We start from the raw sequence: 72,089 nt of genomic DNA, 5'->3' as shown, positions 1-72,089 counted from the left end.
CAAAGTTTGGTTCTGACAATCTTTCAACTTCAGAAACCGCGGTTGAGGCCACGGATGTCTCTCCAAGTACGTCTGCTCCTGAGGCATCACAGGAGCGCCGCGGTGCCACAGGTCATGGAAAACCGACCAAACCAAAGGCCAGTAAAGTCGTTGCCCCTGGAAATGACCCCGCAACCTAAGTGAACCTGCTCAGAAGGGCCCCAAAACACGGCCTGCTAAAAAGAGGGGAAAAACATGATCCAGAACATGATGCGTTTTTCTCTTTTGCTGATTTTCATGGCTGCTGAAAGTGTTATGTACTGGAATTGTAGGGGATTGTTAAGAAATCTAGACGATATTTATGACATCCTCACCAATCACAAACCACAAATACTGTGTCTCCAAGAAACACACCTGCGCCCATCACAGACAAACTTCCTAACACAGTGCATTGTTTACCATAAGGATAGACAAAATTGCATCCAGCCGTCTGGTGGCGTGGCAGTAGTACTCCAAAAATCTGTGGCTTGTCAGTACCTCCAGCTACAGACGTCACTCAAAGCGGTAGCTGTAAGAGCCATAGTTTTTGGCCAACTAGTGACAGTTTGCTCTCTCTACATTTCACCATACTATCGCCTTTCCAACGTCGAATTTGAAAACCTAATCAATGAACTACCTGAACCTTACATCATAACTGGTGATTTTATTGCTCACAACCCCATCTGGGGATCTGTGCGAGCCGATGCTCGAGGGCGGCTCATTGAAAGATTTGTCACGACATCCTGATGTTGCATCCCTAATAAGAAACGCCCCACATATTACAACTCCACACACCACACATACTCAGCAATAGACCTTGTAATTGGCTCTGAAATCTTACTGCCTATGCTTGAATGGAGTGTCGTTAACAACCCATATGGCAGTGATCATTTTCCTGCAAAACTAACGGCTGTAAACAGTGACTCTCAAGGCACAGAACCACTTCGAACATTTAAATTACAAGCAGCTGACTGGAAAACATACAAAGAACTTTCCAGGCTACCCCCTACAACAATATGCCATTTAGATGTTCAAGCAGCAAGTTCACTGATTACAGCCCACATTCTTGACTCTGCTCAGAAAAGCATTCTAGAGACTACTTTTAAAACTCTCCCAAAACCCAGACCATGGTGGAATGAGGACTGCGCGCGTGCACGGTCGGAACAGAACAAGGCGTGGGCACTTTTATGCCGCTATCCCACGGCCGACAACCTTCTCAAGTTTAAGCAGGCAAAAGCTAAAGGGAAGCGTACCCGAGGTATGGCAAAAAACGAAAGTTGGACCAGGTTTATATCATCTATAAATTCTTATACAGATTCTAGGAAAGTCTGAACTAGAATAAAGAAGCTAAAAGGATACAAGAGCCATCCTATTCCCCTAGTAAGTAGTGTGGGTAACTCTGTAAAAGATCAAGCAGATGCTCTTCGGAAACACTTTGAACATGTATTCAGTTCCTCACATTATACACAAACATTTTTACAGCATAAGAAGGCAGCAGAGCGTCAGCCCCTTCGTGTGAACCAACGCTCGAATGAGGGATATAATGCTCCATTTACCATGCTTGAATTGATGAGTGCACTCTCGACATGTGGTAAGTCAGCTCCTGGAGCTGACCGAATCAGCTATGACATGATCAGACACCTACACAGTGAAACCCTGCATTCAAAACTCTCTCTCTTTTACAATATATGGCAAACAAGTCGTTTTCCAAGAACATGGAAAGAGGCTATCGTTGTACCGCTTCTAAAAGAAGGAAAAGAATCCTGTCTTGCTGCGAGTTACAGACCCATCGCCTTGACGAGTTGTTTATGTAAGCTGCTCGAAAAAATGATAAATCGGCGAATATTGTACTTTCTCGAGTTTAATGTCTGTTAGACCAAAATCAGACAGGCTTCAGGTGTGGAAGGTCGACTACAGGTGACCTTCCAGATAGTTGTATTTGAATCATAAGTGAAAGACGCCTTCATCCATAAGCAACACTGCTTCTCTGTGTTCTTTGACATGGAGAAGGCGTATGATAGAACATGGCGATACGGTATATTGCTAGATTTGCAGTCATTTGGCCTTACTGGTAATATGCTCAACGTTATTAAGGACTATCTCTCTGATCACACATTTCGTGTTCGTGTGGGTAACGTGCTGTCTAGAACCTTTGTTCAAGAAAATGGTGTACCCCAGGGGGGAGTGCTGAGCTGCGCACTTTTTCTTGTTAAAATGAGTTCAATAGAACATGTTCTCCCACGAACTGTCTCATACTCCACTTATGTTGATGACATTCAAGTTAGTTTTAAGTCCTGCAATTTATCGATATGTGAACGCCAAATCCAATTAAGTGTCAACAGACTGGTTACATGGGCTGACAAGAACGGGTTTATGTTTAATGCCGATAAAAGTGCTGTTGTGGTGTTTTCCAGGCGGCGTGGTGTTCATCCCCCTCCTTGTATTACATTATAAGATTAGCCCATACCAGTGAAAATGAACACAAGTTTCTGGGTATTTTACTTGACCACAAACTCACATTTATACCACATATTAAATTACTAAAAACGAGATGCCTGAAAACGATGAACATTTTAAAGGTACTATCGCATCAGTCATGGGGAACGGACACAAAGTGTCTGCTTTCACTTCTAAATCGCCTAGTAAGGTCACGAATTGACTATGGATGCATTGCATACCAGTCTGCAACCACAACAGCACTGAAAATGTTGGACACAGTATACAACTTGGGGCTTCGCATGGCAACAGGTGCATATCGAACAAGCCCCATTCCATCCCTTCATGTTGAATCTAATCAGTGGTGCTTGGAGTACCAGCGCACTTACACAGCTCTGATGTATGCTGCAAAGATTACTTCTATGAAGGAACACCCTTTGAATGCAATTATGAAAAATAACACTAATAATAAACTTTTTGAAAATCGACCATCCATAGCACCACCCTTCCCTTTGGCAGTGTCATGCCTCTCAAAGGACCTACAAGTTCCTCTTGCTGCAGTTTACTGCACCTCCATTCATGCGTTGGTTGCTCCGTGGGACATTTGCCCAATTCAGTGTGACATGTCTTTCAGAGAACTGCAAAATAAAAATGTGCCAAACTTTGTTATTACTCAGCACTTTCTGTCAATCAGTGACAAATACAAGGCAGCTGAGTTCTACACAGATGCCTCCAAGACTTCTGCAGCGGTGTCTTGTGCTGCTATTGGCTCCATATTCACTTTGTCCAAAACAATGAACAGGAACACTAGTATATTTACTGCAGAGGCATATGGTATCCTGCTGGCTTTGAACCACATTTTCCAAAACAAAATTAAGAGCTCAGTTATATGCACAGACTCACTGAGTGTTGTTACAAAGCTTTCATCTCTGAAGGCTACTAAAAACCCAACTTTTAATGCTGTTCTAAGAGCTCTGTACTCGGCTTATAGTCTCAAGCTTGCTGTCACAGTGTGCTGGCTTCCGGGCCACTGTGGCATTGCTGGAAATGAAGCCGCTGACCAAAGTGCTGCAGCTGCTGCCCTTCGTGAAAGCATAGATATTAAGCTGGTTCCATATCAAGACCTGAAACCTTATGTGAGGAGGAAGCTGCGAGAGCACTGGCAACAACAGTGGGATAAAAAAAAATAAGCAACAAATTACATGTCATTAAACCTAAAATTGAAAAACCTCCCTCTGAGAAACATGCTAAATCAATAGAAGTGGCCTTATGCAGACTTACAATCGGCCACACACACATCACACATTCATACCTGTTGACTGACACAAATAAGCCACGGTGCCATCGATGTGGAGGGCAGCTATCTGTCCTTCATGTGCTTATTGAATGCAAGATGTGCAACATTGAAAGGAAACGTCACTTTAATGAAGTTTACACATATAATATTCCCTTGCACTCTTCATTATTTCTTGCAGACCATCCCATGTTCTCTTACAAAAACATTTTTAGCTACCTTGCAGACTTAGATTTTTTAAAACACCTATCTTATTGCCCATAACCTCTCCTGTGCTCATGACGTGTTGCAAAACAGTGGCGGGACCTGAGGCGGGACCAGTGAGTGCAGGTACATTTGGTGCCGGCACTCACTGTGTTTTAATGTGACCCTATATAGGCACCCTTTCTCTTAGTATACTCATTATGTTTTAACATGGCCCTATACACCATTTCTCTTAGAAAATTCTTAATCTAGTGCCTTTATTACAAATCTTTCTAATCTCATTCACGATCGTCATGGCGCTCCTTGCCTTTGTCGGCCTTGCGCCATCAAACCTGAAATCATCATCAGCACCCCTGTAACGACTGATAATTTTGCAGACTTCAGAACGTGGCCTACAGTGTTTGCAGTCTTTTTAGTGGTGGCCAAGTTAGCGCCGTTGAAAGTGCGCGGATGGTTAGCGTCCACAGGAAAGGGTGATTCTGTAATCAACGAATGCGCGGAAGATTAAACTTTTTAAGTGCGAATGCACTTTATAAGCGACCCCAAACCTTCCACCGCCGGCGGCGGCGGCGGCGGCGTCCGCAGTCCTCCTCTCCCTAGCAACGGCGTGGAGCGGAGAGGAGCGTCGGTAGCAACGGCGCGGTGACGTCACTTCACCACGTGACCGCGCTAGCTCCGCCTCCTCGCCGTGGCTGCGCGGGTGCGCGCCGCTCCCCGCACCGCTCCTCGCGCCGTGACGTCATGGTATGAAGTCACAGCGCGCCTCCTCTCCCCAGCAGCTGCCGCGCGCCTCTCTCTCCACCGTGACGTCACACTCTCTCCTCTCCCCCTCGCTCGGCTGCAGCTGCCGTGCGCCGCTGTCCCTCTCCCCTTGCGCTCGCCTCCTCTCTCAGCCACCTGGCTCGGCGCGCTCGGCGCGGCGTACCCCCCTATATATGCAGCGATAAACTGCCAGACCTCCGTGGGTCGGCTCGCGCGCGCTCACGGGCGAATGCCAACGGATTTTAACTTTACTCCCCCTCATAGCATCACCCCGTGCATTCGCACTTAACCATGTTCACCCTCGGGGAAATGCTTGGGAGTTTTTTTTTACGTACGCGATGATCCTCAAGAAAGCCGAAACGTGTGTCAGTTCACCGTCTGTGTCCCTACAGAGCTTTGAGATTGCCTACCTTGGGTGTGACTTTTAGTCCCTTTGGACCGCGATGGCCCTTGCCTTTAGTTTTTTTGTTTACACAAACAAGCTTTTGTGCATGCCTTTTGCCACATGCCTTAATCAACGCGTTGCTCGCTCCGTCTTTTCTTGTGTTCTTGCACTAGGTTTTCGCAGTCTTCGGCGGTAACTAGTTACTAACAAGGCGTTAACGGTAACTAGTTACTTTTTTCAGTAACTTGTAACTGTGACGCTGTTACTTTTTTATGGAGTACCTGTAACAAGAAATACCGTTACAGTTACTTCATTTCTATAAAAAATTATCCAACAGCAACACTTGTTAACCGCTGATGTACAGTTCGCGCTTTCCACTTTTTCGGACTTTCTTTTGCAGAGCCTTCGCCTACCTCATGTATGCCAGCTCACTCCCTTGGCAGTGGATGAAAAACAGCTGGACTATAAATATTTCGGCGTGCACGTGTGCATGGTGTCCCACGTGGTCAAACGGCTCGAAATTTTTAGGTATGAGCTGCAGTATTTCCCTTAGCAGCGCGATGTCGCTCTCACCCAGACCATAAATAACGCTGCGACACGCGTCTAAGTGTACGTGGACGCATGTTGAGACCAGAACTCAGAGTACGATGCGCGGCTGCGCCATTTTTGCCACATCTGGAGCGCAGTAAAACCGTCTGACCCAAAGGCGGACCGGAAAAAAAACATCCACAAACACCGCACACCGAACTGAATCGTTTGCACTTTCGCGGAAGCGTATAAAACTTCAGTCAATGCGTCTCTTTCTCTTTAGCGACGTGCAGCCCCGTTTGTGGGGTCATAAAACGCCGCGGGGAGTCGCTCGGCGTCCCCGCGCTTGTCCAGCCCTGTGCCCACTGTAGAGTGTTCGATTCACAAGTCGCAGTTGCTTGCTACCATTGTGCGCTTTTGAGACCCCCGGCCGTGTTTGGGACCACGTGCTTGGAGCCCTTGGTCTAGAGGCTTCGTCGAGCTGTCAACAGTGCCCGAACGAGGTCGAGGAAGTAATGCCCCTTCACACGCCCCTTCACACATACGACGGCCCCAACACACCACCCAGCATCTTGGCCGGCAGACGCCTGACCACGCTGCACGAGGAAATATTTTTGGAAAGCCTCGCGACTTCACTTCCAGAGCTGGGGCAGAGACGAATACTGTACCTTCATCTGTTTCTGAATTTTGGGAGCAAAGAATACCTGGGCGAGCTCCGTTCGGCCTACGCCTCAAAGCAAACCAAGGGAGCGGGCTCTGGGATCGGGGACGTGGTCTCTGTGGGAGGCTGGGATTGGGAGAGCAGTGTTTCCCGGTCGAGGCGACAAAAATCACCTTTGTGAGGACAGGGGGCGCAGGAAAAAATAGTAATGCGTCCAGTTCAGTTTCCATTCCCTTTTGAAATGACCTTGGCTCATACCGGGAGTGAGGGGTGGAGGAGGGAAGGGAGTGGCTGAAGTTGGGGCGGGAGAACGACTCCGAGGGCCTACGGACAAACGTCGCCTCGGCAGTAGCTGAAATTGGTCTCCGTCTCCGGCGACAAGTGCGAAATAAAATGTTAACGCAGGGCTTTTTTTAGTATCTTTCAAAAACACCTCGACAACCGAAGTACTCCCACATCCGTTTCCCTATTCCTCGGAAGGCCCTTCCGGCGATCCACCACCCCCATTCCCCCTTTTACCTTCTCCCTCACTATGCAAAGTGGTCAAGCGACAACACTGTAGGTGAAAACAAATTTAGTTGACATTGATTGCTTCGTCTGTTTTGTCCTCAAACTCGGTATAGTATAAGTTCGACCTCCGCGTTCGTACTTTTTCTAAACGTTTGGCTGCCATTTCTGTCGACACAGAGCAAGTGCAACCGCTGCTTGGGCCTCCATTCCTTCGTACGTTTCTAATTAAAAAGCTAAATCTTGTTATCTAACAATTACCTTCATACAGTAACGGAAAAGTAACAACTTTACTTTTTTGCAGTAACTGTAACTGTAACTAGTTACTTTTGGAAACTTTGTAACTGTAACTGCAACAGAGTTACTTTTTTGGGTTAGGTAACTGTAACTGTAACACTGTTACTTTTTTTCAGTAACGTGCCCATGACTGGGTTTTCGCATATGCATATAAAGCATTTTTTTTCGTATGGGCTTCGTTGGTCAAGCAAAACTCGGTTGCTAGTCTACCGCCTGAGTGTCTGGTCACCTTCGCTTGTCCTCGTTTTCTGCGCAGCTTTTCCTTGTCCTCACCATTTCTGCCTGCTATTTGCGAACTTGTTGTTCCAGCGTTTCACCAAACCCCTCGACAGTGAATGTGGCATGGCCTCACCGTATGGGCGTCATTTATCAGCAACGCCTGGTTTCAGATGCCTGTTTCCCCTCGTGACAGCGTGCAAATTCACTACACATCTAGGGACAGGGTGTGGAGGAAATAGATGTGTAATGGGAAAGAACGGTTTCATGAAACAGAGTGATAGGAATGGGACGGAATGAGGGAAGGGAAAGTGTGGCTGGGAAAAATATTTGGGAACGGAATGGGGGTTGCTAGAGCACACAGAGTGAGGGATTGTAAAAGGATGCTTTCCTTTTGGCTGCAAATCTTTCCCAAAGAATTGAAAGCCATTTGAAAAATGCTACCAATCCAATAAATGTGGGCCACTGCTAGCTCCAGGTGATTTTTGACGTGCGGTTTAACATCCATAAAAAATGAAATGGAAAGGGTAACGAGAAACGCCAGCCTACATTATTTGTATCTCTGAAACGAAGGCATTAGTCGCTGTCAAACAAAAGTCGCAGCCCCCCAAAAAACGCGTAATCTTTCGATTAAAACAAAGAATAAACATTTGACTTCCAAGATAAGTGACATAATACGCAAAAATGGAACACAGTGTCGTTCTCTTCTTTTCTCACTGTTTATTTCTTCTCTCCTTCACGTAGGTGCACTGCTGGAACGAAGCCAATGGCTGTCATTTCGTCTTTCCAGCTTCGCATATCGTCGAGCACGTCCGGCACCATTGCGAGCACCATGTGACCCGCTGCCCCAAGTGTTCAGCGGTGGTGCTGAGCCGTGACATGTGCGCACATTTGAAATCCCGATGTACAGAGCATGTATTGCATACTGCACCTGAAGCACCACAGCGGACCGATGAGAATGTAAACACACAGTTTGTAGCGTTCGAACGAGAGGTAAAGCACCGTGTAATCGAGGTAGATGCTAAGCTTGCTCAATTGTCCTTGGAGAGCACCTCGCAGAGCGACAAACTCGTTACTGTTTGCCACAACCTTAATCATTTAAAGGAAGCGCTGGCGAAACAGTTTGAGTCAGCCTCGGTTCAAACTCTTGATCGTTTGGATCGAAACGAAGCGGATATGAAAGCAATGGTAGCCCACGAAAAAACGATTGAAAAACGGGTAGGCGAACTAGATGCTAAGCTTGCTCAACTGACATTGCAGAGTGGCTCTCAGAGTGACAAACTCATTGAAATTTGCCGCAACAGTATTCACTTGAAGGAAGCTCTCGCGGAACAATTTGGGCCAGCCTTAGATCGCCATGTAGGTGAGTTAAAAGCCTTTTATGCAGAAAAAATTGAATCCTTGAGTACTGCCCTAACCTCAGTATTGCCATCAGCCCCACGTGGCGCAAAAACGGACCAACGGGTTGTGACAGGGTATACGGCTCTCAAAGAAAAGGCCCTGAAAAAAGGGTGGTCTCGAAGCTGGAGCTGCTAAGTATATCTACTTGGTTACCTTATGTCCTGGGGAATTTCCTTTCGGAAAGATGGCGAAAGTGCGTACATTGTTTTGTGCTTTCAACTGCACGAGGGCACAGAGGACGACTCTCTTGCATGGCCATTTATGAAAGAATTGAAGATGATCCTCATTCACCCGGATACACAAAAAGAATGGCATCTTAGCGGCAAGCCAAGCACAAACGAGGCTAAGAGGAAGTGTTATTTCAAACCAAACGGGGGACGTAATAGAGCCGTGCGTTTCGCTAATACCAGGGTTGAGTCAAGCGACATTGAACGTGATGGTTACGCTAAGAGAGATCATCTGCTGCTAAGGTTCGAGGTTCTCGAGTGATGGTATGAATGTTGCTTATCACACCCTGCTGATACTCGAACATTTCGCGCATACCAGATAATTTTTGCGAATACAGATGCATTTTATGGTTATGTGTTAAAAGTATGTTTGCATATGCAGTACGGTGTAAGCGCGAGTCTGTGGAAACTGTGTACACGAAAAAAAGAAAGCATCCGCTTCTTTCCCAAAAGTATGCTTCCGGCCACCTTGCTCAAAATAAAGTTCGTTTTAATGATCTGCTTTCTCGGGCGTGATTTCTTCTTTCGCAGGCAATCGTTGACCTTAGCAATTGCTACAAGGAAGATACAAACAAAGAAGGCCTTTGTTTGGCATGTGTACTTAGATAAAAATACGAAATTTTGAGGTTTTTTTCTTCCCTGAAAGCAGGGATCACCTAAGGTGCGGAAGCGAGGCTCTTGTTGCTCCTACGCTCGAAAGACGGGGGAATTCCTGGGGCTTGGTAAATTATAAAATTCCGGTTTTTCTGTGTGTCATTTGCTCAACAAAGTCGTCCCTAACAAAGCAAAAATACTCCCTAAGCTTGCAAGAATTGTCTGCAATTCCCCAGTAGTTTTCTAGGGATACTAATTGCGAGTAGCGCGTTCATGTGGCTGTTTTGGCGTTGGTGTTAAGTTTCTCACCGGAGAACGCAAGTCATGGCTCATTCTGGTTTGCAGTAGTGTGTTGAAGATGTGGGAGGGCAACTTTATAAATGCAGGCAGTCGAAATGTGGTAACCAGCCGAAAAGATTCCCAGCCACGTATAAGCTGGGCTTTATTCACATTGATAGCATTGGCTTGGAAGCACGGAATTTGTTAATCGGTGTTACCCGCAGCGAGCCTTGACTTTGACATTGGTTAATCCTTCTTTCGCTTCGTAGAGTAATAAGCTGGGATAGTGCCATAGACCACTTCACAGGTACGCCACCTCCACGGCTCCCCTCTGTTTTCACAACGAATCCGCCAGTATAGAAGTGAGGGAAAGCGATATATGGATAATTTTTACTGGGGCGTCAGAACTAACCCAGATGCAATTTTATATTTATAGGAAGTATGGCGCGTATTTTAAATTAATAGCATAATTTAAATGTTTAGAGAATGTAGAGCATAATATCGGTTGGACAGAAGCACAGTTACAGGTTGTAGTGAGCATGTTCTCATCTGCCTATTAACAAATATTTGCGTCAAAGTATAAATGCTCAGATAATCGCGCCTATATAAGGGTTGCTGCATGGCTGGCGCTTCATTCTGGGTCGTTTATTTACCATCAGGTGAAAAATTAGCCGATGCGGGCTTTTGCCACAATCAGATGTGTTACACCGAGTGCTTGATCTGTTTTTGAACTTCCATGAAAGCTCTAAAAAGGCTTCACAATTCAACTATACAGCGAATGGCATAAATGTAACATTGATGTGGGCGCAAATTTTCAGTCAAGTGGGCAATCAGGACCTCCCGAAAAAAATTCAAGCCACTCCATCCAACGACGACGATGATTGAAACGCGAAGCTTTCTTGTGTGCGAACATCCATTGGTGAAGTGCCAAAGTAAAAGTCGCTGCAGCAAACTCGAAGTGTCATCGATCAAACTGCAAACAGCCTGCGAGTCAAAGCCCAAGCGTGAACGATCAAATTACAAACAGTCTTCAACTAAAAATCCAAACTCCATCAAACGAATCCCTCACGAAACCCCACCCATCATCGTTGTTGGAGCAACGTCTTCGTTAGACAGAAGGAACGTGATCTTTCAAGGGAGAATGTGCTAAAGGTGCATTGTGTGGCGTTTTTTGGAACGAAGAGGTGGAGCGGACTAAGGGACTTTCATCCAAACGAACGCCCGTGGAACGAACCCAAAGAAACTGCTGATCGACCCAACTGTGGTGAGTTTAGTGTATATTTTATGCGTCGCGCAAGTTTAATAAAGGCAGAACTGTTTAAGCTTTTAGTTCCACCGTCAAGCGCTACCAAAAAAAATACCAAGAAAGAAGACCGAGCGATCGTGAGTATCAGCCTCGTGAGGAGCGCCCGGCGTCAGACAGCTCCACCTTCGAGAACAGTCAGCCCAGCGTTTATTGCATGATCTCTCGCCTGCTGTTATCCTCACCGGCTAACGTGCGTTCGCAACTCAAGTGGGGAGCACAGACGCCGAGTTCGCGCTAGAGACGACGGTTACCGGGGGTTCTAGCGCGTCGTAACGCTGTCCACTGAAGGAGATATGTGAAATCTTGCGGAAAAAATGATGCGGGGCCTGCCAGTCATGGAGAACTCTCAGCGGCAAGTGCGGAAATCAATGGGAGGTGCAAAAGCCGGGTCTTCCACGAAGGGAGAGGAACCGACAGCTCTGCAGTTTCTCTAGCCTTGCACAACTAGTAGAAAGTGCGCCATTTTTTATCTTTTATATCTTGTGCCGCACCTCCATAGTCGATACGAGGAGGTTCTCAATGGTGTGCAGACCATGTGTTCCGCCAAGCGCTAAACAATTTTCTTTAAATTACACACTGGTACGCTCCCTATAAAAACCGCGGTACAAGGCGATTCGGTTTTACATCGCGGTCAATGATTTGCCCCTTCTGTGCACAAGCACGGACAATTTGTCACTTTTTCGTAGACTGCAGGGATAATGTCTATTTCTGAGACATTTTACAGCGAACACTCAGAAAACATATTGATATCACGACTTTTCTATTGAGAGTTTTGCCATTCGGCTTTCCTTGTTTTAGTGAAGGAAAAATTTAACACATGTTTGCTTTAATTGGTCTCTGCAGTGTGTGGCGGTGTCGATTGTGATAGGCATGCCGAGCGACCCAAATCAACAAAGTCATATTTTCGGGAAACTGCAGTGTTTGTATATACTGTGTATAATTATGGGGAAGAATGACCTGATCGGTTTCCTTTTTAGAACACATGTGTGTTTGCCCGAATTTTGATGTACTAGGGTGTGCACTAATTTTAGTGGGTCTTGTTTCCTTAAATATCTAGTGGTGGTGTAGTATGGTCACGTTTGAGCGTATTCTTCAATGCAACCAAGAAAACAAAGCGGATGGCGGAATCACATACACGTCGGCTTTATTTCGTCAGTGACCCAGGTTTGATTTCGTCTACGGGAAGCGTTTTTTTTTTGTTTCGTCATCATTGTCGCCGTCGTCGTCGTTGTCATGTGCCCTACCATTGTGTAAAGTGGGCTTCCCGAGCGGGTGCACGCATAACCCGCATACATCGCTCGGCCAACTGGTGTAGCAAGAAATGAATGTAAGTACCTACCTTTTTTAAGAGGACCCTTGTAGTTCGTGTGGGCCACTCCACACCATTGCGAATGGCAACAGCGTAGTATGTGCACAATCAGCATTATTTTCCCCAGCAGTATATGCCCATGAACAGCAGTAAGTGCGCCTTCAAGTGAAAAAGGTGGTCCTCGAATCGGCAGACAGGACCAAGCGGGTAAACACAAAGAAAATAAAGTTAGGTAGGTCTGTGGTTCGAGCTGGGGTCCTGCAGAGTCAGACAATCTATCTCCCCGCAATATTTAATTAATTCTAATCGCGTCCCGTCGCCGCTGTGCACGTTGTAAAATTGAGCGCGCAGCTGGTGGAAGGCCGAGAAGGCGGCAAATTAGGATGACATTGCAATAACAGTGACAAAATGTATATTCTTGTGGACAAATAAAGAATTAAGAGACAGCCTGTGTCGCTGCTAAACAGAGGAAGCGCCACCGCTGAGACAGAACCTGGTGTACGGTACAGTTGTCAAGAGACCTCTAATAAGGCCGTCTTTGGGGTTCTTCAAAGCAACAACAAGGAATGCGAATCAGGCCAAGCCTGATGTACGGAAGTGGGAGGGATGAAATCTTCGTGCCTTATAAGCGAACCCCCAAGGATATTATATCATTTTTTCTCTTATTTTTCTTCGCTTGAAGACACGATCGTTCCCTTGGGTGAACATCTGGCTGTGAAGGGAGCAGGAACAAAGTGCACATAGTGGCTGCGTGGTGCTACCGAGGAATGCAGCGTTATCGCAGAGCGAATCGCCCACAAGAATGCTGGCCAAGCAATGAACAAAAGCATCGAGTGATTAGAAGAGGATTCAGTCGCGGAGAGCTAATCACGCAGTTCCGCCCTGTGAGGACGATGACTACAGATTTCTAATCGCTTTCAGAAACAATAAAAAGAATGAAAGCATTTATCTGAACACATGTCATGTCCTGTGAAGAGAGTTTTAAAATGTTTTGCTGACCGCGTTGGTTGTAATTTCATTAAGAGGACACTAGTACTGGCAGACAGGCGACGGAGAGAGACACGAAACACTTGTGGACTTTTCTGGCATTTTGGTGGCTCCCTCAGGCTACGCCTGTCGGCCCCAACATTATTTTGCTTATGATCCTTACGTTGCAGTAAACATCTTGTTTTTAGGACGCCATATTAATTTGAACGAGGACGCCCACCCTCCTCGCCCAGTTCCTTCTGCCGCTTACCTTTCGTCTTGCCAAACCGCAAAGTACGAACACTGATTGTTTGGGCTGTGCCATCTCATTAGGATTCACTAAAGAGAACGAATCGTGCCATAAACTTCATTCCCTGACGTTTCCCCGGTTATTTTGCGGAGCCCGTCCGGACATACACACACACACACACCAAAACTCCCTGCAGTACAGAACCCGAGTCTTGTGGGCCATAGAGTTTTATACAATAATACCTAGATGGGAAACTGGCTCTAGTATCAACCCGAACACCGTGGCGGCGCTTACGCTTCAAGGGGAATGATGGATAGTTCTGGAACCGGCTTGCGTAAGATCGAAACGAGCTTGTGGTTGCTCAAATTGTGCTTTTTGACAAAAGACGTTTATTGTCCAGTTTGCCGTTTACAAATTACATGGCGAACAATAAAGTTAGTGACGAAAAACTGTTTTTTACGAAATAAAACGGCGCGTTTAAATAAAAAGCACGCGCGGAGTCGTGGATGTTTGGGGAGTAGGTCTGCCCTTTACCGCCACCTACAGCAGGACGCAGACTTCTTTAAAAACTATTTATTCCTAAGAAAAGTTTTGTGCTCCTAAAAAGAAAGCAACCGATTACCTTTGTAGAAGTTATTCAAGCCTGAATAAGTGACATTCATCAAGCTGCGTTCCTATCAGCTGCCGGTACTGCTGGTCTACGCCGTGGGAGCCGGCGTTCTCCCGAAAAGTGTGCCTGTTCCAAGCAACTCGCAACCGCACTCGGCTTCGAAAATGCATTGCTCTCCCGAAGGAACAGCGCCACAACTCCTAACTCACAGCCAACTTCGCCGCATACAGCGCCGTCATTTGTGTTTTCGTGCTCGCGGCGCCGGCAATCAATTCATAACCCACCCGATTCGCAAGTATAGTTACAAAAAATTTCCTCTGATGGCGGCGACAGTGCCAATGCGGCATCCAGTTCAAGGAGAAACGTATTTTTGAACGCTTCTTCCAATATATATAGGCAAATGCGTTCATGCAAGTCCAAAACGAAAACAAAACTGGATGCATGATTTAATACACAATTACTACCGAAAGCCATCGAGTGCCAATCCGAATTCAGAACTACCCATCACGCCCATCGCGGCGAACGATCGCCGCGCCGGATGCCTCTCTTGTTGTTATTGTATGAAACTCTATGCTGCGCGTGTGCCTCCGCCAGGCATCACCCCCCACAGCTCTCAGCCGTCAGTTGTCTGTTTTCACTCGTGTCCCGTCCTTTGCGCTGTTTTTATTAATCAATCATTTTTTGTGCGTTTTATTTTAATGCGCTTAGGGGTGTCAAGTACCTACTGCCGTCTCGCTACCAAATTATTTGCCATGAGTGAAAAAGTCACAGTTTTCCGCCATGCGGTTCACACCCCTAACGACTATACATGTGTATTTTTCCGAAAGAATGTTTCTAAATTTCTAGATTTTCTGGGGTAATTTTCTGCACATTATTTGTTGGCATGACATCTTGAGGGTATTATTGTTTCTGTGAGCAGTTGAGGTGATCACTAATATATGTATACACAATATCGGCCGTAAGTAAGTTGTTCGGTATATTAGTAATAAACACCCCAAGTAGAGAACTAGCAATTGTACCTCGGGTAATGATTTTTATGATATTACTTAGACCACGTCAATTTATGGTAGACTGGAAGTCTTTTTGTGCGTTTGTATATGCAAGAATGCATGACAATAAACGGGACGAGTACATTTATCCTCGCTATTGCGGAAGAAATACTGATAGCCATTTCGACAGTATACACTTCTGATGTTGAAGTATACCACGTCTCTGTAAATAGTATCGCGGTAAAAGTTGTGCCAAGCGTTCTCTAGTTCAGAAGGTATCGGGCCAAGGCGCTTCCCACAATGCTTTCCTGGTTATGCTGCGGGTCGCGAGCTTTCACTAATTATAGAAAATAAACTTGCGCAGTAGCGTAGCCAATAATAGTATTCCGGGCTTTTTACCTCCATCAGCACGCCTTAAACCCTTCCGCCAGCCGAGACACTCTGGTCCTTCCCGCCTCACCCATGTAGCTACCATAGAGTAATCTGAGAAGCTCGCAACATCGACCAAGCCATAACAAAGGCTGTGGCGGTAGGGAAGCTCTGGTCCCCTTCCTCATGAGACGTTACTCTGGTCAGCCAGACAACGAGGTATTGCCACTGCAGTTTCACTTCGCGTGCCACCCTAGCAGTCAAGGGCTCCATGGGGACCCTACTCACCTAGGCCAATTTACCTAGCGCCACAACCATAACAGCAGAAGCAACCGTGATAGCCTTGACAGGAACCACATGCACCAGAAAGTGTCACCTCACCATGCTAATGGACTCTGAGCAGCCCTCTTGCTACTACCATCACGACCGCATCCCTCATCGGGATCCCAAGATACTCCAGTTCCTCACGACTTCCACCAACAATCCAGATAGTGTGTGCGCCTGGGCATGCCTGCCTTACAGGTAGTGAGGGGCACATGGTGCTGCCTGCGAACTCAACTTTCCCGTCTCAGGAGCGACGACTGCAAATTCCCGCCTTCCCTCCACCTCCACCTTCTCCAGCTCAGGGAGGGGCGCTGCGGTCGCCGCAGGGAGCGGACGTGTCTCGCATGGGCTCCGCTGATTTCGACTAATTGCGCCGGGCTAATTGAAGATATCAACGAGATTCGGTTATAGGGTGACGCATCTTGACCCAAGGAATCGACTGACACCCTTTTCGGGCAAGTTGCATCGATTTTCAGCCATTTATCGGCGAAGACCGATCGGCCAACGTGGTCGGCCAGCTAGGCCTAACCTAGGCTTAGCGCGACTTCGCGCCGGGCGCGCCGATGACGGCCGCCATGGCGGAGACGACAACTACCCTAGAGGAGATGGCGACTACCATGGACATCGGAACCACCTCTCCACTTGAAGAAAGCCCTCGAGCATCGACGATGCAAGTGAATTACGACCACGGACGGGTGTCGGTAGCGGTTACCGGCACGGACCCAACACCGGCGGAGGAAGGAGGAAAAAACAGATGGCAGGTGGAGAGGCGGCGGATGCGGCGGCAGGCGGCCGTGGCGGCTGGCGGTAAGTCGGTCCCTGTTGTTTCTGCCACTACTCCCACTGCATCCCCCAAGAATCAGGCACGTTTCGCGAAGTAGGTAGCGGCTAGGCTTACCAAGGCAGCGCGCATGCCGCATCCGCTGCCGAAGGAGGGTATTAAAGTCATACTTAGGCCACGTGGCGGGCTAAACGTGGCGCGTACCGAGGCACCTAAGCTAATGGAAGCCATTTTCGAGATGGCAGGAACTACACTGGAGGAATCTAGGGAAGATACCATTTGTACCAACAATGCCCAAAATATCATAGTAATAAGTACCCCGCATGAGCAGAGAGCTCGAATGTACTCGGGCATCCGACTACTCAGAATCGCGGGTAGGGAACACGAGGTTAGTGCGTACGTGCCGGCGCCCGAGGGCACCGTGAAGGGCGTCATACGTGGCATCACGCTTACATACACGGAGCAGGACTTGCAGGAGAACATCGTAAACGAAGCGAACCCGCTCGCGCTCGAAGCGCATCGAATTGGAAACACTACCACAGTAATCGTGGCTTTCGAGGGTACGAAAGTGCCTAGTACAGTAAAATTTCGAGCTATGATAACTAGATGTAGCCTTTACAAACAACATTACGAGGTATGCCATTGTTGCGGCAGGCTACGTCACCGCGCAGACGTGTGTCCCTATCCGGACACCGAGGTATGCTTTGCGTGCGGAGTGTCCAATCCGGGCCCCACATACGAGCCAGAATGCAAACCCCGCTGCAAGCTGTGCGGCAGGGCGCACCCCACCGGAGTGGCGGGATGCAAGAACCGCTACAAGACCCCACACGTGGTCAAGCAGCGCCGATGGGAGCGCAAGCGAACGGAGGAGCAGCAAAGGCGTGCGCCGACATTAGGCCTAACTGACTACCCGCAGCTGCGGGCGGCCGGGAAGGCGCGAAACGGATACCACAGAAGAATGCTGACGTCAGCGGAGCGGCAGCTGCGAAAGCAACAACAGCAACAGCTGGCGGCGCCCCGGCAGCAGCAGCTGGCGGAGGCGAAGCGAGCCGCCGCACCGGCGGCGGCAGTCGAAATCAATTCAAGACCAGCCCGCGAGAGGGCGTAACGTGGGCAGCCGCGGTGGCGGAGCCGCGTCCGAGGCGGGAAGCTAACCCGCAGGAGCCCAGGAGCTGCGCACCGCAGCAGGTACAACCAACTCCGGAAACGATGGAACTCCGCAGCGAGAATGCGCGCCTCAGAGCGCAGCTCGCACAACAAGACCAGAAGATTACTCAACAAGAGCGCCAACTACAAGAATTCAGCAAGAAGCTAGATATGTTCCTTACAAATCAACAGCAACATCAAGCCCCAGCTTTACCATCGAAGGCAACACGCAGACAGGCGCAGAGACAAGTGCGATTTCAGGAGCAAGAACAAGAGCAAGAACGGATGCAAACGCAGGAGCCCGAGCGGATACACGCCGTGGAACCGCGAATTGCTGAAATAGTCGAAGAAGGAGAAGAAACGGTACAGAACAGAGATTCAACCACAGAAGAAGAAGACTTCAGCCCCAGGGCGAAGAGGAGAGCCACAGTAATGAACGCGATCGAGAGACGCCAGCAACAGCTGGAAGAAAGCCACCAGCATCTGGAGGAGCGCATGGACCGCCTCGAGAGGGACATAGAGGCAATCGACCGAAGACTGGCTACGGTAGAGGCAACTACAGCAGACATGAGCGTCCGCATGGCCAACATAGAACGCATGCTACAACACCTCCTAACACGATTCAACGAGATAACCCACCAACAGCAGCAGCCACAGCAGCAGCAGCAGCCGCAACAACCGAGCAAGACCCGACCAACATGGCCAGAACAGCGCTAACGCGGGAGCTCGTGGTGTGGCAATGGAACGCGAATGGCCTGCGCAAAAAGAAGGCACTCTTACAGCAATACATGAGGCAAGTCGGCCGGCGGCCAGACGTAATACTCATGCAAGAAACACACACCGAGACTCCCCCGGGCTTACCGGGGTACCGCTCCTATGCCAGCCCGCCCAGTGCAAGAACGGCTGGGAAAGGTGCGGGTCAGGGGGTGTGTACCCTGGTGAAGAAGGGACTCACTTACATCGAACACGGCCTGCTCCAAAACAGCGCCATCGAGTACCTAGCCATCGAGGTCGTCACGGGCCGCAAGAGAAAGGAGAGCACCTGCATAGTAAACGTCTATAGCAATCCCAAACAGTTCCAAGAAAGATTCAGAACTTTAATGCACAAGACGAAACAACTGGCAGGGGACAACACCGCGCTCGTGTGCGGAGACTTCAATGCGCCGCACACGACGTGCGGGTACCCGAAGTCTACGACCAAGGGCCGGAGCCTCTACGAGGAAGCTATGGAGGCGGAATTTGACCTGCTGAACGACCCATCGGTACACACGAGACACGGCACTTCCACGCAACGGCATACGAACCCAGACCTTGCATTCTGCGACACTACCACCGGAGTCCGCTGGCGGAACACGGGCGAAACTCTGGGCAGCGATCACTGCGTCCTCGAGATAACAGTGCCGCTGCGCGGCAAAGCCCCGGTCCCCCGCAGGCAAGCGATGACGGATTGGAACAAATACAGACAAGAGTTGGACGCTCTGACCGAGCAGATAGAAGACATCGACAAGTGGTCGCGTGAGCTCAACGCGGTGACACGGGCAGCCACAACGGAGGTGGAGGCAGACGAAGGGACCCCGCAAGTCGACAGCCGCCTAGCACACCTGCTGGAGGCGAGGAGCTCACTGAGGGCCCGGTGGAAGCGACAACGCCACAACCGGAGGCTCCGTAAACGCATCGCACTACTAAACACCGAGATCGAAAAGCACAGCGAGGTGCTCTGCCGGCAGCAGTGGCAGGTGGTCTGTCAGGAAGCGGACGGCCAAATCCACAAGAGCAGAACCTGGTACCTGCTCCGTCATCTGCTGGACGAGAGCAAGACGAAGGGGACGCAACACCACATCCTTGCCCGGACACTACACAAGGCGCAGCAGGAGCTCGGCGAAGCTGAGGTCCGCCGGCGCATCGACAACAAATACCTTGCATCCACACCGCCGACCCCCCTCCCGAGGTACGCGAGCGAGGCTAACGCCAAGCTCGACGCCGACATCGAGGAGTGGGAGGTCCATGCAGTCATTCAAACCATCAACTGCAAGTCGGCACCGGGGCCGGACGGGGTGCCGAACAAAGCGCTGCGCAACCTCAGCGACGCGGCCATAACAGCGCTGACGGGTTACTTTAACAAGTGCTGGCGGGCGGGCAAGCTCCCCGCCAGCTGGAAAGAGGCCAGAACAGTACTGATCCCAAAGCCGGGCAAGACACCGAGTATCGACAACTTGCGGCCCATCTCCCTGACGTCCTGCATCGGGAAGGTGTTGGAGTACGTCCTCCTAAACAGATGGCAAGCGTACCTGGAAGAAGAAGGTCTCTATCCCGACACGATGCTGGGTTTCCGAACCAAGCTCAGCACGCAGGACGCGATGCTGCTCATCAAACACGAAGTCCTAGACCAACCGGCCGGCTCCATGGACAACAGAGCGGTACTCGACCTGGATTTGAAGAGCGCGTATGACAACGTTCGCTATTCAGCCATACTTCAACAGGTCTCGCGCCTCAACATGGGGGAGCGCTCCTTCGCCCACATCCGCGATTTCCTCAGGGGCCGCACCGCAACGATAGTGGCGGGATATATGGAACTACCCAAGAAGAGTCTGGGGAGCACGGGAACGCCGCAGGGCGCCGTGATCTCGCCAACGCTGTTCAACATAGTCATGATCGGGTTTGCCCAACGACTACAGGGCATCCCGAACGTCGGGCACACCATTTACGCAGATGACATCACGCTGTGGATGTCCGGCGGCAGTGAAGGCGAGATCGAGGCGTCCCTGCAGAGCGCCATCGACGAAGTCGAAGACCACCTGCAGGACACGGGCCTCACGTGCTCCCCTAACAAGTCGGAGCTGCTGATTATTCCACCAAAACGAAGAGGTCAGGGAAGCAAAACAGAACCCGACATCAACCTCCGAACTCGAGACGGGACGACCATACCGCGGGTGAAGACGCTGCGCGTCCTGTGACTGCACGTCGACGCAATCGGGCACAACGGCCTCACCGTCACCAAGCTCGAGACGAAGATCATGACGGCAATACGGCTAATGAAAAAGGTGGCAACACGGCACGGAGGGATGCGAGAGAACAACCTCCTGAAGCTGGTTCAATCATTTGCAATCAGCCATGTGGCATATGTGGCGGCCTTCCACGACTGGTCGGCGGCCGAGAGCGGCAAGGTTGACGCTCTGATACGCAAAGCATACAAGATGGCACTAGGCCTCTATACACACACCAACACGACGCGACTCTTAGAACTAGGAGTCCATAACACCTTAAGCGAGATAGCAGAAGCACAGCGCACAGCACAGCTTACTAGACTAACGCTAACCAGAACCGGCAGGTCGATCCTGCACAGAGTAGGTTGCCAGACGAGGCTGCAGGGGGAGGGAGACAGGGGACCGGTGCCGCCGCCACCTCCGCGGTCGTTGCCGCGCGGGTTGCTCGGCCTCATGCAGGTCCCGCCGGTCCCCAAGCACATGGATCCGGAAACGAACCGGGAGCGCCGCCTGGCCAGGGCAAAGGCCCTCACGGCCGCGCACGCGGCGGACACTAACGCCTACTACGTCGATGCGGCGGCATATCCGAACCGCCAAGGCACGTACGCTGTGGCCGTGATAGCGACGACCTCAGGGGAGCTGTACACGGCGGGCAGCGTGCGGGCCCAGGACCCGAGGCAAGCGGAGGAGCTGGCCATAGCGCTGGCCCTAACCAACCCCAGGTGTGCGACGGTGTTGTGTGATTCGCGCTGTGCTGTCATGAACTACGCCACAAACAGAGTGTCCTCGTGCGCGTCTAGGGTGTGCGGGGCGCTACCACAACGAACAATGCCGGTGACCATCAAGTGGTTCCCGGCGCACATGGGCCCGGTGGGAACGGTTGCCAACCGCAACGAGGGGGCAGACCGAGCGGCGCGCGTGCTTACCAGACACAGCGCTGCCCCGAGATCCCCCCCCCCCTCGTCCTGCAGAAGGCGAGAAAGAAGATGAAGAAGACCACATCGAGGCAACTCCAATCGACACATACAAGGAGGTGGTGGCCTGGTATCGGGAGGGCAGAAGAGCCTACCCGCCGCCGCACCGGAATCTTACCCGAAGAGAGGCGGTGCTAGTGCGCCAACTACAGGTGCGCGCGATATGGACGCCTGTGTTCGCCAAACACGTGTGCCCCGAATTATTCCAGACAGATAAGTGTGTGATGTGTGGTGACGGTCGCGCTACCATGCAGCACATGCTCTGGGACTGCCAGCAAACGTACTCAACCACTGCGGATCCGCTGCCGCCGCGCTTGGAGAGTGCGGTGACCAGTGCGGACTATGAACTACAGAAGATGGCTGCGCAGCTCGCGCTAGCGGCCATCGATCACCAGCGGCCGAACTTGTCACCTCCCCCCCAGGGAGGCCGGCGATAGTAGGTACCCCCCGAGGTTTCCGCAGGCGAAATAAAGGCGTTGTTTCTCTCTCTTCTCCAGCTCAGTTACACTGACGTCCATTCTCACTACCGCCAGGGTCGTTTCGACTACGAGCCTTTTCAATCCATCGGTCACTACTGCTGAGTCCCGAACGTGGTGCAGGTCACAAAACGACACCTATTTAAACTCCAGTATACAATCAACTCAATGATATTCAGTGATATATACGATAGATGTACGGGCTCAATACGGCGTCTTCACAGAACTTGAAAATTTCCTATTCAAAAGGGGGTCCGGCAAGGGAATATAATATCACCACAGTTATTTACAGCCTGTCTGGAGGATGCGTTTAAAAAGCTTAGGTGGAGGAAAACAGAGGTGAAAATTACTGGGGAATATCTCAGCCGCCTACGCTTTTCAGATGACATCGTCCTGTTCAGTCAGAGCAGGACGGATTTGCAGCACATGCTTTGACGATAGCGCTCTAGAAGTATGATTTCAGTCTGTTAAGACTGAAATCGGGAAACACGGGACATTTCAATGCAATCGGGAAACACGGGAAATTTTAAGGTAACGTCGAATCGGCACGCCAAGGTACATAACTTCCCGGTAGGCAATGGGGTTTTGGAAACAGTCACCGAATACGTATATCTTGGGCAAGTCCTAGCTGCTGATCCAAACCATGAACGGGAAATTACCCGCACAATAAGTATGGGGTGTGGTGCGTTTGGTAAGAACCTCCGACATCCCCATTAGTAAGCTTCCCCTGTCACTCAAAAAGCTTGTATTTAATCAATCCGTTCCTCCAGGAATGACTTATGGGACAGAAACTTGTGGTCTCACCAAACGACTTGAAACCAAACTTCGATCGGCACAACAGGCCATGGAACACCAGAAGGCTAGGGGTCACGTTGAGGGACAGGAAAGCAGCCGCATGGATTGGGGAACAGACCCAGGTGGAGGACATTCTAGTTCAAATTGGGCGAAGAAAATGGGCATGAGGTGGTCACGTAAAGCGAATGAGCGACAACAGGTGGAACACCCGTTTGATGGACTGGCTGCCAATGGACCGCAAACGTAATAGGGGTCGGCCGAGAACTCGTTGGCGTGATGAGCTACGGAAATGGGGGGGGGGAACATGGACTCAGCTGGCACGTGATAGGCGTGGCTGCAAATCCATGGGAGAGACTTTCGTCCTGCTGTGTACACAAACAGGCCCATGATGATGATGATGATGACCTTCTCGTACCTCTCCCCCACCACGTTCTTCGTACTTGTGCAATCTCCCCCCTCCTCACAGCCCATCTCGTATGGTTCTGCCCACTACATACCGATCCTATTTCCTTTCCCACCACTGAGCTGTGGAATGCGCACTAACCAGCTTTCAGCTGGAAGACTAGCCACGCCTGATCAACCACGCCACCCGGGCTGCGGAAGCGCGCGCGTTCCTGAACTGAGGACACTATTCGCCATTCTCCTTCTCGTCTCTTTGGTTTCCGTTACTTTAACCCCGGCAAGCCCAAAATGTTCGCATTCCTGAAAACACCCTTTACTGCTTCGGTATCAGCAAGCTGAATACACGCATCAATGCACTGTAGCCTCAGTGCACGTCTGTAACACACGTATCTAACTCCAAGAAGTGCAGTTACTACATCCACCTTTCCTTTGTTGAAGTAAAGGCTTCGAAATGGGGACTAAAGTGCGTGTTCGACCCTGATTCTGTAAGACCCGGACACGGACCACAGATCCCCCTTTTTTATTTCTTTGTGTTTGCCCGATTTTTCCTGTCTGCTCATTTGGGGACAACCTTTTCCCTTGATGGGGCATTTACTGCTGTTCATGGGAATATACGCCTGGGAAATATACTGCTGATTGGGCATAAATTTCGCTGTTGCAATTCGCAACGGTGTACAGTGGCCTACACAGACTACAGGGTCCTCTCGAAAAAGGTAGCCACATCCATTATTTGCTACACCAGTTAGCCGTGCGACGTACGCGGCTTTTGCGTGACCCGCTCCATTTGGGGTTGATGCCATGTAATCTCGCATCTTATGGCCCATTATCACCATCCGCCGCCTGGTTCAGTAAACACTGTCCAAACACCAAAAGCGGCTTTTAGCGGTGCTTGTCATTTGCATTCGTGTGCACCGGCATTGTATTTGAGACCTTCTTGAACACGCGTGAAAGAACCCGTTCTCAGTGTCAGTGGCCTTTGGGGTTTAGATTTAGCCTACACTCTTCTCTCCTCCTTGAACACGTGACCGTTACCTACCCTCTCAGTGAACCAAGCATCCGAACAACACGCCTGACATCAAGTACTTTCTCCAATACAGCCGTATGCAGGTCGTCCTATACAGGTCGGTGGCGTGTACGCGCTACGCAATTATGCGTTTACAACGAAACAACAATAACTGGCTAACAGCTGTGACGGTCGTGTGTGTGCCCCAACTACACCGAACCAGATGGAAGAACTTTGGCCGCAGGAAGTTTTTCCGTGGGAACGCGCGGCCGCTTCGCTAAGGACATATGGTTCCGTTTTGCCTCGGGGCAAGCCAGGCTTCCCTCTGCTCGACGCGTCCTTGGCGGGTGCACAGACAGCCGCGTCGTCCACCATCGCTTGAAGCCGGCCCTTCTCCCCCTTATCCCCGCTGCTGCTCGGACGTAGGAGGAGGAGGAGATAAAGAGGAGCGAACGGAGAGGATCGGGTATGACTTGGGGCGACCGTTTTGCCATTCGTACGCAGCCGTAGGAGCAAGCGCGTCCCTCCCAGGAGCCCGCACGCTGCCAACGTTTCCTGCCCCGGTCCACACCTCGAGCCCTTCCTGACCGCGGCCTACAGCTCGAGCTCGCCGAACTACTGGTCCGGTACTGCCTCCCGTTCCTGCACTCGGGTTCACCGCGTAGACCTTTCGAGCCACCGGCCCCGCACTGCCTCCATCTCCTGGCCCCGAGACCCACTTGGCCTGTCGGCGTCCCGTCGACGTTTGACCCCCCCTGCAACCCGAACGATTCATTCCGCCCAACCTGGTGAGGAAGCCGGCACCACTGATGCACCCCATTAAACTAATTGTTAATGTTTTTCGCCCACCTCAGTGTGTCTCATTTCCTCCAAGCTCTGCGTGGACCCACCATAATATGACTTCGTGACTAACCCATTTAACGAACGTCACACAGCGTACCCTATTTCGTACCACCAGAAGGGGAGGAAGTCCCAACACTTGTGTCATTTCCCGGAATAATGTTGAATTGTGAAGCTTTTTCGGGATCGTTCAATCTCTCCCATGAACCTCATAAGGAAATATAACATTCACTATTTGTACGCTCGTCAATGGGAAACGAAGTGTTGTTGCTATTCGGCTTACCCCGCCTTATCGCATTTGACATAACCTTAGGGGAGATTTGATATCCTTGAGGGTATGAAGGGAAGTATAAATCCAATGGCGCATTTTCGTCACGGCAAGGCGCAAGTGAGCTGTGTTTCATCCGTCATGTGTCAGGGCACACCCGAGAGGGGATGCATCAAACCACCCCAAAAAGGGGAGAAAAGAACAAAGGAATAGAAATTTGAAGTGCGCGCCAGGAGCGCACCAATGAGCGAACGCGAGCGCCTAAACCCCGAGGCATCATGGTAAAATATGGCAGCGCGCTGGTCAGCCATTTAGAGAATGCCGCGCAGGAGACCATTGGCGTGATGACCATATATGGACGTAGAAACGGCAAGGAGCCAATGAGAGTGCGTCACGAGAGAGTTCAGAGGGTGATAAAAGCGGAGCCCACAAAGAGAACTGGAGGCTAGAAACGAGGAGGCAAGAAACCGAGAGGCAAGAAACCGGGAAACGGAAGGAGCGCGTGCGCTTCAAGTAACGTGTCAAGGGTACGCGGCCAGGCCATTGACCGTGCCATCCGAGCCTGGGCGGGAGCGGGCCGACATCCTAGGTGTACCACGAACCTGTGTCTTCGTCGCCCCAGCGGCATCGGTCGGGCACCAGCTGCCAAGGTCTACGCTTCTGCGACTTGCGCTTCGATGGCCCCAAAGGGCTACGTTCGTGCCTCGCCTATATACCTGGGACCTCCAGCGGCAGCGGCTACCAGGGGGTATCCACCAAGAAAGCACGCCGCCCAAGGGATGACCGCATGCGTCGAACGCCGGCATCAAGGACCTCCAGCGGGAGCGGCTATCAGGGGGTAGACACAGAGGAAACAAATCAGGACGCGCGGAGCCCACGCCGTTCAAGGAGTGACCGCGCACATCGAACGCCGGCATCGACGCGATACGGGGACGACTACCACCGAGTCGCGGCCACGCAACGGTTACGACACGTCAGCGCCGACGACCGGGGTAGGCCAGTCCAATAGGGACAGAGTAATTAGACACAACTAAGGGCCAGTTGTGATAGAGTACTAGGTACATGGTGAATTATTAGTAACGGAAGGACTGGGGTCCTTGGATACGAGGGTATATAAACTTTATTGTAGAGACTCTTGGGTTTTTATTTGAATTGTGTTTTGAGATATTTAGTTGGGGGTTTCAGTGTTTATAGTCTATATGCAGTTGATTGCTTTGCTTTGGGGTTTTTCTAAGCGTACATTAAATGTGCGTTGTGCTAAACATGTCAACGGCTTTCCTGCGTCCACCTCTCTGAGCTGATCTAGACAATTCCACCATCCCATCACGTGACATCATCTTCGAACAAAATAGATTGGAACATGTCTAACTCCTTGTGAAACTGATTTATATGACGCTTCCCGGGCTCTAAGAATAAGTCACAGGTGCTGCCTTGAGCCCTAAATGAAAGCAAGCGGAATGGCGCCAAGGGCTACGTAAAAACAATGCAATGCACCCATGTACCAGTGTGCGGGCACTGCGCATTTTCTGTTGCACTGCTGTTGCTGCAACGGTGAGCTATGATTTTGGAACTCACCACAAGAGGGCCACCCGCAAGTAAATCGACACCCATTGCCAGCGGGTCACCCGAAGGGCAGGTTGTTTTGGTTGGCTACCGACGTTTGCAACGGTGACGGGCCAGCAGATACACTGTGGGAATTATTGGCGAGCCATTCTTAGCTCGGCGTGCTGGCCTCCCGTATAACGACAACGCCTCTGCGCCCTGCGGATCGGTAGTTTCCCGGTGACGGAATTAGCTCGCTTGCTCCGTAGTGACAAGCTACTTCATCAGCTACTTGAAAGCTGAAGAAGAGAGCGGTGACAGTCCATCCTTCCATGACATATGAACAAACAGTCACACTGTACTTAGTCGTCGTCTTTCTTATTATCTCTGGCAGTGACGGTTTGTGCGATTGTGACCTGGGTTATGATGCCCATATCCGTCAGCGCATGACACAATCGACTGCGTGCTGTAGTTCGCAAAAAAATTGGGCCCATCTCCCCGCGAGGGGGACTCAAGTAAATGCGTCGCATAGGGGGTGGGTGTATTGCGTTAAAGTTTAGTGTTTGGGGAGTTGGTGGTAGTGAATGCGTTGTATCAGCAGCATCTTGACGTAGTTTGAATGAGTCAAGGATATAAGGCGTGTTCGTAGCCTCCTATTCTGTGTCGCCTTTCTGGCGCAGTGGGTAGAGCGCCATGTACCTTGCGTTCCGCCCGCAGAGTCGTGGGTTCGAAACCTGGCTCCGGTAAGTATTATTTTTTTTATATAGTGTAGGGGGAGCGATGCGGACTACGGACGCCAACGCGGGTGACATCGTAAGTTACTGAAATGCTCTGCATTTAAAATAAAGAATGTAAGCCGCGCTTAGCTTGGAACGCAGATACTACAGCCGGGCGTGGCCCGGCAGTAAACACAAACACTAAACAAACCCATACATGTTTCGCGGAATTACCCCCCGTCAAAGACTGCATCGACCCGACAGTCGGAACAAACAACAAAACGTCCGTCATCTTGCATAGTAAGGTTTCAAGCGAACCACGTGCACGACTTCGGGGCGCGTGCGTCGTCGTGATGTTCCGGAATCACCATCGGGGATCACCTCGTAAGTAAGTTGGCCGACACGTCGTAGAATCCGGTAGGGTCCGAAATACCGTCGCAGAAGCTTCTCACTGAGTCCGCGTCATCGTATGGGAGTTCAAACCCAAACACGGTCCCCTGGGTGATACTCGACGTCTCGGCGTCGGAGGTTGTAGCGCCCGGCATCCACCAGCTGTTGGTCCGTTGTACGAACTCGAGCGAGCTGGCGGGCCTCCTCCGCGCGCTGAAGGTATCCTTGGACGTCGGGGTTGAGGTCGTCGTCTTCTACATGCGGAAGCATGGCGTCAAGCATCGTAGTTGGCAGTCTTCCGTAGACAAGCTCGAACGGCGTCATTTCCGTAGTTTCCTGGGTAGCCGTAACTTCGTCCCAAGTCTTATGTTCAACGTCGACGTACATTGACAGCATATCCGCGATCGTCTTGTTGGGACGTTCCGTTAGTCCGTTCATTTGGGGGTGGTACGCCGTAGTTCTTGGGTGGTCCGTGTTGCTGTAGCGAAAGATTCCTTGCATAAGCCCCGCAGTGAAGGCCGTTCCGCGGTCCGTGATTAGGACTTCAGGGGCTCCATGTCGCAGCACAAATTGGTTCATAAAGAACTTCGGGACTTCTTGTGCAGTACCCCTCGGTAGAGCGGCGGTCTCCGCGTAGCGCGTCATGTATTCTGTCGCTACGACTACGACAATCCACTTGTTCTCGGATAGGGATGTAGGGAACGGGCCCAGAAGGTCCATTCCAATCTGTTGGAAGGGCCTCGACGGGACGGCGATCGGCTGCAGAGGTCCGCCGGGTCTCCTCGGTGGCGTGTTTCGTCGCTGGCAGTCACGGCAGCTCCGGACGTAGTGGGTGACGTGGGATGTAAGGTGGGGCCAGTAGTACCTCGCCTTGATTTTTCCAATTGTGCGAGCTGTGCCGAGATGTCCGGAGACGGGTCGTCTTGGCACGCTTCCAAAACTTCGTCACAAAGATCTGCAGGGATGACAAGGAGGTAATTTGTTCTCCTTCCGGGGCTGAAATTTTTCTTCACGAGGACGGAGTTTTTGAGGCTGAATGCTGGTAAGTTTCGTTTTAAGGCCCTAGGCACGGCGACACTGCGTCCTTCTTCCAGGTAGTCGATCATGACGCGTAATTCGGGGTCGGCACGCTGTTGAGAAGCTAGATCACTCTCCGTCACGACTCCGAAGAACGCGCGGTCGGCATCGGAGTCTTGCGGTGGTGGATAGACGGGGGCACGGGACAGACCGTCGGCGTCGGAGTGTTTCCTGCCGGATTTATGAACAATTGTAACGTCGAATTCCTGCAGGCGCAAGCTCCATCGCCGAAGGCGGCCAGAGTGGTCCTCCAAATTGGCGAGCCAACACAGCGCATGGTGGTCTGTCACAACCTTGAACGGTCTAACATACACGTATGGGCAGAAATATGAAATGGCCCATATGATAGCCAGGCACTCTTTCTCCGAGGCAGAGTAGTTCTCCTCATTCGACAGACCACGGCTGGCATAGGCGATTACATTTTCGCAACCGCTTTGCTTTTGGACGAGGACGGCACCCAAACCTATATCACTGGCGTCCGTGTTCATTTCTGTTTCGGCGTTTTCGTCGAAATGAGCGAGCACGGGCAGGTTTCGCAGGCGTTTTTGCAGCTCGCAGATTGCCTTTTCGTGGTCGTTTTCCCAGCTAATAGGCGTGCTATCTTTCGTCAACCGTGTGAGTGGCTCTGCAATGCGGGCGAAGTTTGCGACGAAGCGCCGGTAGTATGCGCAAAGTCTGAAATATTCGCACGCCCTTTTTGCCTTTCGGCCTTGGGAAGTTCGCAATGGCTGAAGTTTTTGCCGGGTCAGGTAGGACTCCCGCGGCGTTGATGACGTGGCCCAAGAACTTCAGCTCCTCATACGTGAAACGACACTTTTCAGGCTTCAGCCTTAACCCAGACGTACGAACGGCCTCGAGTTCCGACTGCAACCTTGCAAGGTCTTCGTCGAAAGTCCGGGCGAATACCACAACGTCGTCGAGGTATACAAGGCAAGTGTGCCACTTCAGACCAGCTAGCACAGTGTCCATGACTCTTGAAAACGTTGCTGGCGCCGTGCACAGCCCAAAAGGCATCACCTTGAACACGTATAGGCCGTCCGGGGTTATAAATGCAGTCTTCTCTCGGTCTCTCTCGTCCACTTCAATTTGCCAGTAGCCGGTTTTCAGATTCATCGATGACAAGTACTTGGAATGGCAGAGGTGGTCGAGGGCGTCGTCTATTCGTGGCAGGGGGTACACGTCCTTTTTGGTGATTTTGTTCAGTCGCTGGTAGTCAACGCCGAACCTTAATGTGCGTCTTTTTTCTTTACGAGTACGACCGGCGCAGCCCAGTGGCTTTTCGATGGCTGAATTATGTCGTCGCTGAGCATGTCGTCGACTTGAGTCCGGATGGCTTCCCGCTCGTGTGAAGAAACGCGGTACGGTGACTGTCGGGTAGGTCGGGCTCCATCTTCGGTTATAATACGGTGCTTCGCTAGGGGTGTCTGACGTATTTTTGAACTCGACGAAAAACACTCACTGTAGCGACGCAGCAAAGCTAATAATTTGTTCCGTTGTTCTTGCGGTAGCGCCGGATTCACGTCGAAGGGCTGCGGAAGTTTGAAGGTGTCTTCGGGTGTGCGTTCAAAGTCGGTGACCGCGATCATGTAACTTGCTTCCTGCGTTTCTTCGAGGAACGCAATTGCAGCTCCCTTGTTTAAATGCTGGTACTCCGGTGAAATTAGTCACCAAAATGTGAGATTGGCGTGGCTTAAACTGCGCAGTGCCTCTTGCGACGGAGACACCGCGGCCCAGAAGCAACCTTTGATCCCTCTCTACGATAGCGTCGATGTCAGGAGCAGCATCCTCACAGTAGACGGCGATCATCAAGCTTGCGCGGGGTGGCACGGTAACGTGATCCTCGGCGATCCTCACAGCAGCGGCGTCATGGAGTGATCGGAGGAAAATTTATCGACTTTGTCTGCAGATCAATTATTGCGCCGTTTTCCGTCAAAAAGTCGATTCCGAGAATTACGTCGCGGGAGCAGTTAGGCAAAATAACGAACACAGCAGGGTACGTGGTGCCGCCTATGGTGACGCGTGATGTGCACGTTCCACTTGGCGTTACGAGATGGCCTCCTGCTGTGCGTATATAAGGACCGTCGCATGTTGTAACTTTCTTCTGCTTCGACGCGAATGAGCCGCTCATTACCGAGTAGTCGGCTCCCGTGTCGCTGAGGGCGACTGCGTCAAAGCCGTCGATGGACAACTGGACATCGGATGCCGCTTTCCTCGAGTTTCGGGTGCATCGGGGCGTTGTATCTCGGCTTGTGCGTGTTGACGGTCGGGCACTATGCGTCGTCATTTTCATCGTTTTCTCAGTGGCAGGCTCTGTCATTTCGGGTACGCGTCGCGTCGTGTCGTCGTCGGGTTCGGCAGTCACGTCCGGGTTAGATCGAGTAGTTGGGCTGCGGGTACGGTGTTCGGTGCGGCCATGCGTCGTTGGAGGGTTTTTGTTTTTTCGCCGTTCCGCAACTTCACCTCCAGAAGTTGCTGCTTTTAGTTTCCCCCGCGTGGGCTAGGGGACCTTCCGCGTGAGAAGTCAGCGGTTCTACGGCGGTTTGGCGACTGGTACGGGTAGGGCGACGGCGAGCGGTTGAAGCGGGCAGGTCCTCGGTTCGTGTTAGACAGGTATTCGTCGATCTCAGTAGGGTGCTGGCCGGGTTGGGGGCGTGGTGCATCGACGGAGAATCCTCGCAGACCGAGCCTCTTGTAAGGGCAGCGACGGTAGATGTGGTCGGCCTGTCCGCAGTGGTAGCACAGCGGGTGATTATCGGGCGTTCGCCACACGTCGGTCTTCCTCGGCGTCTGGTATTGGACTACCGGGGGGTCGAGCGGGCGACAGGGGACGGCGGTATGGTGGGGCCTCTTGACGACGGGTTGGAGGAGGGCGGGGTCGACGAAGAGCTGCGGAGTAGGTCATCGCTTGTGGCTCACGGGGTGCTTCCGATGGCGTGGAAGCCCCCAGTGCTAGTTGAACCTCTTCTCGGATGACGTCAGTCAGAGAAGCGACTTGAGGTTGCTACGTCGTTGGAAAAAGCTTCCGAAGCTCCTCCGTGACCACGGCTCGGATGGTCTCGTGCAATGTATCGGAGCTTGCAGTTGCAGCATCGATTGTCTCCGAGAACAGCGCGTTGACAGGGCGGTCGTACTGCCTCGTTCGAATTTCGAGGGTCTTCTCCAGTGCGGCAGCCTCAGACTTGAATTCAGCCACCGTTTTAGGGGGGTTGCAAACAAGGCAGGCAAAGAGTTCTTGCTTCACTCCTCGCATTAGAAACATCAGGTTTTTTTCTTCAGTAATTTCGGTGTCCGCGCGGCGAAATAGTTTCTTCATCTCCCCAACGAAGATCACGACCCCTTCGTTGGGGTGCTGCGTGCGCGTTTCCAACAAAAGTGCGGCTCGTTCTTTCCGCACGAAAGTGGTGAATGTTTTAAGGAACTCGCTTTTAAAGAGAGTCCAGTTGGTTAGCGAGCTTTAATTGTTTTCGAACCACGTTCGGGCTGTATCTTCCAAATAGAAGAAAACATGGCGGAAAGTTTCTTCGGCATCCCACCTGTTAAAGATGCGGACGCGCTCCACTTTCTCCAACCACTCCTCAGGGTTCTCTCCGGGAGATCCGCGGAACGATGGTGGTTCCCGAGGCTGTCGCAGGACGAAGGCAGGATTAGAAGCGCAGGTCATGGTGCCTGCGTTGATCATGGTGGTTTTCACGTCGTCTTCTTTCTTCACGTTGTCCGGAAGCAGTCCAACCTTTGGTTGAAGACCTTGCTGTCGGCGGCTGACGCCAGTGGGGCTTGCTTGTCGGCTTAACGCTGGCTTAGGGTTCATGTACCCAGCACCTCCACCAGATGTCACGAAGTCAAAAACGACGCAGTTGTCTTCAAGGAAAACAAGTTTATCGGAGCGAACTTGTGCTCCCCTAACAACTCAAAGAATACAGAGGCGGCGAAGCGGCAGTCAACAAAGTGACGTGTGCAGGCGATCTCCGGCGATTCGAATGCCGCGGCGTCTGCTCTGCGGGCTTTTATCTTTCGGCGCAAGTGTTTCTGGAACCGTCGATTCACATCTAGAACATTGTAGATCACCGAAGAATATTCTCGGCTAGCGAGCCCGTGTGGCATAAAAATACAGAATGGAAGCCGCGCTTAGCTTGGAACGTAGATAATACAGCCGGGCGTGGCCCGGCAGTAAACACAAACAATAAATAAACCAACCCATACATAGTTCGTGGCAATACTAATCAAAAATAGATACTGAAGATCAGAATGGTCAGGTTTAATTGGTTTAATTGCGTAAGGGAGAGCACGTTGTGTCGTCTTTGATACAATTACTTTAGTTGCACGCTATTGACGAGATAGTGACTTATAAGAGCTTTAGACATCAGAGCAAGAGGGAATCGATTGTAAACAATTGCAGGGCGAATTAGCCCTGGCAGCTGCGGCACACTCCTCCAGAAGGCTAACAGGCTGCCGAGGAAACTGCTGCTTGTGCTGAAAACATCACCGCAATCATTGTCTCCTGTGTTTTCTCAATGCCAAATGCATCAGCCCTCAGCGGCCAACAAAGCCTTTTCCTTCTCTTCCGACCACTCTCCCCCAATTGCTAGCCTTCCCAGCGCTTTAGTCACGTGGCTTGTTAATCTCGGTGCGAAGCGTGGTGGAAAGCGGCAAGGTCGGAAAAATGTGCTCCGCCGCGACGCTGAGTTTTTTTATCGCTGGCCAGATTTCCGCAACTTCAGTAATCTAAAACATCGGTTGCCTTTGCAACCAGGCACACGCCGCTATCGAATTAAATTACGGTCGGGCGATCCCGGTTTAGCTGACGTCCCCACGTTACGACATGTGGGCGATACATGCGTCCTACGCACTCCCATTGTGAAGCGGGCGATGCGTTTGGACGTAAAAAAATACAGGATGCGATGGTGAAGCATGCCCATACAGTTCCAGATTGCCGTGATGATGTTGTCTTTAAGTATTCCATTTCTGCAATGTGAGGGAAAGCAGATTGTTTGGGCACTATGGAGAGGCCTTCATCCTATCTATCATGCGCTGCCCGTGCACGGTGCAGCCAGTGCAGCCACCTCGGCTTAATGACGCTCTTATCTCGGAAGCCAAACAACGCGCGTCAGCCGCAGACTTCGAAAGACGGCTGATTTTTGTCGTGCACATCTTGACGCCCTACCAACGAGTAGGGTAAGCGCATACACCGCCCTCCGAAGTTCACGCAATTGAACATGGCTCACGGGAGGCAGGAGTTCGCACTGGTCGGGTATTCCGCAGACCTTGAAAGGAGGCCCCTGAAGTTCGTGGATCCCATTCCTGCGTCCAGAATCTGCAGTGCGTGTGGTAACCTTCCGAGACTGACCTATACTCTTATGTGTGGCCACGCCTTCTGCGAACCGTGCTACGACAGCTGCGCGACCACTTCAGAGTGTGTCTGTCCACTGGACGGGGACGTTTGTGACAGAGACGACGTCACCAGGAAGGAGTACAGGGCCGAGCAGCTACTGAGGAGAAAGGTGAGGACGCATGGGTTAGAACGGAACCACACGAATTATTGTATGTGGATAGGCATGGCACCTAGTTAAAGAGAACAAGTTTTTAAATGCATAGCATTTTAGTAACTCACAATGTCACGCGGCGTTCGGCCTAGTCCGCAGCCAGGCCACTACACTATAAAAGAAACAACAGTTTCCGGCGCCCGGATTCGAACCCATGACGGCGCGGGCGGAACGGCAAGTGCCGGGCGCACTACCGATTGAGCCACGCAACCAACACGGATTTCGATGCACCGATAGCGCCTTATATCCTTCACTCATTTATGGTTTGTTTCGAAAGCGCCATAAGTTGTCACGCGCCTCCGCAAGATGGCGACACAGGTTCCGCGATCGAGACTATGATCGAGAGACCCGCCATAAGTTGTCACGCGCCTCCGCAAGATGGCGACACAGGTCCCGCGATCGAGACTATGATCGAGAGACCAGCAGCGCTGGTCGCGTCTCGTGCTGCCGGGACGCCCCGCTGTAGCCCACCGCAAATTTGATGACGTGCAGCGTGTAACAAGAAAACCAACAACCAATACGTAATCCATACGACTTGCCGGCGCACCCCCTCGGAAATGCTGTGCATTTGATCGTGCCCCTCGCGAGGGGGATGTATTCCTTTTTGCGAGCACGTATACTATAGCTGCCCCAGATACTCGGGTACTCCCCTACGGAGAGGCGGCCCAGAAGAACAAGAACGCGAGGAATGCCGAAAGAAACAACAATAATAACCTTCACACAGCGACAGCAGTCACGGCCTCCAGGGAACAACACTGACAAGGACGAGGGCAGCAGCGACAACAGCAGCAACACGACGCAGCTGTACGCCAATAATAACCCGCACACGCTTGAAGGGCAAGTTGGGGTGCTTCACGCCGTTCCACCAGCCCTTGTCGCGAGGGCGGAAGCTCCGCCTAAGTGGTGAGGAAGTGCACCAGAAAGGGCCTGTTCGTCAACCGCTTGGACAGCGGGACTTCTGCGGTTTAGCAGAGTCATCAGCGTCATCGTCGTCATCGTAATCAGACTCTTGATCATAATCATCATCACTCAGCTTGCATCCAGTGCAGGACGAAGGCTACCCCCTATTCCCTTCCCTACCCCCTATCTTCTTCTCATCTTTTGAGCAGTGGATGGCTCGTCTGGTCGATCCGGACCTTGGACACCAGCAAGAACTGGTAAAGAGGCCTGGACGGCAAGTCGCAGCCTGGGTATCCCGGAATAAGGATGCCCTCCACCGGGCGAGTGCCCTGCCATCAGCACTTTCGCTTAATAAATGTTTATTCTCTCTCTCTCTCTCTCTCCCGCCGTTCTTGTCTCCATAATCCGTTCTCCGTTCTTGTCTCCGTTCTTGTCTCCCGCCGTTCTTGTCTGCACGCACGACCGCCTATCTAAATTCATTTCCTGTTTTGACAGCCATCGAATGGAACAGCCTTCCAGAAAGTGTCGTCACCCAAACAAACCCGACTCAGTTCAAAGCTGCTGTAGAAAAACTTCTGGACTGATTATTTAGGTATCATCTGTGCGTTTTTTTTTTTGTGTGTGTGTGACGTGAATTGCGATCTTATTGAGTATTTTGTGTCTTGGATCACCATCAATCTCCCGTCGGTCTCCTCAATGAATCGATGCTCCCTTCGCACGTTTTGATGTGGTATTTGGTAATGGGGTGGGCATACTGCAATTCCGAAAACTTTGGAAACGTATGGAGGCGTTACACAAAAATCCACGTTTCCGTGTTGGTGATAATGCGAAATAAGACGAATGCCGAAAATTTGTGACACGGCTAGGCCAAATAAGCATTAAACTTTCCTTTGGTGCAAACTAAAGTTTTGCTCTGAAAGCCCATTATTTGCTTCCTACCGTTTGGCCTTCGCGGAAGATGTGCCGCTGCAATTAACGGACAACGGATAAACACGAATCTAGAGAGTTTCATGCCACACCGGTAAGCGAAGAAATAGCGCAAATCCCCCTACGTGTAACGTAATCTAGCTGCCAGGTTCTAAAGATTCGCGCACGTGCTGGCCTTTTCAATGCCACAGCCCGTTATAAGGCACTCATGCGGGAGACAAAATCCATTCGATCCTTTCCACGCCGCCTATCGCGTGACCGCACGGCACTTATCCGTGCCTGGACATAAGGGGCACTCGGCAGATGCGCGGGCAGCGTGCCCCCCAGAGCGTCGTCGCCGGGATCAGGGGTGGCCACGGCAGAGATTTGACTGTGCTCGCGAATGCTTTTCGCCCGTCTGGCAACTTTCTTTCGCCGCATTTCGTGACTCTCTCTTGTCGTAGTTGGTTGTCAAAACTGATACGACGAAGAAGTTGATGTATCCAGCGCGCTAAGTCACCGTGCTGTACAGTCACCAGCAAAAGTTTGCGGGATGTGCAGCGCGTGGCTGAACGTCGCAAAACTGCATTGCTGCGCCATCTGCAGCCAGCGGGCGCCGGGTCGAGGCTCAAGGGACTGGCGTGCTAGGCGCCGTTTGTGCATGCCTGGCCTTTATTTGTTACTGCCGGGAATTTCTGATCACTCGCTTGCCCGTGACATGCTTTCGATAATCGTGGCAGCCGCGAATATCAACAGCATGTCACGGGCAAGCGAGCAATCAGAGATGCCCGCTAACAAATAAAGTACAGGCATGCTCAAAGTGCGACAACCACGCCCACTCCTTGAGCCTCGACCCGGCGCCCGCTGGCTGCAGATGGCGCAGCAATGCAGTTTTGCGCCGCTCGGCCACGCGCTGCACATCCCGAAACTTTTGCTGGTGACTGTACATCAGCGTTATCGGGACCCGGTGGCCGTGGCATGGCACCACCGTTACTTCACGCACGAACAGCGCCGCCCGTGGCGAACCGCTCGTCAGTAGAATGCTGGTGGAGGTCAGGGCGATGTACTACTTGTCCATGGCTTTCTGTCGTCCTGCTGCGGTGCGGCCACGGAGGAAGAATATATGTAGTGTCTATTATCCCGGCAACCGGGAGAATTACCGTCAGAAATTTATCACGGCAGTCACTTTTTATTGGCTAGGCACGCTATGCCGAGACTCAACCTGATAAATAACCCTTTAAAAAGCAGTGTCTGCAGCTGCCCCTGTACCGCTGTGGTATAGTGCTCGGTTTATATTAGAACGCTCAGGTTCGAGTCCGGCGGTGGGATGCTTTTTGTTTTTTAAGCTTTCGGAATATTTTGGTCATCTGGATTTTGTTAGTGCTTTTTTTTTACTTTGGTTTTTACTATATCAAGAGATCGACGCACATGACTTTAGAATTGGTTGAATTCCATTTAACACAGGTTGTGTTCTGTGGCGTTGGGCTGGGTTAGGTTAGGTTTCTTGCAGTTTGGCGGGATTTGGGTAGGTTATGACGCGTACGGTTAGGTTACGTAAGGTTTGGTCAGGTTATGTTACGTTAGGTTACGTTGGGACGTAATACTATTCAGCAAATTTTCCGCCCGCCAGCCTTTATGGAAACTGCCGTGAGAATTTCCCGGAAGTAATTTTCACGGTTGCCGTGAGATTAGACGCAGCCAAGAATATATTCCTGCTCCGTGGGTGCGGCTGGCAAAGCCTAGGTAACCACAAGGACATTTTCAGATCAGTAAATCTTGAGTGGAACCCGCCGCGGTGCTTCAGTGGCTGAGGCGTTCTGCTGCTGAGTTTGGCGAATATAGGAATATATTGTAGGTAAATGCTCCTGGAAAGCCAGCGTCGGCCGCCGATCTAAGTAGGCTGGCAGTTGATGAAGAAATGCCGTCGTGGAAGAGCGAAAAACAAAGCAGGGACACCTCATCACATTTACCCCAAAACATAAAGGGTAAGAGACGACGCTACGTCATTACGAACGGTAAAAACATGGTTAACTAGTTTCATAGAAATGTGTTTGCTACAGGCATTGGGAAGAGCGATGTGTTGAGGCAGAAAAGCATTGCTTTATGCGTGTAATAAGACTTTGTGGCTGGTTAGTTGGTAAATGGTTTTCGAGAGAAAAAAAAACCTAAAGCCATTCAACTCAATGTGAAAACTGTCGGAAGTGCAGAGCGTTATCCTGCACAGGACATTCGCCAAAATGGCCTGTGCCGCCGTTATCCGCTCACTGCTACCAGCCCATGCAATTCAAATGTGCCGCCTTCGTAGTGCTCGCGTACCCCCTGCCTGAAACTGCGCCAGCGGGAGTTCTGTTCTTTTTGCGCTTGCTTTAATTTCGTACGCTCGATCTGTTTTGCGTCATTTCGAAGGCGTATTTTTTGTCTTGCGCGGCTGGAGCCTTTTAGCGTCATTTCGAACGCGCCACTTTTTTTTTTCACACTGCGGCTTTTTCGCTTACTATCGTATGCGTTCAATTTCCATCGCCGATGGAAACTGAACCATTAAAAAAAATCACCCAACCAGCTTTTCTAACTGAAAGAACGCGGGCGCTGCCGGTTAATTACGCATTTTTTTTCTCACATGTAGTATACCTATAGTTTTCCTTGCGCTGAAGAACGGGTAGATGTACAGGAGGAATAAAAGAAATACGAACAACGCACCACACAGCCGCGCCGTCTGGCTGCACTGTTAGTAAACTGCGCGCATGCGTAGTTGTTTACGAGCGTTTAAGAGTGTGGCCTACTGTTAGGGTAAATGCTTGATAAAGAAGCGATGCCGGTAATTTATTTTGAGGCGCCTTTCCATGCTCTGTAGCCACTGAGCATCCTTTTATCTACTGAATTCAGGATCCAAGCGCACAGCAGGCTGATTGCAGTTATCACGATGCCGTTCAACCATCATCCCGCTCAGTGGCGACGCAGCGTGAAAAGGCGCCTCAAAATAAACGACCGGGGTGGCTTCTTGATCAAGCATTTCCCATAAATGTAGGCCACAATCTCACACGCTCTCGAAGAAGTGCGCATGCGCGCAGTTTACTGACTTTGCAGCCAGACGGTGCAGCATGCGTCGGAGGCTGTGCGCTCCGTTGTTCGTATTTCTTTTAATCCCCCCTGTACAACAAGCGCCAGCGGTACACAATTTGCGAACGCTTATGACATATAAACTGCTTGGCTTTCGAAGCGTCTGGAGTACGCCTGAAGAAAGCCCTACAACGGAACGCCTTGTTGCACTACTTGGATCTAGCGAGCGAGCTACGACGACAAAGCGAGCGCCTGAAGTGCTCTGTACTTACAAAGAACAATTACTTTGTGGCTGAATGACGAGCGACAGAAGCATGATAAAAACCTGTTCTCCGTTACACTGCATAACGCTGTGGTTGAGTTCTACCACACGCTGCAACCTACCACTGAGTAAAAAGAAACTGCGCCGCTTGCACCGCACTGAAACCGCTGCCACACTCTTAATCTGGTGCCACGTAAGATCCACTTAGTAACTGGAACTTTTTTGCAAAAAAGTTCCAGTTATATAATTGGAACCGTGTTCCACATATCCTGAAAATTAAGTGGAACAGTGCACCACATATTTTTCCAACTAAATTATGTGGATCGGGGTTCCAAATAAAAGTATGCGGATCACTGTTCCAAACAAAAGGGTAGTTTAAGTTACTGGAACATTGATCCATGTAAAATGATTATGGAATTTATCCGGTGCGCCGTTCCAGGTACCTTCAGACCAGCTGTTTATATAAAACGGTGTTCCTATAGGCATTGGGAAGCTGTCTATGGGACTCCACTTTTCCAATATTTCTGATTTCCTGTCGGTATAAACCGAGGTCATATGCCAGGCTGGCGGATGCATTGGTATCAGCAGGAAACCGCAAACACCATTTTAACACAGCCTTGATATATGACCCGCAGTGATACCAACAATAGGAAAGCAGAAACCACCGCAGCAGTGTGGTCCCTGACAGTTCCCAACAGTTGCCTATCGGAGCACAGTTCTATATAAAAGTTGGTCTGAGGCACCTAGAGCGGCACACCCTCTTTGGATTCACCCGCAGAATCCTGTGCTGGGTTTTAGCTGCATATAAAAGAAACAATATACTTGCATTAAATACGCACGAAACAAACTATTATGACTCATACACTGCTTTTCAACATACTATACAACTTTATTGGGTGTTAGTATTCATACATTTCAGATTTGAATAGCTGTCTATTTTAAATTGCACAGAAAATGACCAATGTACAAGGAATAAATACCATAACGATAACACTAGTCTCCAAGTGGCATTTTCACATATTCACTTTTACTCAAAAACATGGTCAATAAAGACGGTATTAGGGTCGACTGCTTCATAAATAAATAGACGTGTGCGTCTACCGCGGCACTGACACAGACATTATACAACAGTGAGCATCAAATATCCTGTCTTATCAGATAAACCAAGGTAATTCAAAGACGGAATTACTAATTGCGCTTGCCATACTGCGTTTACGCATAACTGTTTGGGAAAATGCAGTTTGCTATTAAATTGTAGGGAAAGGCCTAAAAACAAGCCATACACGGTTGTATTATCAGAAACCTACAACAGTGCAGTGCAAGAGTTTAGGAAAACAACGCTCGAGCCAAGATTAACGATAAAACATTTTGACACGAGAGGTCACATGCGGCAGTATGCCACAATTAAAACATGATTATTAAAGATAGTAGTTTCCTGACACCAGGTGTAAGTGTAACATCAAGCTATTTGTAGGCAAAATAGACTTTATGAGCGTCCTGAAAAGGCCTTTGACTTAAGGCACGTTACTTGACCAAACAATTTGTAGTTGTTTAAAATAATTCACCCAGGGAAATCTCACAAAAGCTAGCGTGAATCTTATTTAATTTTGCAAACCAGGCAGCTGGAAGCATGTTACACATAATAAAATTTAACAAGCAGACTAATTATATACGTCATCAATTCAAGCGGGAACAAGTCAGACATCCTTAAGAAGCAAACAAGCCAGCGTTGAATCATACAGGGGACTAGTCTTACAAAGCAGACTTGAAAGCATTTTTTCCAGCCTCAACGTGCTACCTTCGGTAAAATTCAGTTGCGTGCTATAAAAATCCTCCCGTCTTGCTGTCAGTGTAATTGTGACCAAATCCCTGCTTCTGCCAAGCAAGAAATGCAACTTTGTTTAAAGGAGAAGACTTGTTCAAGCCAAATAAGCACATTTTAAATTCTTCTACGGCATGGGTGTCAGCTCACTTACAGTACTAAAATTTATCAATGAAGGCACAAGCCATCTGCGTAAATAAGCACTGTCACTTTTGCATCAGCAGCAGCACTGCCACGAAAAAAAATCTCATGAGCTACACTTGAATAATAGGACGTTACAATGCGGTGCCATGAACTACATTAACACCCACTATAGATTCAAAGACAGCCTGCGCATTGTGCCAATGATGAAAAATGAGGCACGACTTCAGTGTTCAGTTGACATGAAACTTGCATGTGCCAGTAACTTAAACCTCTTCATCTGATTTCACCCCCTTCATGCCTTTCATCTGACCTCCTTCATGCCTTTCAAGAGATACTTTAACCTCTACCAATAATTTAAAATCCCAAGTAGAGCTGAACACTTCAAGTATTTCAACAAAGACTCCAACTTAAATGACACCAGGCAACTGTCACATTTCTCACGCTTTCCAAGAACTCTCTGCAAAAGTCCCAAGAACTCTTCAAAGGCACACAACCATAAGAACATGATGACACGATGAAAAAGATGATATATGTGGCGAAGAGGATGACCACATCCTGAAGTGACAATGCAGGCGGCGAATCCGTGATGTGTTTCTTGCGGGCAATATTGATGGCGCCAGTCCCTTCTCTCAGAATAACCGGGCCTCGAGAAGATTTACTGCTCACCTCATGTACCTTCAAGGAAACAAGAATATTTTGTTACATGGTTGCTTTAAATGAGTCAGTTGCTTAGGCCCTTTCATAACACAGTAATTGATTTAAAATCAGTGATTTCTTGCGTTTTTTTCTGGGAGTGCTTCTAAAGGTGAAAGTGCGCTACACAATATCACCACAGACAATGAATGAAATTGCCCTGATTCTGGAAAGTATCCAACTTTGCTGCCTCGGTATCCTGAATATAAGGTTTTTTTTAAACTTGAGAGGTTTCGTTTATAATCAAATAATAATTACTATAATCACCTTTCGGCATTATATTTTACACACCTTCTCTCTGCAAAAAATGTTCTCGGTACTGTATAATGTGCTCCCTAGAATGCTGTAGTGAGGCTGGCTTAATATAACTTACAGCTAAACGATGTTTCTACCGCAAAGAAATAAATGGCCAGTCATAGGAAATCATGAATATCGCACTGTGGCAGATATTTTGGGGGGAATTAGTTCCACCTAAAATATTTCCCTCTCGATATGTATTACCTCCATGGTTCGTAGTGGTATGAAGCAGAAGTTGAGCTGACTAATGCTGAACTAGGCTGTTGCACAATTTTCTTATAAATCACAACTATAGCACATTTTCTTGCAGACGTCACTTTCTGTGCTCTAAACAATTCCCTTAAAAAAATTACCTCTTATTTAACCCCCTGTCAAAATCCAATGCCAGCATTACTCATGCTGCGCCTGCATTTGGGAGTATTATTGGTGCTACGGGCGTATTAAAAGCGGGAAATTTAAATCGTCAGTTGTCCCCGTATTGTAGCAGCAACCACGTTGGCGTGTCCGTGGTGCTGGCAAATCACAGCAACAACTCTCAAGGTGTAAAAGCTAAATATTTACAAAACTAAAATACAAAATAGTTTTTTTTTGCCACTGTTGGAGCATCCGTAATAGGCGGAATGTGAACACAATGGCCAATATTGGCGTTCACAATAACTTCTTAACAGTGAGATTTTATTAGGACGAACAGACCCAGAAATTGAGCCTCGCAAAAACAAAATGCCAGCTTACCCAACCAAAATTAACACCCGGGTGTTTCTGCCAGGGCCGTCTCAAAGTGCACTTCCAGGAAAGTTATGATGACGTGTTCCGAAAAAGCTCGTACTGTCACCTTGAGCCACAGGACAAGCTGTCACTGAAAAGAAGTTTCAAACCATTAGTTATAAAGAAACTACCTAAAAACGCGCCATGAAAGACCCAAAAATGGCAGTGCGTACTTCCTTGTAGAATGCAATGATTTCATCCTGTGCAAGAGCTTTAATGTGTTGCCTTCTGATGATACACTTCCAAGAATGGGTCCAAATACAATTAAAATGGCCATATGCATTCCTTGTACAGCTGTTTTAGGTCTATCTTCGCCCTATTGCCCAGAAAATAAACAGTACAAACATATCAGAGAATAAATTTATGCCTTGCTTTACCCAGGGAGCACGAGAAAATATTGAACAATGTCTGATTCGTTCCACGAAAGTCGAATGTATTTTTTACAGCGGAAGCCCTGCTCATCTTTTCTTGCTAAACAATTTGAGATATAAAAATATTTGAACATACTTTAAGCTCACCTGTCCTTGGTCTATGCGAACTGGTGTATCTGCACAATATGCACGACTCAAAAGGTACTCTTTTGTGGCTTATGAGCTCCACAGGGCATTCATAATCCGCCGCACTCTCCCCGACGACCAGAGTAACAAAAACATTTGTCACAACCTATCAGTGGAGGGCCAAATGTCTCCACAGTCAGCCACAGACTCTTTCTGAACAGGTCATAGAGTATGAATACAGAATGTAGCAATCTGCTTTTGCAGTGTAATTTCTAGGTTCAAAGGAGAACACAAATGGATTAATGTTTGGTGCACATCATGATTCAACAACTTTGCACCTGAGCGTTTCGAAAATTATTCCAACTCTCTAGCTGCCACTGACATTGATAGCATAAAATGGCAGGAATGAATTATTTTTAAACATACTTTGTGACGTTAAAACTTCTAATAGTCCACACGTGAGCTTTATGGGTAATTATTCTGAGGTCTCAGGTTACCACTGACATTGACAGCATAGAAACGGCTCCACACTTTCTGCGTGTTTCCACCTGACTTCCCCTCCACAAAAGGAACGTTTTGCTACTACGCTGATGCTCAGACAACCACTTTCCCTTGCATTTCACTAAACGTCAGGGAGCCAACTAAAGTTGACTAGTGTAAATAGACCATCTGAATTCATCGAAGGCATTGGAAGAAACGGGGAACAACTACACACACAGCACAGATAAACGTAAGCAGTGCTGCCTCCAACGTCTTGAACGCACATCAACATTAGGCGTAATAGCGTGATTAGCACAGTAAATTTATGGCTCTCAGAAGACCAACACAACGCAATTAACACGGAAGTTTGAAAATACCGATAAGGCTAAAGACAGACGCTCCGACAAACAAGCCGTGCAGTGTGTGCGCGCGAGACAATAGCGTGCGACTAACCCGAGACGATTCAGTACCGCTGACAGGTACAGCAACCGTCAATATACAACTAAGCAACACCACACCATAAGGGGACATGCAGACTCGAGAAATGCGCGCACCAGCAACTTTCTAAATAGCACTAGCTAACGTATGCAGTCAGAAATGTCAAGCCGACTCCGACCCACAAACACGCAAGCTTATGTGAATAAAGGCAGCCAACGTTTCTGGAACACGAAAAACAGGCAGCGGAGCGACATGTTTACCGGACGCAGTGATGAGCAAGTCAATGAACAACAACCGTTACCAGAACATAAATAAGCAGCACTGACCTTTTTTCCGCCTCCCGGCAATACTTCACTTCGTCGAGCAGTAAATACAGCCCGAGGACATGAAGAAATCCGCAGTTTCACGCCACAACCAAACTGGTAACCGTTCCCGCCAGTCTGACCGACAGTTCATTTAGTACATCAGGCGCATAACGCGAGCAATCAAGAAAACCGCTTTAGAAGGCCACTGGTGGCGCTGCATGCGGACGAACAAAAACTAGCTTGCGAAAACGTTAAGACGTAGGGGCGCTGCTGTCGTTAAAAGTGTCCACGCAGTCCCGTTTTTTCCCTCTTCGTCGTTGTACCCGTTGCCGTCCCACTATACCATGCATCAACGCAAGCGGCGCTGCCTTGCGGCTGTCAACGCATGCGCACGGCATGCCGCACTGAAGTGGCGGTCGTTTCGTAATCGTTTCGGCCAACTTTTTCTTCCTCCGTGCCTTGGGCGATGCACGCCGTGGCGCCGTGGCCAGTGACCAGTCCGCGGAAGAGATCACAAGCTCGTCACCCTTGATCGCTTATATTTGCCTCGGAAAATGGGAGTAGGCCTCTAAGCGGACGTCTACGCGGCTCTGAGGCTGGAACAAAGAGCTCAGATATTATCCAATTTAACACGTTAGTTGGCCTAAAGTTGTTTCTCGCCGCGGGCCGTGAGCGCGTGCGCGGGCCGTGACCGCGGGCCGTGAGCGCGTGCATAAACTTCGATGACAGCTTTATTTCGTTCTTTGCAGTGAAAACAAAACGACGCTTCTTTATTGACTGCGTTCTCTTGACAACAAGTCTTTCCAATACCAATAATATATATTGCGACGCTCTTTGATATCCACGTTATAGAAAACTACTTCCGTATAGTGAATCCAGTGTGATTACTCGCTAATAAGCGAGTAATAATACACCTTCCCGTTTTCCAGCAGTTTGTCTTCATGAACACCAATAGTGCAGGAAAAGAGCAACGGGGGGACGAGGAGGAGAAGGCAGGTCATTCGGTGAACTTGAATTACTATGGCAAGTAACAACATTAGGGTAACACTGCGAATTTTCGCGATACTGCAAGGCATAATTTGAAATAAGAATGACATTTCATTATAAATACATAGAATGTAAGGCAGATGCCGCGGGGTAGATTTAGTTTTCCGGGTTCTGTGTCGTTCTCCTCCTGCAAAGAGGCTTTCATTTTTGCTTGTGAAAATTAATAGCCTGGACGAGACAAAATACAAAAACGAACTTCTTAGCATATAACTGCATGCGTAGCATGATGTCTGCGGTGTAAAACGTGACGCAGTCGGTTACCATTATGTATGTACCCCATCACAACATAAGTAACGTCGACTAAGTACCATTGAGCGCGTACACCACAGCGAGATGATAACTGAGTGTTGAACAAAAACTGCCGTTTCTGCGAAACTTTGTAGACCAATTGCATAAAATGTAGTGGCCTCAATCAGTATTTCGTAATGAAGATGTTCACAAAAGTACCACGAATTCTTCAGCGCTATAGCAGCTATGGCTTTGCCCGAACGGCAGACGGGGAAAGGGAAGACGTTTAGTCCTTCTCAAATTGAAGTCACTGGTGATTTTGTACTTGACGCCTCAAATTAGAAAAATACGATGTTCACGAAAGCGGTTTGGGTGCCGCAGAACACCTGGAAATGGGTTCCTGCAATTTCTTCTTTTGTCTAAGATATCCTCCTCTCGACATTTTTAATGCTTTGTACGGCGTTGACAAAAAAGTGGGATTTCGTTTTCTGTCAAAGGACATCACTATAACTACAGCTTAGCCGTATTATGAATGCTAACTGCTGCAAGGCAGTTTCATAGATGTCGGCGAAGTTCATTAAATTTTATGTGCGGTGTGCGCGTGTATATTAAACGCGCACGTGCATCTTGGGTCAAGAAGCACCTAATATATATGCGGGTCATTGTTCCAGTTGATGCATGAAAGAGTGCATACTTCACTGCCATGCACGAGTTATGTGGAACAAGACACGAGCAAAAAATATACAAACGCACTCTCCCCAGCCGTTTACTGGGACATAAGTGGAACAGTAACCGGAACCGCCGACATCGCATGACCCCATTTCTTCGGTTCCAGATAAAAACCACGAACATAAAGAAAACAAGCTGACGGTTCCAGATAAGATCCACCTATATGCTTTGTTCCAGTTATTCTTTCGTTTGGATCCACATAAAATATATGGATCACCCTTTTTAACTGGAACTTATATGGAACCAGATTAAGAGTGCACAAGTTGTAGGACCAAAGAAAGTCCAAGGTATAAAAAAATTGCAGAAAGTGTGAGAATTGTATAGTAATGCGTAAAGATTCTTGCGCTGTTTTTCAGTTTCGCTAACCTTTCGTTTTCTCGGCGGCATGAAATGCTGAAATTAAGATAGCAAGCAAGTTCGTACAAGTTCGCCGTTCAGTTCGTACTCAGTTTTATTTTTCTAAGTGATAGACAGACATGAAAGCCCTCGATTACGTTGAACTGTTACATGAATTATTTTCGATATATGTTTATTTGCGTGGGTTTTCTGCAACGAACGATAGTTGTCAGGTTTGTAAGGTTTGCTGTCAGTATCTGAATTGGGTGACATTTTTCCCGTTGGTTATATTTTCGTTTTTTGTTTTAATGATATACAATTACTCTTGTTACGCTGAAATGTATTGACAGGGCATTAGAATGTTTGCGTTTGGGGACTCGGCAGAGAATGATTACGCAAAAAAACACTCAGGCTAGCGCAAACACTCTGCCCAATTTTTAAAAGGCGTTGGCCTTCTATCAATGCCTGCCTCTATTTCACCTAGGGGGTTAAATGGGGAGGGGAGAAGCTTTGGTTTTGCTCGCGTGCGCATCTGCATACGGTCGCCTTATCGGTGCTCCGGCATGGTGGCACGTAGTATGTGCCACCATCCTCGTAATGACGTTTGTGGTGCGTTGCTGTGTACCTACTTCAGTGCGCATGCATTGGAAAACAAAAGGTGCAGAACCACTGATGGGGCTAGGGGGACGCGAGAAGAACGAATCCGTGCTATGGGTGTCTGGGAAAAACGAATGCTAGATTACGCCTGGGAGGGACCGTGGTGAGTTCTGGACGGACTGCAGCCGTGACAAGAAACGGTGGATTACCCAGAATGGGGCCTGAGTGTCTAAGTTGAAAAGGTTAAATGATCAGAACCGAGAAAGTGTAGTGTGCTTTGTGAAATAAAATGTAAGGCACGCATGTCGTACTCTGTCATCTTCCCTTTTTCACGGCGACGGCACACAAATTCCACTGCGGCGGGAACTTCGACGGTACCGAAAGCTCGATAAATAAACATGTTTTCTGCGTCTCCCGTCCGACCACTTTGCCCGCACGATCAGACCGCTGCGTGTTTCGGGTTGAAGACAGAGCTGCGTGCAGAGCCCGGGACGGCCACGTTGCCCAAACTCGAATACCCGGACGGCCCGGCAACCGAACGGGCAGACACACGCACGTATCGCGGGCAGGTGGCCACATGAGGCTCAAAGAACTACTGCTTGCCTGTCACGTGAAGGAGGAGCCCCTTCAAATTTTCCTTTTTGTCTTTTTATTACTAGGCTTCCCAATCGTCAAGTGATGCTCCCTCCCAAACATTTTTCTTCCATGGGACATTCCTACAAGAGCGAGTCATGGGGTCAGTGTTGCCAGACATGTGAAAATTCCGCCAACAGCGAAGAATTCTCCCATGAGGAGGGGATCGTCTGTTCAACTTTGAAAAATCGTACTTGATGCCAGTGGCGCTGCTATCGAGGGCCCTCCGCATTCGCTTGTGACAGATACATCGCATGTTTACGCACGGAGGCTTGACGTGTCGTCACGTGATACACTGCGCGGGAAGGGAGGCTTGTTTCCCCCATATGAATCTCTCTTTACGGGTTAGAAAGTACAGCCTCGTGTTAAACCGTTGGACTGTTCTGTGCAACGCTTATGTATTGAAACCCGCCACGGTGGCTCAGTGGCTAAGGCGTTGCGCTGCTGTGCACGAGGTCGCGGGTTCGATCCCCGGCTGCGGCGGTCACTTTTTTGATGGAGTCGAAAAGCAAAATGCCCGTGTATACGAGATTTCAGCGCGCGCTAAAGATCCTGAGGTGGTCAAATTTAATCCGGACCCCTCCACTACGGCGCGCCTGCGAAGCGTCGGTGCGCTAAACCCTACAATCAATCAATCAGCTTCTGTATTGAATCCCTCATTTTCACCCACATTTCAGCTGAACAAGAAGGAAGCTGCGGGCCAAGCAATCGTATCAGAGAAGGTCTGTTATGCTTGCAGGGTTAAAAAGGAGTGGTTAGAGAGGCTGGCTCGCTCTTATCGATAAAATCCGTGCCCTATGCTGAAGCTTGTTTGTTCAAAATAGCCTGATGTTAAGCGCTGGGTTTGCGTTCTTTCCGCCTCCATCGATCTCACATGCCATTTGAGGGAACACGAAGGCTAGATTTGAAGTGATGCATGCTGCGGCCGGTAAGGATGTGATCCATGCTGCGACGGCGCTTGGCATCGCCGAGGGATAATATGTGCACCTAAATGAATAAGGAGCGTCCCCCCGTTGGGAAGACAATAAATTTAGCATTGAGCAGTATTCCTAAGCAAGCTGAGAGAACCGCGCATGCGCGGATCTTGTCAATCCATCAACTTTAATGAGCACCATGCATCGAAGGCTGGCGCCGTATTTTAAAGCAAAGCTTTATACCTCTACGCCCCAAGGGTTCTTTCGCGACCGTTGGTGTCAACAGAAATCTCCCGCGAACAAATAAAAGAATTTACTGGAACCGCCAGGAAACGAACCTGGAACTGATAGCGTAACAAAGCAAGTGCGCGTTGTCTTACCGATTGAGCTACGAGACTTTTTTTGCGAAGGAAAGTTTGACATCCACCAGAATGCAGCCGTGCGGCTACAAAGGAAAGCTATAAAGCTTTCTCAGAAACTTCGCAGTTGAAGAAAAATTTGTCCTGCTCCAAGATTCGAGCCCGGGACCACCGCTTATCCGGAGAACTTTCCTTCGCAGAATATTACTCCACCTTAGGGATTTCCCCTAAATCTGGTCGAGACTTTTAAACGCGGTGCGTTTCTTAGTCGCACGATGTCCGTCGACCGTCGGCGGCGGCGTCCACACGCTCACTGCGCATGCGCGTCGCGGCGAGGCGCAGGTGCGCGTCTCTACCTCGTACCCTCCTCGCTCTCAACAACAGGTGCAGAGTTGTTGTCCGTCCGCACCCCTCCCCCTACACTATAAAAAAAAATAATAGTTATACGCGTCTGGTTTCGATCGCACGACCCTGTGGGCGGAACGCGAGGTACATGGTGCTCTTCCCACTGCGCCACAAAAGCGACACAGAATCAAATGCTACGAACGCGTCTTATATCCTTGACTCATTCAAACTACGTCAAGAAGCTGCTGATACACGGCAGCAGTTGCATCGATCTCGTCTTCACCAGTTGCTGTAACGCACGACCACTGCTTAAAGACCCCTTAACAGTACATTTTAGCGACCACAAAGCCGTCGTTCTCAGCGTCCAATACAACGACAACAGCAACAAATCAATAAATAACGACTTACAACAACCTACTCCTTGCCTTCACTTCTTGCGTCACAAAAAAAAGAAAAATTGGGCCCATCTCTCCACGAGGGGGACTCGAGTCACAAAATCACGAAAGTAATAATGAATATATGAAAGAAATAATAATTAATAGTAATAAGCAATAATAGTTAACACATTCACTACCACCCCACCACCACCCCCCAAACACTAACCGTAACGCAATACCCCCACCCCCTACGCGACGCATTTACTCGAGTCCCCCCTCGTGGGGAGATGGGCCCAATTTTTTTATTGCCTTCTTTGACAGGATGACAAAACTAAAACACGCGTAACTGATATTGTGTACACTTAATACTCAATACAAACCCTAGAACTGCAGCCCTTCTTGGGCAAGCGGGGTGATTTCAATATTCTTTCATTACCAACAATGAAGGTAGCGACTTTGGTTTAGAGGGCTGAAGTTTCTGTATCTGCACAAAAGAACCTATTGACTCTTTTAAGTAGTGCCTGATGAGTCTTGCATCAGGATCGGAGTAGCGTACAGCCATCCTGTTTCTTTAGATGCTATGTAGTCCATACAGCATAATTGTGTCAAGTGGCACACAGTCCTCATTTTCAACGTTCAAAAACCTAATACCGTAAGCATCCTGAGGCAAATCTTTTTTGAGTGTTCGCTGCTGGATGTCCCAAAAGAACACCACTCCCCAACAGTCCAGGAACACGTGCTAAATTGTTTCTATCTTACGAGACCACGCGCAGACGGGGAAGACAGGTGGTGGACTCATCAAGCACATCTACGGGTTTACCCCCTGCATTCTCGCTGAATGCCACGTGATAGCGTCATGCAACCTCACGCACCGCTGTGCGCTCCGTCCACGCCACATCTAGCAGCCCTGTGCGCGCCTTGCGCGTGTGCTAGGAGTTACACAAATTAAAAGAAGCTCACACCAACGCATGGCATCTCACTTCTAGTACGCCAATGTGCTAAAGCCTGTGGCCTCCAGTGTTCACATAATATATCACAGCACCTTGTCGTCCGCCCTCACGCCAAACGACATGTCACCGAGCACATTCAAATACTCCTTCAAAAGACTCAAACCTCAGTCTTAAAATAAAGCTCACTCGCTCTCTCCCTCGCAGAGGCAGCAGAAACTGTCTGTTTCGACCTTCTTTTCACCGAAGCAAGAATGTACGCTGGTTATTTTTTACCCTTAACCAAAGTAGTAACTCACTGACCCAGGGGGCTGCGCAGCGCACAGTCACCTCGCATGTGCTCCCGCTTTTGGACTCCTTGGCTCCGAAACGACAACCGCCACCGCAGAAAATTTACTACGAAGGTGTTTGTAGCGTCACCAGCTATTCGCCGATACCACCCATGACCCAGTCTGTGCATCCAGTGGACCACAAGCAGCGCTTCAAGATTTGAGGTGGGGGAACGCTGTTAACCCTAACCTGTTCCTGGCAGTGCGCGCAGCGGCTGCGCGTGCCCCCGGGCACGTCGCGATTCACATCGGCAGCGTTCTACTCCTCGTGCACGCCTCCACGTGCCATGGATGCATCGAACCAAATGCAACCAACGCATGATCCCGCCAGTGGACGCACACTCCCGCGCTATGACCCGTGGCAACAAGTGCTCCATGCCCGCCATCAACGCAAGAGACTCCCGCAAGCCGATCAACCGCTTCCACCTACTCCCGCCCCACGCAAGCCAACACTCCCAAAGCTACCCGCAAACGACTACAAGATCATCATTCGACCTCGAGGCGGCCTGCGAGTCGACGCCTGGACAGCCCGACAGTTGGCCACCAGTATTCAGCAAGCAAGCAACATTCCTATACAGGTCTTCTGCTCAGAAGTCATCACGTTTCCACAACCCGCTCAGAACCTCATCACGCTCAGCACACCCCAAGAAGTCTGCGCAGACGCACTATGCAAACTTACCATCATTCACTTGGGCACCACCGACTACGAAATCACGACGTATCTTAAGCATCCTCCGGGCACTTGTCGTGGCGTCATACAAGGCATAGATCCCGGCACCTCTCCCGAGCAGCTCCTCACACTCATCACCACAACAGGACCCCAGATACTGGAAGCTCGCATGCTCGGTATGTCCGACACGGCGACCATCACCTTCGACGGCCCCCACGTGCCTTTCTACGTGCGTGTCTACGGAACACTTGTTCGCTGCAAACCCTACCGCAACACCTATCAGTGCTGTGTGCGCTGTGGTGAACTCGGACACCGCTCCGATGTGTGCCCCTCTCCCCGCCCGAGCATCTGCCCCCAGTGCCACACACCGGATCCTGCTCCCGACCACCCTTGCCGTCCCCAGTGCAAGCTCTGCGGACTACAACACCTTACTGCCAGCAAAGAGTGCCGCCGCAAACTACGACCACCTCCACCCCCCGCACACGTACGCATCCGTCAGCAAACACAAGAACTTCGGCATCCCGCCCTCTCCACCACCAGAAGACCCCCACCTCTGAAGCTGGATTCCCAACGGAAACCACAGGTGAGCTGGTCATGCGTCGCCGCCCCCCCTCCTCCCACTACAGCCGACTTCCCACCCCTTGATCCCCATCAGGAAACAGCGCCAACTACACAGTTAGACGCTTTAATCCGTGAAAACGCCCAGTTGAAAGCGCAAATAGTTGACAATGAACGTCAAATAACCATACTTCAAGAACAAATATCAGAGTTGCGAACACTACTTAACACAAGCACCCAGCATACACAGCAGTCCCCCCCACCAGCCGACCCCCTTCCCTCTACCTCACCTTTGGCAGCCCTTACTTCTTCCATTTCCGACCTTAAACTACTGTTCCAGTCAGAATTTACTGCTCTTGCAGTCAGAATTCAGGCCTTGGAAGATAAAGCAACTGAGACCATCAAACGGAAGAAGCAACGCAAACCGGGCCCTGCTCTCACCCCTGCCTCGTTCGCTGACGCCATTATGGACGACGATGCCTCCTCCACGCTCTCCACGTAAACTCCGCGCGCCTACCCAACCCCTCACAATATGGCACTGGAACTGTCGATCATTCCGTAAAAAGAAAGCCTCCCTCCAACCATATACATCGCAACACCTCCCAGCTGTCATCACCCTTCAAGAATCTGACGCACAGCACCCGACCCTTCGAGACTACAATACCTTCCAAAACGACTCATCCATACGCACAGCTACGCTCGTCCACAACCGATATACTGCCCAGCACCATGCCTTGGCATCCACCATCGATTGTATCCTCGTGGAAATACTACCAACTCGAAAGGGTGACCGCAGTATTTTTGTGCTAAACGTCTATAGTCCCCCTCAGCTCACTCTGGCCGACTTCCCCTCGCTTTTAAAACAAGTACTTTCACTCGCTAAACACCACCAGCTTGTGATCACTGGAGATTTTAATGCTCCTCATATGGCCTGGGGCTACCCCCGTAATGCCCGCAAAGGCACCATCGTATGGGACGCTATGAACCAACACCGGCTTACGCTCTGCAACCTCCCGAACACTCCCACCAGGATAGGCAACAGTGTATCAAGGGATACTACGCCAGACCTCACTTTTGTTCGCAACGTGACGGAATACACATGGCAATGCCTCCCTGACACTTTTGGTAGCGACCACCACATTATATCCATAACTATCCATGGTATTGCCCCTTCTCGCATAGGCACAGCCCGACTCACGGACTGGAAAACCCTTCGCGAACATTTACCCACGGAAGAAATTAAAGACCTCGATAGATGGACGGCCGCTATTTCGGATGTACTGAAAGCACACTCAAAAGAATTCCCTCTCACCACCGACTATCCAGCCGTCGACCAACGCCTCAACAACTTGTGGACTGCGAGAAACAGCCTCATCAAGCGTTGGAAGCGCAACAAAACAAATCGGAAGTTGAAATTACGCATTGCGCACCTTACACGGCAAGCTGAAGAATATGCACAATCCTTAAGCCAACACAACTGGATGCAATTCTGCGATCGCTTGCAGGGCACTTTGGGCACCCGTAAAACATGGCACCTAATACGCTCCCTAATGGGAACGAAAGAGACAAAATCGGCCACTGAACAGCGCATACACCGCCTCATACACAACTACCCAGGCACCGAGCAAGAATTAATTGAGACCTTACAAAAGAAATTCGCACGTGACCCGACACAACCTTCTCCTCAATATCCGGTGTACTCGGGAAGCCACAATGCCGCACTTGACACACCCTTCACCATGCAAGAACTCGAAGCCGAACTGAGTAAACTCATCCGCAACACTACGCCGGGACACGACCACATCCCCAATAAGCTCATTCGCAATCTGGACGACTTGGCTCTTGAGAATCTGCTCCAATACATCAATGACCACTGGGCCCGCGGCACGCTCCCACCACAGTGGCGCCATGCCGACATCACACTTATTCCAAAACCTCAGAAATCCGTCTCCCTTTCAAACCTACGTCCTATTTCTCTTACCTCGTGCGTAGGTAAACTCATGGAACATTTGGTTCACACTCGCTTGACTGACTATATAGAAGACAACGCATTACTACCAAATACCATGTACGGCTTTAGACCATATCTGTCCACTCAAGATATTCTACTTCAGCTAAAGGAAGACATCATCTTTCGTATTCCTAAAAATCACAAATACTGCATTCTTGCTTTGGATATCAAAGGAGCATTCGATAACGTCACTCACGACGCCATCCTACACGGCCTCGCCACCCTCAACCCCGGTTCGAACACCTACAACTACGTTAAGGCGTTTCTAACAGAGCGCACGGCGACAGTGGGACTTGGACACCTACGCTCACCTAAGTTTACTGCTATTCCACGTGGTACCCCACAGGGGTCTGTCATTTCCCCACTCCTTTTCAACATCGCTATCAAAGATCTATCTGCGCAACTCTCTGCCATACCGGACCTGAAGCATGCTTTGTACGCAGATGACTTAACTTTATGGACTACCACAGGATCCATCGGAGACCAGCAAGAAGCCCTTCAAACAGCTGTTGATTACACAAGCAGGTACTTACAGGAGCGCGGTCTTACATGCGCACCAGAAAAATCGGCCCTCCTTACCCTTCAACAACGCACAAAGGACAGAAGAATCTCCCCAGTACCAGACCCTAAACTCCATATTCAAAACTTTCCCATTCCAACTGTTACCCACTTGCGCATACTCGGACTCACCATCCCACAGGACGGATCGGGCTCCCATACAATCCTACAACTTCAACGCACCATGACTCAGATAACCCAATTCGCCGTATCACGCACAAACGGACCGGACTGAAAGAACCAGACCTCATCCGACTCATTCAAGCCGTGCTTATCAGCCGTGTTACGTACGGTACGCCTTACCTGTCCCTCAAGCCAGCCGAACGGCGAAAGCTAAATATTCTTATCCGACAAACATACAAGACGGCCCTCGGACTTCCTACATGCACATCGAACGCCAAGCTGTTGCAACTGGGCTTACACAACACCTGGGAAGAGCTCTGTGAGGCGCAACGCACTTCACAACTCCAACGGCTCCAACTTACTAATGCTGGACGTGCGACCCTAGTGCCACTTGGATATCCACCGCCTCTGGTCTCCAGATGCAGAATACGTGTTCCACTGTCTATACGGAAACACATCCGCGTTACCCCAATTCCTAGAAATATGCATCCTACTTATCACGTTGGAAGACGAAGGGCCCGCGCCAACTATCTTCAGGCACAATTTCAAAATCAAACGGAGGTGCTGTACACAGATGCCTCTCCCTACGTCACCAAAAACGCCTATGCGATTTCAGTTGTAAATAATACACTTCAGACCGTAGCCACAGCCACTGTCCTCACCATGGACACCACCATTGCAGTGGAAGCAGCAATAGCCGTGGCAGCCACCACAACACAGAGCGACTCCGTTACGATACTAACCGATTCCCAAGAGGCTTGCCGCAACTTCCTGCGAGGCACTCTCTACCCAGCAACCCTCAATATTCTCAAAACCAAAACTCAGCTACCTGACCTCTGCCTTATCTGGGCACCAAGTCATTCAGGCGTAGTCGGCAATGAAGCGGCGCATACCGCGGTTCGAGAAGCAGTACACCGGGCCATTGCGGACAGCCACAACCCTATGCCAACCACTAACTATACGCCCCAACCCCTGCTAACATACAACGACATCCTCTCTCACTACCGACTATCCCGCCAACAGTTTCCTCCCCCACATAAGCAACTGACCAAAGAGGAAGGAGTTATACTTCGCCAGCTCCAAACTAACACCTTTCCCCACAACACGCTCTGGCACAAAATATTCCCCACCCAATTCTCCCCTCAGTGCATCTTCTGCCCCACATCAGGAACACTATACCACATAGTGTGGGAATGCCCGAACATCCCAGACCTCCCTCCCAATCCCAACCCTACCCCTTCACTGTGGGCGGCGGCGCTGACCAGCTCCGAGCCCTGCTCCCAGCTTCGGCTGGTGAATAGGGCCCGGAAGGCCGGCTACAGCCAGGGAGTCCTGGACTGAGGACACCCCTCACTGGTCCGGAGTGACTGCACTCAACGGATGGGACAAATAAAGTTTTTTCCTCCTCCTCCTTAACCAAAGTATACTCGTCACTCTTGACCTACGGTTGCCGCCACAAGCATTGTTGGCGGATCTGTGAGGCGGCAGGCAGAAAAAATGAAATCGGGGGCTCTGCGTTTTTGTGAAAAAATCTTGTTTGGTCCTTCAAACAACTCAACCTCACACGGGAGACGGAAACGAATACAGGAATCAAATATTTATTCAGGGATATTAGAGCATTAGCTTGTTGGTGGAAATGCTTGTGTGATGGTACGGCAGTTTCTTTTGGGTGACGCCGTGAACGGTGGACCGGAGAACCTCGGCCGACGGATGCAGTCAAGCAGGACAGACAGGCCTTCATGAACGGGACATCCTATACAACTTTAGCATTATCCCAGCTTGTTATGGACAGCACGTATCGAAAGGAACGCATGCGTACGGCTACAAAGAAACGGCCCCATACCGATGTCGCGAGTTCATCTTCGCCGGCTAGCATTCATTATTCTATGCACCCGCTGTTTACCTCGAAGGAGGCGCCTACGCGGCGTCCAGGTAGATTTTGAACGTGAATGACTTCAAAATCCCGCGGCTGCGGTAATGGTGCCCATGATGGGCACACGTTCGTCTGAGTTCACTGGTGCCCATTTCTCAAATCCAAGCCGTCGGCTTGTGTTACGGTTCTCTCAGCCGGTGTAGGTTTAACAGTCGAAGATTTTTATGCTGCTCCGCACGTTGAGGTCACGGACGGTTGTTTGCCCGTCAAATCATGCCTACGTATAAGCACAGGTTTGTCAATCGAAAATACTCATCAACCTAAGCATGATTCTTATCCTGGCTTTTCATACACCAAGAAAATATTGAAGCTGCACGTCTTGTACTTTCTCTAAAACTCGGTTTCTGTGGTAATTCTTGAAAGAAGGGAAGGACCTTTCTTCTCCCGCTAGCTTTCGACCCATTGCCCTGACCAGCTGCCTGTGCAAGCTTCTCGAGAAGATGATAAACCGGAGGCTCGTGTACTTTTTGGAGTATAACGGCCTTCTCGAGAGCTGCCAGGCAGGCTTCAGGGCAGGGAGATCCACAAATGATCAAATTGTGGCACTAGAGTCATATATTAAGGATGCCTTCATTCACAAACAGTTCTGTTTAACTGTGTTTTTCGACCTAGAAAAGGCCTATGACACCGCTTGGCGTTATGGGATCCTTACTGACCTGAAGTCATTCGGTATTTCTGGTAATATGTTTAACACCCTTGCTAGCTATTTGTCGGAGAAAACCTTTCGCGTCAGAGTTGGTTCTGCACTGTCAAACGTACACGTGCAAGAAAATGGCGTGCCGCAAGGCGGAGTTTTAAGCTGCACTCTCTTCATAGTAAAAATGAACTCCCTTGGGAAGGCACTGCCGCCTACAATTTCTTACTCCATGTATGTAGATGACGTGCAGATATCTTTTAAATCATGTAATATGTCCATCTGCGAACGTCAAGTCCAGCTCGGCGTCAAGAAGCTTGCCGGCTGGGCATACAAGAATGGTTTTAAATTGAATCCTGTAAAAAGCTCCTGCGTTGTGTTCTCTAGGAAGCGCGGGGTCCATATAGACCCATACATTACTCTTAACAGCGTGTCCATTCCTGTGAACAAGGAACACAAGTTTTTAGGCATTTTATTCGACGAAAAGCTTACATTCATCCCGCATATCAGACAGCTCAAATGCAAATGCTTAAAAACAATGAATATTCTTAAGGTCCTCTCACATCAATCTTATGGGGCCGACAAACAACTCCTGCTGTGCCTTTACACGGCCTTGGTGGGGTCTCGGCTAGACTATGGCAGTGTCGTGTATGGGTCTGCTACAAAAACAGCACTGAAAATGCTCGACCCAGTGCTGCATCTTGGCCTTCGCCTCTCATGTGGCGCATTCCGCACTAGCCCTGTTGAAAGTTTTATGTCGAGTGCGACAAATGGTGCCTAGGGCATCAGCGGGAGTATGTTGACCTGTTGAATGCATCCAAGATCGTGTCTCTGACCAACCATCCTTTTAATCCCACCATGAACGATACATCAAATTTACAACTCTTTTGAAACAGGCCATCTATTCCCTTACCGTTCTCTCTCGGAGTTCGGGAGGAGGCTTCTGCACTCAATGTCCCCCTTTCTGACACGCACAAGACACCCATTCATAATTTCATCGTACCATGGCATCTTCGTTCTGTATCATGCGACCTGTCATTCACTCTTGTAGAAAAAAATAGGGTACCCAGGAATGCAATTCTGCAGCACTTCCTGTTCCTGCAGGACAAGTACAGGTGTGCAGAATTCTATAGCGACGCGTCGAAAACTGGTTCTACAGTATATTGTGCGGCGCACGGACCAAATTTTAGAGTAAGCAAAACAATGAATTTTCATAACAGTATTTACACGGCAGAAGCATGTGGCATTTTACTCGTTTCAAACCACATCATCAAACATAAAATTCCCAAGTCCATTGTGTACACAGACTCTCAAAGCGTTGTACAGGCACTGTCATTAGGAAGGTCATCTAAAAACTATGTTATAAATGCTCTTTTCAAGGTACTAATGTCTGCATATGCCTCAAATCTTGAAATAACTATATGCTGGGTACCAGGGCATTGTGGAATCCCTGGTAATGAGGCCGCCGACCAAATGGCTGGTGATGCTGCTCTCATGACTACGGTTGACATTACAACAGTACCTTACACCGACCTAAAGTCACACATCAGACGACAGCTTCGTAACACATGGCAATTACACTGGAGTCAACAAACAGGCAACAAACTACACGTAATAAAACCACAACTGGGACGCTACATAAGTGACTCACACAACAGATACACTGAAGTCGCCCTGGCTAGGCTGTGGATAGGCCACACACATGCGACACACTCCCACCTGCTCACTGGAACTTCGGGACCCACGTGTAGCAGGCGTGGAAAGGGCCTATCTGTAGTCCACATACTAATCACATGCAAGGCACTAGACACAACACGACACAAACATTTCCCTGAATTATACAGACGACACATCCCTTTGCACCCATCATATTTTTTAGCCGATGAACCCATGTTTTCTAGTCAGCGTGTTAAGTTTTTAGCTGAGGTGAACTTTCTGCAGCTCTTGTCATATCACGTGTAATCATCCTGGCCCTATACACCAGCCATCTCCATTGTCTTTTGTTTAGCAACACTTTTACTTTTAGTCACATGTTTTAGTATGTACGGTCTCATCACAATTCAGTACTTCTTCTTTGGCGCTCTTTGCCCATAGTCGGCCTTGCGCCAATAAAACCCAACTATCATCATCATCATCATCGGTTTCTGCGGTAAAAGGAGAGTTGCGGATGGACTTCAACCTCCTGTCTATTCCTAATGTGCGGGAAATAATACACATGCAGGCATTTCTTGTTCTCTGAACGATGTAAGTCCCTATCGAATAAAAATCTGATAGCTGGCCATAAAACCATTCATCCGGACAGGTTACGTTTCCGCACCCAGAAATAAGGATATGAGGATCCGAAGAGAAACAAGCGCGTGCGCGTCAGTGTTGGGTATTTAGCTGCAACTATGAAACGGGAACCTGTCACCTGGAAATTTACCGTTTAATTGGCTTCTTTAGAGAATACACGGGTGCTAATAAAGAACAAAAAATGTGGCTGATCCTTTTTTCATTGGAATCGGTAAAACACGAAAGTGAAATGTGCCTTCACAGGAGCATTTGAATGGTAATTGTGCATCGATATGAACTTGCACGTCGCTATATTTATATTTCGTCGGTACGGCACCGCTAGACGCATCAACATTAGACACTAGATTACACGAGCCGGAGCTTAGCGTAAATCCGTTTGAAACCTTAGGCGCTCGCCAACCGCGCGAACAAAACCGAACGGGTTTGTCAGCAAATCGTTTGGGGATGTCACGGTCCTCTACAGCGACAGGAGCATGATTTGCGGGTAGGCAGCAATCTTGTGGGTGTGCTTATAGCAAGCTACGTCCTGCTGGCGGGTCGCTTCGCAAAGGTGCGACCACCTTGGTCCTGCTCCGTGGCGTGTGCGCCAGACGCTTGCGTTGCGACGAGCTCACCTTCTGGAACGCGGCGGCGGCGCTCCACAAGCTGAACGGCGTTCCACATTTGCGGCGGACAGATAAACGCAGCAGCTGCTATACGCCGCCCTAGCAAGGCACCAACTATCGGCGCTCATTAGCGTCATGACGCACTACTTCGCTACAACACTCCTAGGCGGCAGCACCATAATGGAGAAGTTAGATGGAAGGACATCAGGCGCGTTCGTACAGCTATCCGGGCGTGACTTCATGGCTCAGTTGGTAGAGCATTTCGCACCTCCCGTGTCGGCGAGACTGATCATTGCCTCGAATCCTAGCGCCGCCGCGCCAAGGGAACTTTTTCTGGTGATGTCATTTCCGTACGGATATGACGTCCGTGAGGTTCGTGTACTCCGGCATAAAACACTTTCCTGTTGAAAATGAACTTTACGCAGCATGTTCTTTCGGCTACAAAATTCAACTTATCACCAAAGGAGCACTGACAGCAATTTTCAGCGTTAATATTATTGCACAGTTCGCTTCCTTCACTCAACAGAATACCCTGGCTGAAATATGAGCGGCCTGCGACGCGAAGAACATAGTTCAATTGGATCTCATTTATCGCAGCGCGCTGAGCGGCACTTATCAAATAGACATCAGCGTGACATCACCCTGTGAAGACAAAAGAAGTGACGCGACAGCACTCGTCAAAAACTCGTGACGTCACTTCACGCGCGTGGCCCCACGAGCGGCGAGCGGGCGCAACGCCCTCTCAAGCGGGCGCCCGTGACATCCGCACAAAGCGGTGAGGTCAGGCCGGGATTCTGTCATATGCGCCAATCGGGATGAAAGCGCGGGAATTTGAAACAAACGACTTTCAGGCCGTTCACCGTAGTTAACTATCGCGCGCTGAAGTATTTCAAGTGCTGTTTCAGGTTCGCCAGACCATTAAGCATCGATAAAAGCCACAAAAGCGTAACATAAAATTTTCGTGTCAGTGCTCCTTTCAGCTTCACACGCGGTTCGTAGTCCATGTTTACGGAAAGAAATGCAATGACCACACGCCTGTTCACTTCGGTCGTACTATACTGGGATAGCGGGTTGCACTCAGCCTCCAAAGCCAAGGTACGGTCCATGCACCAGCCTTGTAACTGTATTGCCGGGCTGTAATGCAACCGCCCCTTCGGCAGCACGCAAACTTTTATGCATGAGTGCCGAATAACATACTCATCTGAGTCCTCACCACCGCCTTGCAGCCTGGTGCTGTGAATAGCTACCTGGCTACGTTGAAAAATAGTCACATACCTTTTCTCTTCTCAGCAAATGTCGTCGAAAGTCAATAGTGTTTTGCCTCTGACACGTAGGTGCCTCCCCTCGCCCTCCTCCCTCCTTCCGTGTGCTTACCTTTCATGGTTTTACTCTTCTGCAGCCTAGCTCCTCCTATGACAAACGAAATGAATGTTTCCTGGATAGAGAGAAGAAACATTTAATGAGGAAACGGTGGTGTTTGAGAAACATTCAATTTTTTCGCGTTGCTGTGCTAGGGCGCAATTCGTTGGGGTGTTTTCTCACTGAACCTGAGAACAAGTCGTTTTCTTGCTTTCTCACTATTTCTTTCTTCTCCCCTACACGCAGGTGCATTGCTGGAACGAAGTCAACGGCTGCGGTGTCGTCCTTCCAGCTTCGGAGATCGCCGAACACGTTCTCCAGGATTGCCAGCATCACGGGACCCACTGTCCCAACTGCTCGGCGGTGGTGCTGAGCCACGACATTTGTGCGCACCTGAAGTCTCGATGTACTACATGTGTACTGCATGCTGCAGCTGAAGCACGTCAGGGGACGGATAACAACGAAAACTCCCATTTGGCAGCTTCCGAAAGAGAGGTAAAAGAGCGAACGCGCCAACTAGATTCCAGGCTGGCTCAACTGTCGTTGGATAGTGGCTTACAGCAAGACAAACTCGCTGAAATTTGGCACGATATTAATCACTTACACGAAACACTGAAAGGAAAACTTGGGCCAGCCTCAGTTCAAACGCTAAATCGCTTGGAAGAGACCGGAGCTGCGGTAAAAGCCATTCTAGCTCTCGAAAAAACGAGAGAAGCGCGAGTGGGCGAACTGGATTCCAAACTTTCTCAACTGTCCTTGAAGAGCGACTGTCTTAGTGACAAACTTACTGAAATCTGCCTCGTCAGTAATGATTTGAAAGGAGCACTTACAGAACAGTTTCGTCGAGCCTTAGACAGCAACGTGGCTGCGATAAAATCCCTTTACACTGAAAAAAGCGAATTGTTGAGGACCACGATAACGTCAGCATTGTCATCGATTCGAAGCGACCGGGAAACGCATCACCAGGTCATAAGGGGATATGCGGCACTCAAGGCAAAGGCAGTGAAAAATGGTTGGTCTAGGAGCAAGAGTGACAAGGTATACCTGCGGCGTTACTTGATGTCTTGGGGAATTCGCTTCCAGAAAGAGGGTGATGCCGTGTACGTTGCTTTGCTCATTCAACTGCACGAGGGTAGAGAGGATGACTTTGTTGACTGGCCATTCACGAAAGAATTGACGCTTTACGCCATCCACCCGGTGACTAGACAAGAACGGCACGTTTGCGGGAAACCAGGCACCGAGGGGGCTAAAAGGAAGTGGTATTGCAGGCCAGTTGGGGGCAGCAACAGCGCCGTATATTTTGCTTCAACGAGGGTTGAATCAAGCGACATTGAACGTGAGGGTTATGTCAAGGAAGATCAGTTGCTGCTAAGGCTCGAGATGCCTTAATGATGGTATGTGCAAAGTACATAGTGTGTATGAAATGTTGCTGATACTGAACACCTCGTGCATTCGACATAATTATAGAAACAATTGCTACGTTTAGTGCACCCTAGAATCAACCACATGTTTGCACAGCTAGTGCGGTGTAAGCAGTGGATCTGCTAAAATATTGTACATTCGAAACGCAAAGCAAGCTTTGTCTGAATAGAGGTAATTCGTATCGACATGCTCAAAATAAAGTTCGTAGTGATGATATGCTCTCTCCGTTTTGATTTCTTGTTGAACAAAGAAACGATAAACTTGGCAATGTGGGCAAAGGAGAAATGAACAAATTAAGTGTTCGCTAGCAAATGGTTTGCGGACAATAAACTGGTACTTTAAGGGCTTGTATTGGCCTTTAAGGCAGGAGTAATTCAAGGCTCAGAAACCATTCGCAGAGCTTTGTCTCGACATTTCTCTTGTTCCTTGGAATATTTTGGTGTTACAATAAATATAAAGCTTCTGGGATGTCTCCAGTTTTGTTCCAGGGGTGATAACAGCGATCCCAAGTAAAGAATACTACATAAAGATGCTACGAGCATTCCTTTGGAGTTTCGAAATGTTCGGTCTGTGAATTTGGTGTGCAACTATGTGGTGCACTTTTTTTGTAAGTTTCCATACAGTATGTTCGGTGTTTGAGTAATTGTATGTAACGCTTTATTCCTATGCTGGCAAATTATGTTAGGCAGGTGGCGCATATGTTGCTCTACCTTGTTTCTAGCGCGTAAATCCTGTCCTGGAAAATTATATTCGGCAGGAGACGCATATGTTGCTGTACCTTCGATGTTTTCATCTGTCTACTTAGAAACACAAAATTTTCTAGGAAACTGAGATGAGCGGGATAAACCATTACGGTGCATGCAGCATTTTCTATTGACCCCATCTAACTTACCGTTGCTAACTTTGCGGGTCCGCCCGGTACGCAGTGCTAACACTAAAAGACAGCTTTCTATGAAGCTATAAAGTGAATCAAGCGAAAATACATCCTAGCACACGCGCACCAAATAATTGTTCCAGTAAGCATGTATATTGAAGGTTAAGGGGCCATTCAATAGGCACTCCTAAAGCCGTATCACGCAAGACAAGTCCGTTTGTCCTAAAGAATAGAGGAACAAACGAAATCTGCGATGAACTAGGCAGCTTGGATTAGTTTTCTGTGCTGAACAGTGGGTGTACCTAAATGTTTTCTACAACAAAGATGGAACCAACAATCGGGTGGGATGGAGCTTACCTTCGAAGAAGAAATGCTGGGTTGAGAGGATCCTTCGATGGCTTAGTTTGTTCAAGTGCAGCGGTGGTGATGGCAGAACTTTCGTCTGATTTGGTAATGTGGACCGGTTCAGAAAGTTCTCTTCTTTATCAAACAGGGCGAAGCCTTAGAATCAGTGTTGAATTTTCTTATAAAGAAGCTTCGGATGTCCATTTCAGCTTTGCAGTGACACCGCACTTGTCTAAAACTGCTCCTAGATGCTAGCAGAAGCGAGCTCACTCTGGCGCATGGAGGCTGCGAGGTGCACTGTGCCCTAGGACCACTTTTTTCTGTTCTATTTACCCTGTGAGGTACACGGCCAAGAGTCGGTGAGGTTGGGGGCACCAACGTTCAGCCATTTAGCCAGCTGAATGGCTGAACGTTGGTGCTGCCGATTTTATTTGTCGCTGCTACCTAGCAACACAAGAAAAGGTGGTTGACGCCTTTTTACAAGAATTGGTAAAACACGAAAGTGAAATGTGCCTTCACTGGAGAACTTAATTTTTTTTTTTGCATCCACATGAGATAGCACATCGCTATTAATATTACGTCGGTATGACCCCGTTAGACGCATGAACGTTAGACACTGGATTGTACGCGTCGGAGAAATGCGTAAATCCGACTGAAACCACAGCTCCTTGTAAAGCGTGCGAACGAAACCGAACCGAAGCCGAAACCGAAAGCAGTAGGGGGCCGTGGGTGCCCCAATTCACCCGCGTCCCGCTTACACGAAGACGCTGGCATCGAGGCGCCAACTGTCGGCGCTCATTAGCGTCATGATGAACTACTTAGCTTCGCCTCTCCCAGACGGCAGCACCATCCGAATGCAGAAGAAGGTAGTGGGGAAGATAGAAGGCGCGTTCGTACACCCACTTGCGCTTGCATTCAAAGCCAAGTTAGCATAGCGTTGTGTACCTCCCATTGCGACGAGAGCGTCCGTGGCTCGAATCCGGGCGGAGCCGCGCCGATAGCACTTTTTCTGTCCACGTCCTTCCCGCGAAAGATATAATGCCGGTGAGATCTTGTGTACCCGGGCATAAAATACCTTCTGTTGAAAAGGAGAGGGGACATGAATTCTTCGCCTTTGGAACCGAGGCCGCACTACGACTTCAGGTGGCCCAGGGAACTCGTAACTCCACTTAGAGAGCAAAAGTTGTATCGAGAGGGGACTGGCGAAGCCACAACAGTCTGAAAAAGTAGCACTCAGCAAATATCTCTTCGACTACATACGCAGGAGCACTTTGCCCGAGTTTAAACAGGTAGGACGTGCAGCTGACTCGCCTGCAATCGCTCTATTTATTTTCTTGGTGTTGATGACCCTTGTGGACATTTGCAGCGAACACGCTAGAGCCTGCCGGGTCAGGACGGATTACCGTGCTCCCCGGAACTCGTTTCATATACTCATGACCTTGAAGCTTTAGGAAAGCTTTGCGGAAAGGGATAATGTACGTTCCGACCCCGATAAGCACGTTCCCACCAGTATGTTTCGTTGACGCAAATGGGACAAGTTTCCGCACTTCAAAGACATTTGACACAGCCCAAGGCCCCAGAATGACTCAGCACCTGCAGTTAGGCGAGGGGTCGTTAACAAAGTACCCAGGCTTAGCTAATCCGCGGAAGGACAGAATAAAAAAAATGACGCAGCTTGCACAAGCGGCGCCAGGCTGGAGAAACAGCAGAGCTGGCGGCCTCTGTCCCTTGGTCGGAGACCCGGCACATCATACAAGTTTTATAACTTGCCGTTTAAAGTTCTATATGAATGGCATGCAAAAATCGTTTCGTCCGAAGGCTTTCACACCCCTATCAAAGTGAACCGCGCTATCTCGCGCTGGAACCCGGGGCAACCGGCTTCGCGAAGTCGGTGTTTGTAGCGCGAGCGGTTATGTGCTCCCCTATTCAGGCGCAAACGCTCGTAAGTGGCCAGTAGAAGAGCACACGAAAGATCACGCCAAGAGCGTTGGGCAGAGTTTGCTTGAAGGTCGATCGGTGCCGTTGGAAGGGGGGGGGGGGCGAATACGTCATAGCTAGGCGAGGCTTGACTGCGCCTACATGGCTCGGTTGTGCCGGGCGCCTCGCGACCTAGGAGTTTGTTTTGTTGGTATTTTTCTCTTTGTTAAAGACAAAGTACTGAGCTCAAGGTTACACAGCTCTGCTGTAAAATCTGTTTTTTTTTTTCAGCGAAAATACGAGGTGTAGAATTTGCTCGGTAAAGGCTACCACCAGAGGCGGCTTGCTTAAATTTTGTTTGTTGTGTCTATTTGCGATCTCGCCGAAGAAAGAAATGTCCTCTCGCCTCTTTCTTTGACGTTGGGGACGAAATGAAGATTCTGCAAGGTATCTCATTACCAATGCCAGATGGAAATAAGCAAGCAAGATGGGAGCGGAAGGGCTAAGGATGAGAGGAAGGGTGCAACAGCTGGTCGCCTTTTGGGGGGGAGGAAGGTGGGGCAAGTGCCCCTTTTTTAACCCCCTACTCTACTTACGCCCATGGCTACGGTTGACACGCTTTCCGTGGTCAAAGCCTTCGTCCTGCTTTTGCGCTGGAGCGGCGCAAGTGTGACGTCATGATCACTGTCGAAAGAAGATTAAACTTCCCAAGGCGGCTGCACTGAAGCACTGTAGCGCACGTGTGAGAACCGGCCACATCCGGCCACATTTGAAATGCGTACTAGGGGGCCGCCGTGCACGAAGGGTAATTGTGGCTGTGCTTCTTCACAGTATACATCGTGCTGGCGGGGTTTAAAATGCAAGCTCGACCCCCGCGTCGGGTTCTTTTATAACGCAGCCCTTTGGCGGCCGCTCTGGGCTGAGCCGCGTCGTCGTCGTTACGGATTGAACGATGGCAACACCGAATAGTGAAAGAAAGCAGAAGAGATTGTCGTGAAGACTGAAAAATTGGCCACGTATCTGCTCCTTTCGTTGCAAATGTCGTCAAAAGACGATAGTCTTTATCGACTTTTGCAAGTTATTGCCTCCCTTCGCTTTCCCGTTCACCTCTCATGTTGTTCCTCTCGCGTCGCGCTCGTCCCAAGGTAAAGACGCCAAAGGTTTGCTGAACTCATTTTAAATTTCCCGCGTTCCACTGCTCCAAACCGGGTGTCTCGATGCCAACGCTGCCCTACTGCGAAGACGCGCGTGAATCGAGGCGCCCTACTTCAACGTTTATAGAACCGCGTTTCGTTACATCACGTGCGTTGCAAGCAGAACGTGGAACCTATCTAGTTGGAAGCTAAAAGCAAAAACGCCCGTGTGTACGAGATTTCGGCGCACGATAAAGATCCCCAAGTGGTCAAAATTAATCCGGAGCCCTCCACTACGGCGCGCCTCATCGCCTGCGTTGCGTCGACGCGTTAAACCCCACAATCAATCAATCAAACCTATCTAGTTGAACCTTTCGTAACTGTTGCTGGTTGATTTCTTAAAATGGCGCCAGAAGCTATAGTGGCGCGGGCCACAGCTGGAGACTGCGGAGTGACTTTTTTCTGCAGACGAAGAATATGTCATCGTACCTCCTTACCATCGGCCATCGTTCCGTCCGCTGCATTGCAGAGTCTCGTAGCAGATTATACCATTACAAACTGAAAAGGAAAAAATGGCGCCCGAAACAGGAGACGGAACGGCTTTGGGGAGACGCTGTTTAATTCGTCTACGGCAGTTCACCCCCTCCTGAACGAGTAGCGATAGAAGGAAAGCACCGACTTGGGTTCTCAGTAAAAGTCTACCTCCGAAAAGAACTGAGAGCTTAGAGCTGCAGAACAAGCAGACAAAATGAGCGCCGGGCCTGCGCTTCTGCATATGTGATCTGCTTAATTACTGTTTTTCATTCCGAGACAAAATACACAGTGCCTGCAAGGTCGAGGGATGCAGTTTTCTGCAAAATGAATAAGTGCGCACTATACGATAAGAGTTTTCCCTCCTATATCTCTTATCATTTCTATTTGTAAAAAACGGAACTTGCCGCTCAACTTTCCTGAAAAACGAACGATCATACTCTACACTACGGCAATCGCTTCCTTTGAATTGATGACAGGCGTTGTTGTGAAACGTCGTACAAAGAAATGTATAGAGCAATATCAACTTTTTGGTGGTTTGCTTATGCGATTTTAGTTGTTTTGAGGAAAATGTTTAAAAAAAGGAATGTGTATTTTTTTTTTCGTGTCAACACATTTTTTTATATAATTGGTGTGTTTGATGCCCCGCGCTGCAGTTTTCAATGCTTAAATATGGGCAAGTTGGCTGGAGCAGTGAAACACAGCGAAGCTGCGCGGCAGATACGAGACAAACGCCGTACCATCTCTACCGCGCGGTTTTATCATGTTTACCGTGCTATACCCCTGCTTCTTGGCGCAGCGTATGTTACGGTGCGGCAGAGTAATTTAAACCACCCGGTGATATGTAACCTTGGTCGATATCTCCGCACATGGACGCTCTCGCTCCGCGGGGAACGCCGATCTTACCCGCAGACTTCTGGTCAGCAGCAAACGGCTCAGACACTGAGCAACTCCAGCGGTCACACTTGTCAAGCATTTCTGCTTTGCAGGAGCAGAATCTTTTGAACAAATTATGAAATACGAGAACTTTTCACTAATCGTGCGTGGACCTTCGCCGTTGAGCAGTAGAGCACTCTTGCACCCTGATTGCTCCAGCGAAGAAGGGCTAAGTCGTTTCATATCACCTGCAAGCTGGTTAGAATAAGATTTCGTTTGATTCAGCCTTGCGCTCTGCTCGCGTTAACAGCTGAAACATACCATTGATACACTGGTGCGCATTCGTTTCCCCTGTTGCCACAAAGATAGCGTTGATACGTTCAAGTGGCCGGGAGGGGAAAATGCGCGAGAGGTTACGAAGTTGATGGTAAGTGAAAGAAAAAGGCATGAATGGCTTTTACTTAACAATATCAACAACGGATGGTCCAACCGATTCGTCGTGAACCTGTAACCGTTATTTCTGTTTTCGGTTCCTTTCCCATTCGGGTTCAGCGGGCTCGAAAAATAGCGGTTCTAGTAAGGGTTCACTTCCAGGACAAACAGCGATTCTGCTCCAGTTTATTTATTTATTTATTTATTTATTTATTTATTTATTTATTTATTTATTTTTATTTATTTTTATTTATTTATTTATTTATTTATTTATTTATTTATTTACAGATACCGCCAATACCATTTCGGATTTTAGCAGAAAGGCATTTCATAAAAAAAGTAACAATAGAAAACAATCATTTGCACTTTCAAGGTATCCTAACATATCCATCAATGAGGGGGGATACCTGCTAAGGACTAAACACTTTTCAACACCGGACAATTGTTTGTTGGGTCGGAATTTCCACATTGAAAGAAAAACAATAAGTAGGTGCAAGAATAACATATTTCTTGTCGTAGTTACTATGCCGTAGCGTGAAAAAAAAAATCCCACGATATGTAGATGAAAACAGTAATGACAGCAGCAACCCGTGACAAGCCGATAACAACAATATTCCTTCATTGAAAAGACATGACAAGACGTACAGAACATGAATAATTGACGGAATTCGCAGGAGAATTGATTAAACATTGTCTCCTTGTAAGTGCTCTTTTACTAATGCGGTAAAATTATCCAATAAAGTGCAGTTTGTTATGGAAGAACTTACCCTGTTTCATTCTCTTGTTGCTAATGAGAAGAATGAATATCTAAACGAGCGTGTGTGAGAGGAACAATCGTTAAGCATTTAGGAATGCGTGTGGTGGGTCATTCGTGTTTGTGTCGCAGAAATGTATTTGGATTTATGAATTCTTATCTCGCCATGAATCAACTGATACCTGAATCTTAATCGTGAAAGTTTGGTTGTGTTTTGAACTGTTAGTATTCTAGCTTTTCTAATAAGTTCACTGGGCGACTCAGATAGCCGGTACTTATTGTAAACGAACCTAATTCCCTTCCTCTGTATGCCTTCTAACTTCTTAATTTGAGTGACAGTAAAAGGAAACCAAACGATATTGGCGTACTCTAACACAGGTGTGATGAAACTTCCGTATGCAATTAGCTTTGTTTCTGCAGGGGCTTACCAAAGGCGTCGTCTAAGAAACATCAATCGCCATAACGCGGCCGAAGTTACTATTGATACGTGAGAGTCACTCCGACCGAAGATTCTGAGTTGTTGTAATACCGAGGTATTTATGTTCGTATACTGGCGTCAAGTATATGTTATTAATGGCGCAGGAAAATTCAGACCTGTGTTTTTTTCTGTTCATTGTCAGCAAAGTGGATTTTTTAGCGTTAATTGTCATTTTCCAATTAGTGCACCAGTTTGATTCGGCTTCCCGGGCATTGTTTAGCGCTGTGTGATTGTCGTGGGAGTTGATTTCATCATATAGTATGCAATCATCTGCGAAAAGCTTTACGTTCACGGGAATGCTTAGGGGCAAA

The 72,089-nt window shown here is 49.2% G+C and overlaps 1 protein-coding gene and 2 long non-coding RNA genes across 3 annotated transcripts; all 3 read left to right on the top strand.

Annotated features, from left to right (window-relative positions):
* Window positions 1-5,497: 5,497 nt before the first annotated feature.
* Window positions 5,498-9,290, top strand: LOC144137963 (uncharacterized). Its single transcript, XR_013315778.1, has 2 exons — window positions 5,498-5,627; window positions 8,053-9,290. It is a non-coding gene; the product is annotated as an uncharacterized LOC144137963 (long non-coding RNA).
* Window positions 9,291-18,683: 9,393 nt separating this feature from the next.
* Window positions 18,684-20,813, top strand: LOC144139615 (uncharacterized). The gene is made up of 3 exons (XM_077671912.1): window positions 18,684-19,891; window positions 19,943-20,546; window positions 20,628-20,813. The coding sequence occupies exons 1-3, from the start codon at window positions 18,684-18,686 to the stop codon at window positions 20,811-20,813; spliced, it is 1,998 nt and encodes a 665-aa protein (XP_077528038.1).
* A 13,220-nt stretch (window positions 20,814-34,033) lies between these two features.
* Window positions 34,034-63,652, top strand: LOC144137962 (uncharacterized). Its single transcript, XR_013315777.1, has 2 exons — window positions 34,034-34,824; window positions 63,263-63,652. It is a non-coding gene; the product is annotated as an uncharacterized LOC144137962 (long non-coding RNA).
* The last annotated feature ends 8,437 nt before the right edge of the window (window positions 63,653-72,089 follow it).

The sequence above is a fragment of the Haemaphysalis longicornis genome, unplaced genomic scaffold, assembly GCF_048455015.1.
Source record: "Haemaphysalis longicornis isolate Haplotype H1 unplaced genomic scaffold, Haemaphysalis longicornis Haplotype H1 scaffold_5, whole genome shotgun sequence".
Classification (NCBI taxonomy): domain Eukaryota; kingdom Metazoa; phylum Arthropoda; class Arachnida; order Ixodida; family Ixodidae; genus Haemaphysalis; species Haemaphysalis longicornis.
The sequence above is the reverse complement of the archived record's forward strand: the minus strand, read 5'-3'. Positions and strand labels throughout refer to the sequence as shown.

Bases quoted from the DNA above. Each gene is read 5' to 3' on its own strand.
- LOC144139615 (XM_077671912.1), top strand. From the start codon at position 18,684: ATGCAAGAAACACACACCGAGACTCCCCCGGGCTTACCGGGGTACCGC. The intron at 19,892-19,942 runs GTCGGCACCGGG...GCGCAACCTCAG, and splicing joins ATTCAAACCATCAACTGCAA to CGACGCGGCCATAACAGCGC. The intron at 20,547-20,627 runs GTCGGGCACACC...GCGTCCCTGCAG, and splicing joins GACTACAGGGCATCCCGAAC to AGCGCCATCGACGAAGTCGA.